Raw genomic sequence first — 72,089 nt, forward strand, 5'->3', positions numbered from 1 at the left:
CCTGTCAATTTCAATTCTCAATATCTCTCAAATTTTTCTCTCCTTTGATATTACTATCACCATTGTGTAGGTTAGACTGTAGTGATAATCTGCTAGTGGGTCTATTTTTCTCAAGTTTCTTCCTGTAGCCAATTAGCATTGATCCAGCTACCAAAGTACTTTTCTTAAAGTACATGTCTCCTTCCATTCACCTTCCCATTCAAGCAATTTCAGTGACTCTTTAATACTTACTGGAAAAAATACAAAACCCTCTGTCATTCAAAATATTTTAAAACCAGCTTTCCCACCCTTCAAACCAACCTTTCTAATTTTCTCACAGGTTAGACACCCCCACATACTTTTGACCCACTGGCATTGATCTCTTTGATGCTTCACAAACAAGCTATTCCATCTCTTGGCTCTGAGCATTTTCTTGGAGATACTTAGAACACTCTCTCTCTTCATCTCTGCCTACTGACTTCCCTGGCTTCCTCCAAGTATCAACTAAAATTTCATTTACAGGAAACTTTTTTTAATCCCTCTCAATTCCAGAGCCTTCCCTCTCATATTCATTTCCTATTTCTTCTGTACGTAGCTTGTTTTTACATATTTGTCTTCTTCTTTAGATTGTGAACCCTTGAGGACAAGAATTGTCTTTAACCTTCTTGTGTATCCTCCATGTTTAGCATAGTGCCTGGCATGGCAGAGGCACTTAATAAAGATTTATAAACTGACTCTCATCTCAAACTCAATATATCTAAAATAGAATTATTTTCCCACAAACCCACCCCTCTTCTCAATTTCCCTATTAGCCAAGATTCAGGGCCACAACCTGATATCATCCTTCATTCCTTTCACCACATATATCCTGTATTTGTCAAATCTTGTCATTCCTAGCTTCATTGAATCTCTCATATACATCCCCTCCCTTTCTACTCACACAGCCAACATCTTATTTCAGACTTATAGTATTATTTGCATAGACTAGAGCAATAACTAATCTCTTAATTAGGTTTCCTGCCTCATGACTGTCTGATCCATCCTCTCTTCACAAATGACAAAGTGATTTTCCAAAAACAAAGGTCTGACTATGTTATTCCACTATTCAATAAACTGCAATGGCTTTCCATTACCTCTAGCAGCTAACATAAACTCTCCTGTTGATATGTAAAGCTCTTCACCACCTGACCCCAATCTATCTTTACAACCGTGTTACACATTACTTTCCATACTACAGTCCAGCCAAACTGTTCTCCCTATTTTTCCTCATACATCTTAGTGCCTTTGTCCTCATTCTACATCCTTATTTTCTCATATTTCTCCCTAAGAATCCTTTGGTTCCTTTACAATTCAGTTCAGTTCATCCAAAACTTTCTATATGACATTGTTCCTGATTTCAAATAAAATAACTAGGGGTCAAATGGATGGAGAATTGGACATAGAGCAAGACCTAAGTTCAAATCCAGATTTAGACACTAGTGGTAAGACCATAAGTTTTCTCATCTATAAAATGAAGATAATAGTTTCTAATTCCTAAGTCTCAAGTATGTAAAGAGATATGATTAATATTTCCTGATTGACATCTAAGTCTTGCCCACTAACCATGGTTGCCCCTCAAGACTCTGTCATGACTCTTTCCCAGCCCATTTTGTTTTTCTTTTTCTAGCAGAATGGTACTTCTCTTATTTTATGCAACTGAGGACAGACCACAAGATGGTCAAAGAAAAGATGTTTTCAGTCAGCACAATACATTATTATTATCCTTACCTTTTTTCTACATCACAACGTTTTCATTCAGGGTTTTGGATGCCATTCCCTTGCTCTCTTGTGCAGAGCCCATCGATATCTCACTCTTTGCTCAGCCAAAGTGGTTGCAGTTGAATGATAAGGCATTTCATTTCTGTGGGAGTTGACAATCCCACTTGCACCACACACACAGTTGTTTCTATGAAAGGAAAATTGGAATTGAATAAACCCAGTGCTCCCGAATGGTGGCAAGGCCAAATCTCATTTACACACTCTGTCAACACAGTTTCTTTCCATTCTTGGGTGGATTTTTAGTTATTCATATGATAGGTTCATAGCCATCCATCTGCTCATACTCAAAATCTTTGCAGCTTAGTAAAACTTCCAAGTGTATTCCCTACGGAAGGATGAAAGCCCAGTAGAAACTCTGTGTCCCAATGAGACATAGACTGTTTTCATGAAAGTTGGTATTTCAATGAATATTTAAGAGAGGAGGTAGGATCAGTGTAGACAATTATTCCATTCCTTTAAAGTTATAAGAAGACACTAATTCCAGTTACCTTTGAATCAATCAGTTGAAAGTGTGATCTAAGTGTGAACAGGGTTTGTTAAGTCAATTTGAATTGGTTTATGGAATTGGCCACAAGCAACAAGTCCTTTCTAAAACAGCTAACCAGTTTTTGTTTTGAAGTTTGTTTTGTTCATGGTAAATTAAAGATTTTTTAGCTAAAGCCTTTGAAAAGGAATCATTGGAGTGGAGAGGTCTATGCCATAGGTCTCAGCTTCCTCTGCCCTTGTCTAGAAAAGAACTATGCACTTTAGAAGACCAAGGAATTACAATTTTTCCAAATTAGCATTGCATCAAAATTCCTGGAGGAATCACATTCTGTAAGGTCTGTATTGCAATCCTAAGATAAATTAGGAAAGGCAGGTTCAAGATTCCACAAAAATTCCAACCAAAAAACTGAATTCAGCATACCTAAGTAAAACATGTTGATAATTGAGCAAAAGGACTTCTCAGATTTGTGAGCCATATCTTTACCACATGTGTTCTAAGCTCAAGACCACTCTCCTTTTGACTTTATACATATTTTTGGAAAAGACTTTGGAATGGTTACTCATCTGCTATAATACCTTAGTAAGTGACCTTTACAAAAATCTAACTAATTAGCTGATATCCATATATCAATGATTTATGGGAGCCATTAGGAGCTCATGAACTAAAATAACATTAAAAATAGATATGCCAAATTTTTCAGGGCTATTCATAAAACTATGAGGGGATATTTGGCAATCTGATCTCTGGAAATAAGACCTGACAGTGTGGATGGAAATTTTTTTATTAAACCTTTTTAATTTTCAAAACATATATATGGATAATTTTTCAACATTAACCCTTGCAAAATCTTGTGTTCCAATTCCCCTCTCTTCCCCCTCCTCTCCCCTTATTTGAAAGTAATTCAATATATTTTACACATGGTAAAAATACATGTTAAATCCAATATATGCATACATATTTATATAATTATCTTGATATGTCATTGGATCTGACCTTGATCATCTCATAGTTGAAAAAAGCAACGTCCATCAGAATTGATCATTATATAATATTGTTCTGTTCATTTCACTTAGCATTAGTTCATGTAAATCCCTCCAGGCCTCTCTGAAATTATCCTGCTGATAGTTTCTTATATAACAATAATATTCCATAATATTCATATAGCATAATTTATTTATTCTCCAACTGATGGGTATCGATTCATTTTCCCATTTCTTGACACTACAAAAAAGGACTTCCACAAACATTTTTGCACATCTGGGTTCCTTGCCTTCCTTTAAGATATCTTTGGTATATAAGCCCAGTCAAAACACTGCTGGATCAGAGTATACACATTTTGATAGCCCTTAGGGGATGGTGTGAATGGAAATTTGAGGGAATAGCTTTGGAGCTTATATGTACAAAAAGCATATACTATTTTTACTGTAAAATAGAATGTATCTTCCTATGAAAATAAATTATAATCTAGATAAAAATGGAAATTTTATTTGTTGGCACTGAAGTTTTTAATTCTTTATATAATGTTATATTGCCTATAATATTGAGAGGGTTTAGGAAGTAGTCATTGGCAAATTAAAAAAAAATATGTCTCTACCCAATGAGTACCCAAGATGCATGGGTCTTCTTTAAGTTTTCTTGATATGAGAATGCCAGCGAAGCATGTGGTTTTTCCAGTCATCCTTTACTATTGCAATATGAGCAACTTTACTTATTTTTTCACTTACACATTTATTTGATAACATCATTCATACTACATCTTTTGTGTAAGTCCTGTCCTATAATGAATCATAGCCTGGTAACATCAAGGAGATCAAAATTGATGTTTGAGTGAATCTTATCTTTGTTGTTGCTGCTTGTACTGTTTTGAAGAGGACCATGGCATCAAGAAAATAATGCTATGACATACAAGTATATTAAATTAAAGTATGACAGGCTTATGCAAGGTCACCAGTCTCACTTTATCCAGAGCCAATATAGAACAGGATAACTACAGATGGCCCTGGATACAGTAAGAAACATGGTCTCTTTAAGATATTTCTCAGATCTCAGGGTATGACAAGGTAAAGGCCAATGATTGAGTAAGGATAAGTAAGAAATAAGGGAGAGAATGACCTCTTTTCCCTAGTCAGAAAAAAAAAAAAATCAAGGGAGGAGAAGACGCTTAGAATTCTGGCCAAAACAGAAGAAAATTCACTCTGAGCTAATCAAGGGTCAAACAATGACTAAGTGAGTTTTGGCCTGGGACCAATAGTTCTTCAATCAACAAGCACCAAAAATGATTTGGATTTAAGGCATGGTCCTAGCCTATAAACCTCCAAGCTATCTTGGAAGGCTTCAGCAATCAAGATTTATATTCCTTATATTTACAGCACCTAAAGATGAAGTTATAATAGTGAAAAGGGAAGGGAAAGAAGAAGAAAGAGAAGAGAGAAGAGTTGAAGAGAAGAGAAGAGGAAAAAAAATGAACTATGTTGCCCAACTGGCCAGTTTCAGTTGAGTCCCCAGTGGGGCGGCTCCTATTGCTTCTTTTTTTTTTTCTTGAAAAGGACAATGACTTCAAGGAGGGGATGCCATGGCATGCAAGTGAATTGGATTGAAGTGAGGGAGGCCTGTTTCACTTTCTCTTCTGGAGTCATTTGGGCTCAGTGGCAAGAGATAGATCAGGTGACTGGAAATTGCCCAGATCTATCACTTTATCTTTAACTCTTCAGGAATTGTAATGTTTCATAGTGCCACACATCATCAGAAAAATATTTGTATTCAAAAAATTTAAACTTAGATTGTTTATAATGGGGCCCTTGTATCCAACAATGAGTTGAATACATTTTGAGTCTGGACCCTCAGAAATTGCTTCTAAAGATCCCGCTTCAAGGCTGTTGTCATTAATAACTTCCATTGGTTTGTTAAATCTGAGTATTCAAACTTTGGTTTCCTAAATGAAAAGATAGGGTATCTGGTTTAATGTGTCCAAGCATTGGGCATTCCCCTCAATTAGAGAACTCATAGTTGGGGCATCTCCACTGGGAAAAGTCTTTTTTATATGAAGCCTTTTCTGATCTGTTCAACTACAGAAAAGGTTGTATTCCTTTAAAAGGGATGTGTGTGTGTGTGTGTGTGTGTGTGTGTGTGTGTGTGTGTGTGTGTGTGTGTGTATGAACTAGATCTGAGAGTTAGAATTGTTGGTAAAGAAACAAATAAAAAGTATGTTGTAAAATATGAAAAACTATTTCCTTCAGATTTTGAAAAATAAAAATATATTCATGCTGTTTTATACACACAGTAACATAGACAAATGAAGTTCTACCCCATACAAGGAAAGAGGAAAATCAAGATGGTGGAAAAGGAAATTAAAATTTCTCTCTGACAAGTAAATAGAAATTATTATTATCAGGAAAAGAAGGAAGGCCACTGGTGAATGGAGGAAATTAGCACAAGGTCTTTTGATGCTGAGATGGCCTGTAGTTTGGCTTTTGACTCTAAGAAAAGCAGGTTTGTTGAACAATAAAATCCTAGTCAAAGTCATTGAATAAGAATGCATTTTTAAATTGTTCATAGCTAAAGATTAATAAAAATCGTATGGAGTTGTACCTAGGTTTTATGATTTTAAAAGCATTCCACATGGATAAAGTGTTTTAAATGTTCTGTTAGTGATATTTAAACTTATTTATAACAAAGCATTCACCATTGTCACCTAGTGGTAGTGTATATTAATTACAGGTTCAGTTCTTTGGCATACAAATCATTTCAAAGTTTAGTTTCTAGACCTAAATTTCTCAGATATCATTAAAGCTTCTCAGAATCTGGGAATATCAAGAATGAAACAAAGTCAGAACTTAGAGCATAGTGCATTTTTTAATTAATAGTACTGTGACCAGGTAAATCAGTCTTATTGGATGAATCAGAAAGCATGTATGGGAAAAGATAAAGGGAAAATAGTAAAATCATTTTGGCTCTCAATTCAATTGATTTTTAGTACAGAAATATTGGAGATGATGGTCCAGAACATTTTGCATCTTTGATACCTGGAAACACCACAGTGGCTATTTCAATCTTTTCTCCTCCTCAAGTCCCAACTTTACCTGCTCCATTTTCACTTTGGGCCAGACTTGACTCTTAATTTACTTAGATGAAAATACTTTATATGAAATCCTTCAATTCTATTCTCCTAATTTTCTATTCCTATCTTTCTTCTCAGGTTTCTTCTCTGCTCATTCTCTCCAGTCTTTGACTAGGTGGCTTTCCTTTTTCTAATCTATGTCCTTGAACCCATCCCTTCCTGTTTCCTCCAAGACTTTGCTCTATTCATAATCTCCCCTTTTCTCTACATTATCAACCTTCTCCTCTCTACTGTGTCCTCCTTAATCAATCAGCAAGCATTTATTTAGAGCCCACTATATACCTGGTATTATGCCAAGCACTAAAATAATAAGAAAAAACTAAGACATCTTAATCTTTATCACAGTCTTTAGAAGAGAATGATACTAGGAGCTGAACAGATCAGAAAAAGCTTCCTTGAAAAAAGCTGGCACCTAAGTTTGTTTTTGTTTTTTATTTTGATGTTTTGTGTTTATTTGTTTGTTTGTTTTTAACTCAGATATCCCAACAGATAATAGTGAGGAGTGAGAACATTCTAGATGTGTTGATAGGCAGTTCAAAGTTACCAGGATTAGTAGTGATGTATGGTATGTGAGGAACATGCTCAGGTCACTCCTAATCTAAAAATAAATATCCAACAATACCTCTAATAGGTCTGTTTCCCAAAGACATCCCCCAAAAAGGGAAAAGGACTTGCATGTATAAAAATATTCATGTCAGCCCTTTTCATGGTGGCAAAAATATTGAAATTGAGGGGATGCCCATCTTTTGGGAAATGGCTGAACAAGCTACAGTATATGAATGTAATGGAATCCTATTGTGTAGTAAGAAATGATGAGGAGACAGATTTCAGCAAAACCTGGAAAGACTTGTATGAACTAATACAAAGTGAAGTGAACAGGACTAGGAAAATAGTGTACATAGTATCAACAACACTGTGTGTTCAACAATAAATAACTCAGCTCTTCTTAGAATCATAATCCAAGACAATTACAATAGCTTCACCATTCACATCCAGATAAAGAACTGATTGATTCTAAAAGTAGATTGAAGCTTACCTTTTTCCTTATTTTATTATTTCATTTTTTTTCCTTTTAATCTGTTTCTTCTTTCCCAATCACGATTTATTAGTAATATGTATAACCTACATCATATTGCCTAACATTTTCAGAAGAGGTGAAGGAAGAAGAAGGAGGGGAAAAAATTTGAAATTCAAATTCTTGCAAAAATAAATGGAAAATTTTTTTCTTTTGACATATTATTGGGAAAAAAATATTTAAAGAAAAAAAAAAGCTGAAGGTGATTAAACTCCCAAGATTACTTGTAGCTCTAAATCCATTGCATACTCCTAATTATAATTGAAGAAAAGCTAAGTGATTTAGTCAGTGGCATACAGCTAGTATTCTTTGAGGAAAGGATTCATACCAATGTATTTTCCAATCTGGATTCAGACCCAATTTCTCTCTTCCTCTCTCTCTCCCTCTCTTCTTCCCTCCCTCCGTCTGTCTGTCTGTCTGTCTCTCTGTCTCTCTCTTTCTCTCTCTCTCTCTCTCTCCCCTTCTCTCTCAATTTTAATTATGCATTTTATTTTAAAAATATGTACATGGATAATTTTTGACATTCACCCCTACAAAACCATGTATGCTAATTCTTTCCCTTTCTTCCTCTCCTCCCCCAGTTAGAAAATGATCCAATATATGATAAACATGTTCAATTTCTCTATATATATTTCTACAAATATCATGCTGCACAAAAAAATCAGATCCAAAAAGAGAGATAGAAAGAGAGAGAGAGAAAGAAAAAAATGCAAGCAAACAACAACAAAAAGCGTGAAAACACTATGTTGTGGTCCACATATTACTGACTCTGAAGCCAGTCATATCTACTTCACCACATTTCCTCTCATATTTTTCTTTGTTAAAAGAAAAGATGGAGGACATCATGGTAAATGAACTAAAAATAGCATAGTTATCAAGAGAAGTCTATTGCCAAAACGGAAAAAAAAAAGGATTTACCATTCCAAAAAACACAATTTTTTTATTTGAATTATCAACTATTTTAGACTATCTGTGTCACTAAGCCAATCTATTAGTGCATTTAATTAAAAATTGATCATATATTAATGTACTATGAACATATGCCTTTCTCAGTGTGATCACAATATTTACTGCTTTTCCCAACAGTACAGAGTCCAGAGTGGGAGAAAAAGTTCACAATTGTTATGCTTATGTGCTATAGGAAAGTCATAGTTCATATACTTTCTCCTCTTAAAGTTCAAAATTGTTCTGGGGAGATGCTAGGGCTATGTGTCTAGACTAGGAGGTCAGATTCAATCTCTAATAATACTGGAAAAAATTAACTGGACCAACAGTAAGAGGTAGAGAATTGGTCACAAGGGAAAAAATACAATCTTAGTAATTGATATTGGAAAAAAAAATCAGAGTAGAAGAGCAAAGCTGAATTCATATAAATTCACAGACCACCTGGCCAAGGTCCTTTTATATTCCCTACTGTTTGGACATTAGCCATCCTAAAGACTGATATGCAAAAAGTCAGGATTTAAGTAGCTCACAGCTGAAAGACTAAGGAACATTAAAGGAAAAAAAACGCAAAAAAAAAAAAAAAAACAATACAGCTCAGTCTGCTTATCATAACAAAAAGCTTATTTAAGCTACCAAATGATTAACTTGGGGCATATAAATAGATTAAAAATTTATTAATTTGTTCAATACTTTTTCCTGCTTTGAATATTAGTGATAGAACCCCATCATTAAGACATATTCAATAGTTTTCATTGTTTTTAGGGAATTTGTTAATTGATCTGAATGTAGTATAGTATAGTATATTGTAGAGGGCTAGAAATCTGAAAAGGTGTACTTGAATCAAGGACGGCACCTACTCAATATGAGATAATAGTTCTCCATATGGTGATATAATGGCTCTTCTAACATGCTCAATGTGCTGCAGTGATGTAATAATACTGAGATATTTAGGGGAGTCTCAGACACAGAAGACTCTCTCAGCCATAGACACAGAGAAGACTTCAGGCTCCAGACTAAAAATTCCAGACTCCATCTTTGACCAGCCATGTGGTAGCTCTCCTGCCTCCTTCACTTCTCCACCTAAATACCAAGGACTGTCCTAGGACCCTCCAGAAAACTAGCCCGGACATTACAGTGGATATATGTGCATGTATTTGTTCACTGGAATATTGTTGGATACAAAATTAGATGTGATGATAAAGAATTAAAAAGTGAACTTTGAAACTAACCACTATTTGCCAAGTTTTTCTCTGTATTTACTTTTTCCCTGGGTTCCAAGGGTTTCCCTGGATTGGTATCATCTTTCAAAATTGCCAGGGAAAATTTCTAGAACCAGAGATTAAATATTAATTGAAAGAACCCACTAATTGCCTCCTAGAAGAGATCCCAAAATGATAACTTCCATAAATATTATAGACAAATTCTAGAGCTCCCAGATTAAGGAGAAATGTGGCAAACAATCAGAAAAAAATTCAAATATAATGGAACCACAGTTAAAATAACACAAGACTTTTCATTAAAGAGTCAGAGGGCTTGCAAAGAATTACAACCAAGAATAACCTACCTAACAAAGCAATACAATACTTTAGTGGAAAACTGAATATTCCATGAAATAGAGAACTTTCAAGTACTCTGAGGGGAAAAAATAGATGATTTTGTTTTTAAGTACAATGGGAAATCATGAGGAATTCAATAAGGTTAAACTACTTATATTCCTACATGGAAAGATGATATTTGTAACTCATAAAAATTTTCTCCTTTTTAGGGGCAGGCAGAAACATATATAGAGGGCACAGATATTAGTTGAACAGGAAGGAATGATACCTAAAATAAAACATGCATCCATAGAAAGAGAACAGGAGGGGCATAATAGGATAAATTATCTCACATAAAAGAGGCAAGAGAAATCTTTTACTGTGGAGAGGAAGAGTGGGAAGGTAAGGAGTACTAAGTGAACTTTATTGCTCAATTGGCTCAACATAGGAATAACATGAACATTCAATTGAGTATGGAAATCTAACTTATTCTATAGGAAAATAGTAAGAGAAGGATAAGAGAAGGAGATATTGAGGGTATATTGGGAAAGGTGATATTCAAAAGAAAAATACTTTTGAGGGACAGGGGAAAGGAGAGAAAGAATAGAAACACAGAGGAAAATATGATGTAGGGAAATACAATTAGCAATAGTAAATATGAAAAAAATTGAAGCAAGTTTCTCCTATAAAGTCCTCATTTTTCAAACATATAGAGAACTGGGTCATATTTATAAAAATAAGAAAATTTCCCAATGTATAATGATAAAAGGATATAGTTTTCAGATGCAGTAATAAGAGTTTTCTATAGCCATATTAAAAAATAAAAAGCTCTGACGCACTATCAATTGCAGAATTGCAAATTAAAAGAATTCTGAAGTACTGACTCTTACTTATTAGATTGGTTAATGGGACAGCAAAGGAAAATGACAAGTGTGGGAGGGTGTAACGAGCTGTCGTCTCTCGAAGCTGCCGGATCACTCTCTGGGAAGAGATCTGCTGTGTCTTCTACTCAAATCTCTCCGACAGATTCTTCTTCCTGTAACGAACCGTTGTCTCCAGGCAGTTGCTGTTAACTCTTGTCCAGAGAAGTGACTTCCCTTCCTGCAGGGAGCCCCGTCAAGCCTGATGCAATGCAGAGTCTTCTTCTTGAATCTCCTCCAGCTCTTATCCTTCTCCAGGCCAATCTGCTCTCTGGGCCCAATGCTGTCTCTTTTATCCTCCCAGAGAATGGGCGTGGGATAATGCAAGGGCTTCTGGGAAGAACCAATTCAGCCAATGAGCTTGCTCCTTCTATCAAGTCATCCTGAGTTCTCACCTTGTAATTGTCCAGACAACCTGAATTCTCACCTTGTCACTGTCCAGACAACCTGAGTTCTCACCTAGTAATCTTAACATCTCCCCCTTTCTTTTGATTTAGAACATAGGACAGTCATGACCTTGAAACATAAATCCATCAATATGGGAAGTATTACAGATAATTACATAAATTACATAAGCACATAGTAACATAGTAACATAACACATGCTAGAAGTATATAACATAATCAAATAATCATAAATTGAAAATTTATAAATGTCCATAAGTCCATTGTCCATTAGTCTCATCTTGTGTGAGGAAGTCCAATGATTCCTGATGGTTTTAAAGTTCTTTAACAGTCTTTTTATTAGCCATGCTCTTTCAGTGTAAGATGTTTCTTATATCTTCTCCTTTATTTTGAGGTCTTTCTCTTTTTCTGTCTCTCTCTGATGGACAAGGCGAATACGACTCGTTGGCACCCATCTGATTCCTTCTCCTGCTGAAGAAATACAAGCAAACCCTCTCTCCCAGGCATTTAACCTATCTAATTACCTTCTATTTACCACTTTCTAAATCTCTTCTCATCATCTGGCAATTACATTGGAATTGTTTGCACTGGACACAGCCCTGTTGGTTTAAAAGGCCTGTATTCTCCCCAAGTGTAATCCATTTTTGCAATCTGATTGCCTTTTGGTTGACTGATTGGGTAATCCCTTTCTGCCATGTGATTGCTTTTCTTCTGGTTGATTAAATCAGAGTCCTGGCCTTGTAAAGGCTCTTTGGGTGTAACATCAGCTGCCATCATGCCCCAAGTCTTTTTTGCCTGGGGCCCTGGACCTGGGCCCCTCATCCCATTTCCCTGAATTATTCTACACTCTGATGCCCAATGGAGTCCTCTGTTGCATTTTGGACATGGGGTTTTAGGTCTTCTTTCATCCTGTCTTCTCACTGTATCTCCATACCTACACTGAGCTCTTAGATGTCCAATTTTTCCACATTGAAAACATCGCCGAGTTTCTCTAGAAGGCCCTTGCCAGGAGGGACCCTGTCTTTCCACATTCATCATTGTCCGGGTGTAAAAAGCATTTGTTCCCACTGTAGCACAGCGTCTTATGATCTCCTCTAAAGGAGCATCTTTGTCTAATCCCCATATAATTCTTTTGAAAATCTCATTGGCATTTTCCTTAGCCAGATGTCTGGTCATTATTTCTGTAGCTGAATTTTCTCCAATAGTTCTTTTGACAGCAGTTTGCAAACGTCCCACAAAATCTGCAAAAGGTTCATTGGGACCTTGCTGTATTTTAGTGAAAGCCTCTCCACGATCTTTCTGTCCAGGAAGGACATCCCAAGCTTTTATTGCAGCCTTAGCAATTTGTTCATATATTGTCATGGTATAATTAATCTGTTCCGAATTCTCTCCATACTGACCTTCACCAGCTAAGTGCTCAAAAGTGAATTGTGTGTTAACTCCTATTTCCAAATTGCATCTGACTTGAATTTTACATAATTCATGAAATTCTGCAAGCCATAATAAATTTTCTCCAGGTTCCAGACATGTCCTTGCTATGGATTTCCAATCATTCGGGGTTAGGACTTCATAAGACAAACCATCTAGTAACATTTTGACATAAGCTGATGTAGCCCCATAAAGGGTACAACCTTTTTTCAAATCCTTAATTTTATTCAAATCTAAAGGTGCATATCTTCTCCTTTTTTTACCTACAGAGTCAGTATTTTCAATCACAGGATATGCATGTATAAAATCACTTATATCCTGTCCTTCTCTCTTAGCTTTAACCAATGCTTTTTCTAATCTTGTCATAGGCTTAGGCTGCTTCACAGACAATTCTGTTTGTGTTTTTGCCTCTTCCCCTCTTTCTTCCTCCATCTCTGAAGGTGGGATTGATGTGGGCCTGTCAATAGTCTGTTCTCTAGGCAGGGTTGAAGCTTCTTCAAGAGAATCATACCATAATTCCTCATTTAAATCCTCTTGCTCTAGGGAAAGATCTTGATCTTTCCTTTTTTCCTCACACTTCCTCCTCTGTTCATTTTTAGAACTTTTCCTTCTCCTACAACTTGCTTGATAGTTTAAGGCTAATTGAACTATGTTGTAGATATAAAATACTTCTGCAGAAATTGAACGAGGCCCATTTTTTGCTTGAAATTCTTTCATTTCATATCCCACTAGCTTCCATTTATCTACATCTATCTTTTCTTCCTCTAAGAACCAAGGGGATGTGCATCTTAATGCAGCCAAGAGTTTAGCAATCTGTACCCAGGTTACAAGTAAACTCTGCTCCTCAATTATCTTGATTATACTCTCTATAGTACCACTCCTGAATGGGTGTGGAGCTGAGGTTGCTTCTGGGGCTGGGGTTGAGTCGGCTGAGGTCCAGGGATTGAATATAGCTAACATCTGCCCCATTTCAGCTATAAGAAATTCCTGGTTTAGCCCTTAACAAGTTAAGTTCCTTATTTATCTATTAGCACGCTCACTTAATCTTTAACAAAGTTTCCTCGTTACTCACGGTTCTGGGTCAGAGAGACTGAGATCTAGATCGGAAGCTTTTCCACTGGAATCAGGACCATGTCTGTCCCTGTTCGGGCGCCAAATTGCGAAGGTCTGGTCTAGCTCCTCTTGTCAGGATAAGCAAAAGTCCTTGCCCCACATGTGGACGCCAATTGTAACGAGCTGTCGTCTCTAGAAGCTGCCGGATCACTCTCTGGGAAGAGATCTGCTGTGTCTTCTACTCAAATCTCTCCGACAGATTCTTCTTCCTGTAACGAACCGTTGTCTCCAGGCAGTTGCTGTTAACTCTTGTCCAGAGAAGTGACTTCCCTTCCTGCAGGGAGCCCCGTCAAGCCTGATGCAATGCAGAGTCTTTCTTTTATCTCTGGGAGTCCTCTCTTTTATTCTCCCAGAGAATGGGCGTGGGATAATGCAAGGGCTTCTGGGAAGAACCACCTCAGCCAATGAGCCTGCTCCTTCCATCAAGTCAACCTGAGTTCTCACCTTGTAATTGTCCAACCTGAATTCTCACCTTGTCACTATCCAGACAACCCGAGTTGTCACCTAGTAATCCCAACAGGAGGGGATGTGGAACAAATTAGGCATTAATGCTCTTGGTGGAGCTGTGAACTGATTCAACCACATTATATGGCATTTTTGAACTATACACAAAGAACTATAAAATCATGCACTTTGACCTAGAAAAACTACTATTAGGTCTATATTCCCAAAAAAGACAACAAAAAGGATCTATATGTACAAAAATCTTTAGAGCAGCTTTTTTCTGGTGGCAAAGGATTGGAAATTGAGGAGATAATCAGCAACTGGGACATAGTTGAATAAATTGTGGCATGTGAATATTATTACTATTATATTACCATTGTGCTATAAGAAATGATCAGTAGGATCCTTTTAGAAAACCCCAGAAAAACTTCCATGAGCTGATGCAAAGTGAAATTTACTGTGTACAAAGAAACAGCAATACTGTAAAATGATCAGCTGTGAATGACCGCCATTCTCAGCAATATAATGATCTAAGACAACTCTGAAGGACTTGTGTTGAAAACTGGTATCATTTCCAGAGAAAGAACTGATGGTTTCTGAATACAGATTGAAGCATTTTTTTATTATTTTGAGTTTTTTTCCTGTTTTCTTTCACAACATGAGTATTATGAAAATGTTTTACATGATTATATATTAAAATATTTTATTAATTGCCTTCAAGAAAGGAGTATGGGGGAAAGAACTAAGAATCTGTAAAATGAATGTTAGATAATGTTTTGACATGTGAATTGGGAAAATAAAATTGTAAATGTAAAACAAAATTTTTAAAAAATTATAAAAGGCATTGAGAGGTTTCATAACAATCAGCAAATCAGAAGTGACACTTTAACTGAGGTCTTCCTCAGCGTAAGGCCAGCTCTCTATCACTCCAAATTGTTTTTCCAGAAAAAAAAAAGACAATTTTATATGAAAAATCTGAAATCTCACTCCAACTTTTAGTTTCCATCTACTTTTTCATAATTCTGATGAGTACTTCTCACTGCTAACTGAAGAAAATTGACTTAATTTTTGTCTTTTTTTTTTTTAACTTTCTTTCCTCTTTGAAGAGATGCTTATATGTGTGAATTGTCTTTACTGCAGGGAAAAGGAAAAGAAACAAGATAATCAATATAAACTTGTCATTTGCCAACTTTCCAGTTGTGAAAACAGCTCCTTCTCTCCTTTTACTACCTTTTCATTAGAGAAAACAGCTCCTTCTCTCCTTTTGCTGCCTTTTCATTAAATAATTTTGGTTCATTAGGAGACTTCCTAGATCATTGCTTTTTTTTTCTTCTTCAGATGTACCCTTGATGATTATATTTAGATAGGAAAAACTATTTTGGCCACAGAAATCATAAGCCATCAATATTATGAACAGCTCTTATTTCAGAAAAAGAATAAAATCCACTGTTATAACTTTTTTTTTAATCTAACATGGACTGAATTCATCACTTGTATCTATTCAAATTAAACAGAATCTTCTGTATGCAGCCTTTTTTACTTGTAAAAACTTTTCTCAGGACATTTCTAATAGCAACCAATTACTTATCTTGGGAAACTGGCTCATTCTTTTAGTTTGCCAATCTGACAGGTGCTTAGGGGAACAGACTAATAATTATTTCAGGCAATTGGACACTGACAATCCCATTCCAATCTCTCTCTACCATTCCTGTAGAAACACTTTTTTATTTATTGACTGCTAAATGAACTTTATTACTAATTCATTCTATAGACTGAATTTGGTGTCTTGAAATGTGACTTAATCAGCAAGGATTTTTATGCAACATATTGTTCTATATGTTAGGAATATAATAGAAGTAAGATAAACTAGCCTCAAGCGTCTTGCAATCTTTTGAGATGAAAGGCCATATTCATATGAATATGGTTAATGCCCAGAAAAGCCAGAGCATCATTTGGGGAGTTGGAATGTGTGGGAGTGTTTTACCACATTTCTCAGATTCATTAGTTTCAGTCCTTTGACCTTGAAGGCATGTCTACCCATAACTAGAATATAAGAAGAAGGATCAGCCACTCTGTAATACTATTCTTTTCTTATATTGCAGGAAGCAAGATAAGATATACATTGTCATAGAGAGAACAAGCAGAATAAAATGGATACAAAATTACTAAGGATGAATATGAGGTTGTGAGTGAACTGGAAGTGAGCTTGGAGAAACTGGAAGAAGCAGAAGTTGACTGACTCTAAGAATATAGGCGAGAATATGTGGCAAAACTGGCTGCTGTGGTTGGTGAGAGCAACTGAAATCAAATCTAGCATGAATCTTCTTTCACTCCTCATTTATCCAGGGCACTACACTGGATAAATTCTTATCAGGGTTTAAATTTTATTTCTTTTCCCTTGTTTTCTGCTCAGACTAACTAGGAAATAACTTACAGGTAAGAGAAAAAAAAAACAACCCTAGCTATGATATTATTGTAGCCTAAAGCATTTTTAAAAATATGTCTATATTTTTTGTGCCACCTGATTATTTTAACAAGTCACATAGCTTTTAACAAAGAGTTTTTGAAGCCTCTGAGTTTGAGGAAATCAAGATAAAGGAGTCAAGGAAAATAAACATATAAGATAGTGTGTGTGTGTGTGTGTGTGTGTGTGTGTGTGTGTGTGTGTGTGTGTGTGTAAGACAGAGAGAGAGAGATGGAGGAAAGGAATGAGGGAGAGGGAGAGAGAGAGAGAGGGAGGGAGAGAGGGAGAGGGAGAGGGAGAGGGAGAGAGAGAGAGAGAGAGAGAGAGAGAGAGAGAGAGAGAGAGAGAGAGAGAGAGAGAGAGAGAGAGAGAGAAAGTGAGTGAGAGAGAGAGATGAAGAGAGGGAGGGAAGAAGGGATGGAGGGAGGAAGGGACAGAGGGACAGAGGGAGAATGTACTACTTTTGAACTGGTTACTAATTTCTCACAATTTCCTGAACATATTTATTAGACTTATACTGAATCCCAGAGAGGAGTTTTGTGATTATCCTGGAATATATCTTTTAGTAAAGAATTGACAAATGATTAATCACCTTCTCACACACAAAATGATGGAAGTGGGGCACTAACATGAGGGTTCAACAGAAAAGGAATTTCAAAGGAAGGGACACTTGTTCTGAGCCTTGAAGGGAGTTAGATTTTCCTAGAGGCAGAGGGGAAAATACCCAAATTTAAAGGGCATTTTGTACAAAGGGAAATAGAATGGCAGCCCACTGATGTGAACACAGAGGTCAGTTTAGCTATTGGCTGGAGGGTAGAGTAAAGAAAAGAATGTAAATTCAGTTTGGGAATATAGGCTGGCAGCAGATTGCAAAGAAATTTGTAAACCAAATATGGGAGTTTATATTTCATTTTTAAGTTAATGGAAGGCTACAGATGCCTCTTGAACAGAAGAGAGAAGTAGTTGATCTATACTTTAGCAAGATCAATTTGGCAGGTTTAGGATGATGGATCAGGGAAGAGAAAGAATAGATACAGAAGAAAAGTAGGAACCTTTTGAAACAAGTAAGAGATTGTGAGAGCCAAGTTTATAAAGATTATAGAATTGATGAATGGCAGGATGAATAGATAGATATATGCAAAGAGATGTTGAGGTAAAATAACAGATAAGAACTAGCAAATAACTAGATTCAGAGGGTTCTGTAAAGAGTCAAGGATGATGTGTAATTGCAAACTCAAGTGCTGGAAATGCCTTTCATAGAAATAGGAAATTAGAAGGATTTTTTCTGGAAGCATTGAGAAGTTGAGACACTTACCAAGATTACACAATTAATATGGGTCAGATTTAGAACTTGAACTTTAAGGTGCTTCTGATTTTAAGGATAGTATCCACTAAGCAAATCTGCCTCTCATCATAATAACTTACAAGTGGATAAAATATCCAAAAATTGTAACAAGATTAAAAGGTTCACAAACATAGATGGAGACAAATGCATAATCACATTTCTATAAAAAGTTAACGTTTGCTTCCAATTGATTAATGATGGACAGAATCAGCTACATCCAGAAAAGGAACAATGGGAAATGAGTGTAAACTGTTATTTTTACCTTCTGAATCCAATTCTTCCTGTGCAACAAGACATTCGGTTCTACACACATATATTGTATATAGAATATACTATAATATATTTAACATGTATAAGACTGCCTGCCATCTGGGGGAGGGGGTTGGGGGAGGAAGGGAAAAAATCTGAATATAAGTAAGTGCAAGGGATAATGTTGTAAAAAATTACCCATGCATATGTACTGTCAAAAAAAAAGTTATAATTATAAAATTAAATAAAAATTAAATTTAAAAAAATAAAAAAAGAATATCCTCAAAATTTAACGTTTGCAAAGCACTTTACACATTTTATCTAATTTGATCCTGACAATAACCCCATGAAGAAGGTGTTATCCTTAGACTGATTTTATATAGGAGAAACTGAAGCTGGGTCATATAGTTAGTCTAAGATAGGATTTGAACTCAAGTTTTCCAGAATCCCAGTCCAGTGTTTGATTCAATAAGCCACCAACAACATAGATCATCTTGATTGCAATAAAGTAAAAATATTCTGAAAGATTAAAATTAGTATAATTAGAAGTATATATATATATATATATGTGTGTGTGTGTGTGTGTGTGTATGTGTGTGTGCGTGTGTGTGCATATATATGTGTGTGTATATATATATATGAATATATGTTTGGAAAAGATCTGCATTTACATTCTCTATTAAAAGTATAATATTTAGGGGCAGCTAGGTGGTGTAGTGGATTGAGCACCAGCCCTGAAATAGGTGGACCTGAGTTTAAATCTGGCCTCAGACACTTAATATTTCCTAGCAGTGTGACCCTGGACAAGTCACTTAACCCCAATTGCCTCAGCAAAAAAAAAAGAAGTATAACATTTTAAATTTCTGAGTATTTTTAAAATAAATATTTAGGATGAAAATAGCTCCAAGTAAATGAGAAATATTTTATTGCAACCAACTACAAAACTTCTCCAAATCACTGATAATGATATGTATGTGTGTGTGTATAAATTAAAAATCTGAGGCATAATATATTATATAGATGAAAGAATTGTAAATTTAGATTGGAACTGTGGGAACATTCTAACTGTTCTATCCTATCTGTGTAACCTGAAACGTGTCACTTAAGCTTTCTGGTCCTCAGATTCTTTACCTATAAAATAAATGGATTATACTATATGACCTCTCATATCCACTCCAACTCAAAGTTAATAAACCTATAAACCTGGGGCCTCACACCCATCAAATCAACAAATATGGTTAAGAATGGAGACATTCAATGCATATTTATGCTTTAACTGATGGGAAAGCATTAGTCCAATTCATTCTAAAAAACAATATGGAATTTTACAAGATACAGTTTTAAAATCATAAAATAATATTAATGATAATTATTCCTTTGATTAAGAGATATCAAAACTGAGCTTTTAATTTAAGATTAATGACAGAAAGAAAACATGCATCTGTGAAACTGTTAATTATAGCAAAAGCTTAGATATATATGCCCTACAATTGGGGAATAACTACACAACTTGTGTATAGATGTAATTTAATATTCACTATACTTCAATTAAGGACAAATTGAAGAATTAAGAGAAACATGAAAAGTCTTTTCTGAAATAATACAAAAGGGAAAAATAAAATTCAAAAGAACAATATACCGAATTATTAAAGGACAGCAAATTAAGATTACATCATCCTGTTATGACTTCTTATCCACATATAGTTGTGAACAAATAGTTGTAAAAACTACTGTTATTTTTTATAGTATGACATTTATTATTTGGATTATTTATCAAGTTATAACTTATTAAAAGGTGAAAAGCAGATTACTATAATAAGAATTAGGGAGACCTGAATTTGGGTACCAAAGAAATTCCCCTTTACCTCTATCCATAATCCTCCTTACATGAATGCAACAGAATATTATTTGTAAGAAAGTATGAATGTGGAAAGTAAAAAAAAAAAAAAAAGCATAAAAATACATGAAATAAGTTGAACCAAGAAAACAAAATACAAAATGACTGGAAAATGTAAATGGAAAGAAAAGTCATCAAAAAATACAAAATTATTATTGAAAAAATAATAAAGAACAAATATGCTCCTAAAGAAGAGTTATTAGAAACCACATCTTTTCAGAGTTGGATAGTATATAGGTATGAATACTGTCTATATAGTTTCATGATCTTCTTTTAATGTATTGCTGTATTTGATGTATTTTTTTAAAATTATATATATAGAATGATTTATTTTTTCTGGAATGAGAGAAGAGAAGGGATAGAGGAAGAAATTTATATAATGCAGAGCAAAAGATAACAAAATGTATTTTAAAAGCAAAAAACCCTATAATTTCCTACAGTCCATGTCCATTCAATTTTCTTAAAATTTATACACACACACACACACACACACATATATGTTGTATAACATGTAAGTATTCACATATACAGAAAATGTGTTACTGGCACAGAAAGTAATCACATACCCTCTTATCCTCTACAGCAGACATCCTTAAACATCAGCATTCTCAAATCTTTAACCTCTCCTTATCTAACCATTTCAAGTATTCCAATTTCTCTAATTTTCAAAAGTATGAACTTTCCTAGACTCTGTCATCTTCTAAAAATCTTGTTCTATATTCCTTCACCTATTCTCAGCCAAACTTTTTGAAAAAATTGTCTATTCTTGCTCCTTCTTCTTTCTTAGTAGTTCTTCAACAGTATGATTTGGCTTTGGACCTTATCATTCAACTGAAACTATTCTTTCCTTAGTTATCAATCTCTTAAGTCTTAATTTGTCTTGATATGTTTGCTACATATATACGGTTTACCATTTTCTCCTTAATATTTTCCCTTCTCTGAGTTTTCATGACATTATTCTTTCCTCTATGACTTCTTACCTACCTGATTTCATCTTCTCTATATTTTTGCTAGCTCATCATCCATATCATATTCTCTTTCTGAATGGATTTTAGTTTTACTTAAGATTCTGTTTTGGGTCATCTTCTCTTCATCCTTTATACTCTCTTTACTAGGGAACTTCATCAGATCCCATAAGTTTAATTATTGTTTCTAGGTAGAAGATTTTCAGAATTATAATCCAGTTCTTTACCCTGACCTATATTCTCTCACTACCAATTGTTTATTGAATATTATAAAGACTTTATAGATATAACTTAAACTCAATATGTCCAATACTAAACATATCATCTTTCCTTCTATATCCTCCCTTTCAAGCTTCCCTGTCAAAGATATTAATAGCCTTCCTGTATTTCTGGTTTATCATCTTGTCTTTATTCTCACTCTACTTGACTCCACATATCCAGTCAGTTGCCAGTTATTGCTGTCTCTGCCTTCACATTCTTGTATCTAACCCCTTCTTTGAACTCATAGTAACTAACTTAGTTTAAACTCAGAACAGCTCTGGTGTAGATTATTACAATAGGCATATTTGGTCACCCCAACTTAATTCTCTCACCACTGAAGTCCATCCTATGCATTCAACAAAGTGAATTTTCTTTAGTGAAAATGTGATCACATGCCTCTCCTACTCAATGACCTCTTAGTTAAAATATAATCTTCTATCGTAGCTTTTAAATCCATATTCAATTTGACTGCAACCTATCTTTCTATCCTTATTAAAGATTATTTCCCAAGTGTTGGTCTTTTCAATTCAGCCAAACTAGAATTCATGTCACTTCTAGTTCCCATCTGTCTCCCTTGACATTTTATTGACTAGCTATCATGACTGGAGTGCAATCTCTACTCTTTGCCTCCTAGAGTTACTCTCTTCCTTTAAGATTTAGCTTAGACATCATTTTCTTTATGAAACTTTCTTTGATTCCCCCAAAACGTCTGTGCCCTTATATTTTACATTTTCCAACTATAAACACGTGTGAAATATATATTTACCTTATAGTTATGCTAGATGAATCAACTTTAAATTTATTCTGTATATACTTTTCTATTAATGTATCAGTCTTTTTGATTAGAAAATTTGCTCTTTTCCTCTGAAGACTATTTCACTCTTTGTATCTGTACTGCTCACATCCAGTGTATTAGATGAGAGGATCATAAAAAATGCTTAATAAGTATTTGATAGCTAATTGTTTTTTTTTCATTCAGTAGTCATTTACATCAGCAAAATCACAGACAAACCTGTGTTTTTCCAGTGTAAAGAATTCTGTGCTTATAGTACAAATGTGTCAGTATGACTTATGTGGTTAATTGCTAATACATACATTAAAATTCCTTGAGTTTCTGCTATGACAGCTTTTTTATTTTTTTACTGAGGCAATTGGGGTTAAGTGACTTTCCCAGGGAAATGTTAAGTGTCTGAGAGCAGATTTGAACTCACATCCTCCTGACTTCATGGCTGGCATCTGACAGCTATTTTTAAGAGTCCTAGCATTTGTGGAAAGACTCTAAATTTTTCTGGAATTATAAATTGGTATTTTTCTTCATTGTCTTTAGAGTCTCCATCTACTAATTCACTCTACATAACACTGCCAGATAATTCTCTGGAAACTCTATGGCCAAGATTTCATTCTAACATTTGGTTACCACAATTGTATCCTATTGGAATCAATTCCTTATCTAAAGTACCAATCTAGAGGTCTGTTGCTAACAAAAGAAACAAAATTTTTTACCAAAGATTTTTAAAAATTGATGTATGTAAAATTTTCAGATAAAATTTCATTAGCTTCCAATGGCTTTCTCTCACTCTGAATTGATTATTGCATAACTATTCAGATATTATTTCATGATTTACCCCCCAAACTATGGACATATGAATGTTTCTTCCCACTTATTTATATTTCTATGAATCCATACTTTAGATATTTTTTAAATTTTATTTTTATTATAGGTTTTTATATGTAAAACATATACATGGGTAATTTTTCAACATTGACCCTTGAAAAAACTTCTCTTTCAACTTTTTTTCCTCATTTCCTCCACTCCCCCTCCCCTATATGGCAGGTAGTCCCATACATATCAAATGTGTTAAAGTATATGTTAAATGCAATATATGTATACATATTTATACAATTATCTTGTTGCACAAGAAAGATTAGATTTAGAAAGAAGATAAAAATAAGCTGAGAAGAAAAAAATGCAACCAAACAATAACAGAAAGAATAGAAATATTGTGTTGTGGTCCATACTCATTTCCCAGTGTTCTTTCTCTGAGTGTAGGTGGTTCTGTTCATTACAGATCAATTTGAATTGGTTTGGATCCTCTCATTGTTGAAGAGAGCCGTATGTGTCAGAACTCATCATCAAGTAGTATTGTTGTTGAAGTGTATAATCTCCTGATTCTGCTCATTTCACTTAGCATCAGTTCATGTATGTCTCTCTAAGCCTCTCTGTATTCATGCTTCTGATCATCTTATAGAACAATAATATTCCATAACATTCATATGCCACAGTTTATTCAAGCCATTCTCCAATTGGTGGGCATCTCTTCAATTTCCAGTTTCTACCCACTATGAAAAGGGCTGCCATAAACATTTTTGCACATACGGGTCCCTTTTCCTTCTTTAATATCTCTTTGGGATATAAGTAAGCCTAGTAGTAACACTAGTGGATCAAAAGGTGTGCACAGCTTGATAACTTTTTGAGTATAGTTCCAAATTGCTCTTTAGAACGATTGGATCCATTCACAACTCTACCAACAATGCATCTGTGAACTGTTGTCCCACATCCCCTCCAACATTCATCATTATCTTTTCCTGCCAATCTTAGCCAATCTGGCAGATATGTATCTCAGAGATACATATCTCAGATATGTATGGCAGAGTGGTATCTCAGAGCTGCCCTAATTTGCATTTCCCTGATCAGCAAGGATTGGAACACCTTTTCATATAACTAGAAATAGTTTCAATTTCATCATCTGAAAACAGTCTGTTCATATCCTTTGATCGTTTATCAATTGGAGGATGGCTTGATTTCTTATAAATTAGAGTCAATTTTCTACATATTTTGTAGATGTGAGGCCTTTATCAAAACCCTTAGCTGCAAAAATGTTTTCCCTTCTAATCATGTCCACATTAGTTTTATTTGTACAAAAGCTTTTTATCCTAATATAATCAAAATCTTCTATTTTGTAATTAATAATGACCTCTAGTTCTTCTTTGGTCACAAATTCCTTCCTTCTCCAAGGTCTGAGAGGTAAATGAACCTATGTTCTTCTAATTTATTTATAATCTCATTCTTTTATGCCTAGATCATGAACCCATTTTGATCTTATCTTGGTGTATGGTGTATGGGTCAATGTCTAGTTTCTGCCATACTAATTTCCAATTTTCCAGCAGTTTTTGTCAAATAATGAATTATTATCCCCAAAGCTGGGGTCTTTGGGTTTGTCAAACACTAGATTACTATAGTTATTGACTATTTTGTCCTGAGAACCTAACCTATTCACTGATCCACCAGTCTATTTCTTAGCTAATACCAAATGGTTTTGGTGACCACTGCTTTATAATATAGTTTCAGATCAGGTACAGCTAGGCTATCTTCATTTGATTTTTTTTTTCATTACTTCCCTTGAAACTCTTGACCTTTTGTTCTTCCAGATGAATTTTGTTATTTTTCTAGGTCATTAAGATAATGTTTGGGGAGTCTGATTGGAATAGTACTAAGTGAATAGACTAGTTTGGGTAGTATTGTCATTATTGTATCCGCTCAACCTATCTAGGAGCACTTAATATTTTTACAATTGTTTACATCTGACTTTATTTGTGCAAAAAGTGTTTTGTAGTGTTTTGTAGTGTTTTGATCATATAGTACCTGACTTTCCCTTGGCAGATAAATTCCCAAATATTTTATAGTATCGACAGTTATTTTACTTTTATTTTTTATTATAGCTTTATATTTACAAGATATATGCATGGGTAATTTTTCAGCATTGACAATTGCAAAATCAGTTGTTCCAACTTTTCCCCTCATTCTCCCTACCCCTTTCCCCAGATGGCAGGTTGACCAATACAAGTTAAATATATTAAAGCATAAGTTAAATACAATATACGTATACATCGACAGTTATTTTAAATGGAATTTCTCTTTGTATCTCTTGCTGTTGGATTTTGTTAACGATGTATAAAAATGCTGATGATTTATGTGGACTTATTTTGTATCCTACAACTTTGCTAAAGTTGTGGATTATTTCTAATAGCTTTTTAGTAGAATCGTTGAGGTTCTCTAAGTATACCATCATATCATCTGCAAAGAGTGATAATTTGATTTCCTCATTACCTACTCTAATTCCTTTACTTTATTTTTATCTCTTATGGCTAAAGTTTTGCATTTTTAATGCAATACTGAATAGTAATGGTGATAGTGGGCAACCTTGTTTCACTCCTGATTTTACTGGGAATAGTTCTAGTTTATCACCATTACATATGATGCTTACTGATGATCTTAAATAGATGCTATTGGCTATTTTAAGGAAAAGTCCATTTATTCACATACTCTCTAGTGTTTTTAATAGGAATGAGTGTTGGATTTTATCAAAAGATTGTTCTGCATCTATTGAAATGATCACATGGCTTTTGCTAATTTGGTTACTGTGATATAGTCAATTATGCTAGTAGTTTTCCTAATATTGAACCAGCCCTGCATTCCTGATATAAATCCTACTTGGTCCTGGTGTGTTAGCCTGGAGATGATTTTCTGTAATCTTTTTGCTAATCTTTTATTTAAGATTTTTGCATTGATGTTCATTAGGTGATGTTCATTAGGGAGATTGGTTTACAATTTTCTTTCGCTGCTTTTATCCTACCTGGTTTAGGTATCAGTACCATGTCTGTATCATAAAAGGAATTTGGTAGGACTCCTTCATTCCCTATTTTTTCAAATAGTTTATATAGCATTGGAGTTAATTGTTTTTTAAATGTTAGGTAGAATTCCCATGTAAATCCATCTGGTCCTGTGGATTTTTTTTTTTTTTTGGGGGGGGGAGTTGATTAATAGCTTGTTCTATTTCTTTTTCTAAAGTGGGATTATTTAACCAATTTACTTCTTCCTCTGTTAATGTAGCAACCTATATTTTTGAAGGTATTCATCTATTTCATTTAAGTTATCAAATTTATTGGCATAAAGTTGGGCAAAGTAACTCCTAATTATTGCTCTAATTTCCTCTTTCTTAGCGGAAATTTTTATCTTTTCATTCATAAGAATAACAATTTGATTTTTCTCTTTCCTTTTTCTAATCAAATTTACTAAGGGTTTATCTATTTAGTTAGTTTTTTTCATAAAAGCAACTCTTAGTTTTATTTATTAATAGTTTTTTTTTACGTTCAATTTTATTGATCTCTCCTTTTATTTTTAGAATTTCAAATTAATATTTGCTCTTTTTCTAGCTTTTTTAGTTGTAAATCTAATTCATTGAATTAGAGAGAATTAGAATTTCTCTTTCTCTATTTTATACAAATACATCTCTAGAGAAATAAAATTTCCCTTTATTACCACCTTGGCTTCATCCCACACATATTGGTATGATGTCTCATTATAGTCATTCTCTTGGGTGAAATTATTAATTGAGCTTATTTAGTTTCCAATTGTTTTTTGGCCTATTTCCCCATAGCTTTTTACTGAATATAATTTTTATTGCATCGTGACCTGAGAAAGACGCATTTACTATTTCTGCCTTTCTGTATTTGAACTGGAGGTCTTTATGTCCTAATATATGGTCAACTTTTGTATAGGTTCCATAAACTACCAAGAAGAAAGTGTACTCCTTTCTGTCTCCATTCAGTTTTCTCCAAATATCTATCATACCTAACTTTTCTAGTGTTCTATTTACCTTTTTAACATCTTTCTTATTTATTTTGTGGTTTGATTTATCTAGTGCTAAGAGTGCAAGGTTGAGATCTCCAACTATTGTAGTTTTGCTGTCTATTTCTTCTTGCAGCTCTTTTAACTTCTCCTGTAGGAATTTAGATGCTACACCACTTGGTGCATATATGTTAATATTGATATTGCTTCATTAGCTATGCTTCCCTTTAGCAAGATATAGTGTCCTTCCTTATCTCTTTTAATTAGATCAATTTTTGATTTTGCTTGATCTGAGATTAGGATTAGTACCCCTCTTTTTCTTGGCTTCACCTGAAGCATAATAGATTCTGCCCCAGTCTTTTATCTTCATTCTGTATATATCACCCCGCTTCAAGTGTGTTTCCTGTAAACAACATATTGTAGGATTCTGGCTTTTAATCCAGTCTGCTATTTGCCTACGTTTTATGCGGGGAGTTTACCCCATTCACATTTATGGTTAAAACTACTAAGTCTATATTTCCTGTCATCTTATTATCCCCAGATTATTCTTTTCTCTTTTCTTTCCCCCTTACCCCCTCTCCTTAGTATTAGACTTATGAGCACCATTTGCCTCACACAGATTTCCCTCTTTAGAATCCCTCCATCCCCCTTGAAGTCCATTCCCTTTTCTTAAACCTTTTCCTTACTATTTCTGTATTCTCTTCTATTTACCTTCACCTTTTCCTTTTTGCTTTTCCCCTCCCACTTTTCCATGAGGTGGGAGAAGTTTCTATGTAAACCAATATGTCTAATATTTTCTCTTTGAACCAAATCTGATGAGAATAAGATTCACACTGTGTTCATCCCCTTTCCTTGATTCCCTCGGATATAATAGGTTTCCTTTGCCTCTTCATGAGATGTAGTTTCCTTCTTTTTACATCCATTTCCCCCTTTTTCTGGTATAATTTCCTTTCCCCCTCTAGTTCTTTTTTTATATTATAACAATAAAACCAAATGATACATGTACTCTCTATGTATACCCATAACAGAAATACAATTCTCAAGAGTTCTTTTTACCTTTTTAAGCTTCTTTTGAGTCCTATATATTTTTTTTCTTTAGGTCTGGTTTTTTCATCAGAAATAAATGGAATTCACCTATTTCACTGAATATCCATCTTATTCCTTGGAAGAAAATTCTCATTTTGGCTGAGTAACTTATTCTTGGCTGCATACAAAGTTCTTTTGACTTTCAGAATATCAGATTCTAGGCCCTTCAATCCTTTAATGTGGATGCTGCTAGATCTTGAGTAGTCCTTATTGTGGCTCCTCAGTATTTGAATTGTTTTTTTTTCTGGCTGCTTGTAGTATTTTCTCCTTGGTCTGATGGTTCTGAAATTTAACTATGCTATTTCTTGGAGTTTTGATTTTGGGATTTCTTTCCACAGGTGATCAGTGAATTATTTCAATGTCTCTTTTGCCTTCTGTTTCTATAACATCTGGGCAGTTCTCTTTGGTGATTTCCTGAAAAATATTGTCAAGGCTCTTTTTTTAATCATGATTTTTCAGGGAGTCTAATAATCCTTAGATTATTTCTCCTAGATCTATATTCCAGGTCTGTTGTTTTTCCAAGTAGGTACTTAACATTTTTTTCTTTTTTTCTGGTTTTGCTTGACTTAGTGTCTCAAGTCATTCATTTCCATTTGTTCAAGTCTGATTTTTAATGAATTATTTTCTTCATTTGCTTTTTTAAATTTCTTTTTGTATCTGTCCATTTGAGTTTTAAAATGATCAGTGGAACAGATTAGATACAAAGGACAAAAAAGGGTACATATATAGCAACCTAATCTTTGACAAACCCAAAGATTCCAACATTAGGGATAAAAATTCATTATTCGGAAAAAACTCTTGGGAAAACTGGAAATTAGTATGGCAGAAATTAGATATGGATCCACACTTAACACCATATACCAAGATAAGATCAAAATGGGTCCATGATTTAGGCATAAAGAGGGAGATAATAAATAGATTAGAGGAACAGAGGATAGTCTACCTCTCAGACTTGTGGAGGAGGAAGGAATTTATGACCAGAGGAGAACTAGAGATCATTATTGATCACAAAATAGAAGATTTTGATTACATCAAACTAAAAAGTTTCTGTACAAATAATACTAATGCAAACAAGATTAGAAGGGAAGTAACAAATTGGGAAAGTATTTTTAAAAACAAAGGTTCTGACAAAGGTCTCATTTCCAAAATATATAGAGAACTGACCCTAATTTATAAGAAACCGAACCATTCTCCAATTGATAAATGGTCAAAGGATATGAACAGACAATTCTCAGAGGAAGAAATTGAAACTATATCCACTCACATGAAAGAGTGTTCCAAATCACTATTGATCAGAGAAATGCAAATTAAGACAACTCTGAGATACCACTACACACCTGTCAGATTGGCTAAGATGACAGGAACAAATAATGATGAATGTTGGAGGGGATGTGGGGAAACTGGGACACTAATACATTGCTGGTGGAGTTGCAAAAGAATCCAGCCATTCTGGAGAGCAATCTGGAATTATGCCCAAAAAGTTATCCAACTGTACATACCCTTTGACCCAGCAGCGCTACTACTAGGCTTATATCCCAAAGAAATACTAAAGAGCGGAAAGAGACATATATGTGCCAAAATGTTTGTGGCAGCTCTTTTTGTAGTAGCTAGAAACTGGAAGATGAATGGATGTCCATCAGTTGGAGAATGGTTGGGTAAATTATGGTATATGAAGGTTATGGAATATTATATTGCTCTGTAAGAAATGACCAGCAGGAGGAATACAGAGAGGCCTGGAGAGACTTAAATCAACTGATGCTGAGTGAAATGAGCAGAACCAGAAGATCACTGTACACTTCAACAACAATACTGTATGAGGATGTATTCTGATGGAAGTGGAAATCTTCAACATAAAGAAAAACCAACTCACTTCCAGTTGATCAATGAGGGACAGAGGTAGCTACACCCAGAGAAGAAACACTGGGAAGTGAATGTAAATTGTTAGCACTAATATCTATCTGCCCAGGTTGCATGTACCTTCGGAATCTAATGTTTATTGTGCAACAAGAAAATGATATTCACACACATGTATTGTATCTAGACTATATTGTAACACATGTAAAATGTATGGGATTGCCTGTCATCGGGGGGAGGGAATAGAGGGAGGTGGGGATAATTTGGAAAAATGAATACAAGGGATAATATTACAAAAATATATATATAATAAAAAATTATTAAGTAAAAAAATTATACAAACATAAAAAAAATTTAAAAAATGAGTTGTTTTATTTTATGGAATTTTTTTTTCCATTTTGCCAATTTTTTTTTTAAGAATTATTGTTTTTTTCAATTCACAAATTCTGTTTTTCAGGGAATTGATTTCTTTATCCACTCTATCTTTTAATGACTTGTTCTGACCCTCTTGCAAAACTTTCCTTTCCTTTCCCCATTTTTTATCTAGCTCTCTTTTAAGATCCTTTTTAATTTCTTCTATGAGAGCCTTGTATGATGGGGACCAGATCATATCCACCTTTGGATCTAGAGACAAACTGTTTTTAGTCTCCTCAGGGAGTCTGCTCTCTTTCTGTACTGGGGAAAAAAAAAGCCTTATGACCTGCTTACGGGAGCAGTGAAGTATTTCCAAGCTTCCTCTACAGACAGCAGGAAGTGGCAGTGAAGGGACAGTCGGACAGCCACTGGCTGTGCTGGAATTAGCAGTTACGCTGAAATAAGCAGCAATAGAAAGGCAGCTACTAGGACTTTGCTGGAGCCAACTACTGCAGCTGTGCTTGGGATCATACTGAGTCACTCTAGGTGTTGGGTAGGTGTGGCCAGGTCCAGAGAGACCCTAGTGTTTTGGGATTATAGTCTTTACTTCCTATTTTTATAGCTTTTATGCTGATCTACTGGCTTGCTGCTAGGGCAAAGAAGGTCCACTGTGGAAAATTCTGCCCTGCAGATTTTCAGCTGAGACCACACCCCATCCCTCCTTGTGGTCTGTTTCCTATGCTCTCACTGCCAACTTGCCTGAAGGCTGCACCTGACGTAGCCTTGTTCTGTTTGCACCAGCAAGCAAAAACAGACCTTTTCTGAAAAATTTTGAGAATATCTTCTGTTGGTAATGTATTTACTCCCAATATTCATGAATTCTGACAGTCAAGCATTAATTACAAGGCTGAATATTGTTAAAATAGATTGAGGGCAAAGGAGAGTTTAGGAAGATGTCTATGTCCTCTCTGCCATCTTGTCTCTGCCATTGGCTCCTCCCTGTTTCAGATACTTCTTTCTCAAATTATGTTCCTCACTTCAATCATCATCATCATCATCTAATCATTATACAAGTTTAGGAACTGGCTCTGTGGTTTCATTGGTAAAGGAACTTCCAAGTGAGAAACTGCTATTTACTAATGCAGCTCAACACTTGCTCTGAAATATATAGTTTTAAAAGAGATGCTGGGGGCAGTAGGATATTAAGACTTTCCTGGTGTCACTTGGCAAATAAATATCAGAAGTGGCCGTTGAATCTGACTCTCCCTCTTTCCTGCCAGCTAATTGGCACAATGAATAGAGTGCCAGGCCTGAAGTCATGAAGACTTATATATCCCCCCAAATTCAAATCTGACTTCAGATATTTATTAGTTGTAAACTCCCTCAATCATGTTTTCTCCTCTGTAAAATAAATGGAAGAGAAAATGGCAAACCATCCTAATATCTTCTCCCTTCTCTCTGGTATCTCTAGTATCTAGTATTTTCTAAGGCCCACTGTCTCTTTATTAGACCAATCCTGTTTGTATCAACATCATAATCTTAATAATAATATATAATTCTGGAGAGCAATTTGGAACTATGCTCAAAAAGTTATCAAACTGTGTATATCCTTTGATCTAGCAGTGTTTCTACTGGGCTTATAACCCAGAGATATTAAAGAAGGGAAAGGGACCTGTATGTGCAAAAATGTTTGTGGCAACCCTTTTCATAGTGGGTAGAAACTGGAAATTGAAGTGATGCCCATGAATTGGAGAATGGCTGAATAAATTGTGGTATATGAATATTATGGAATATTATTGTTCTGTAAGAAATGACCAGCAGCATGATTTCAGAAAGGCCTGGAGAGACTTATATGAACTGATGCTGAGTGAAATGAGCAGAAGTAAGAGATCATTATGTACTTCAACAACAATACTATATGATGGTCAATTCTGATGGACATGGCCATCTTCAACAATGAGATGAACCAAATCAGTTCCAGTTGTTCAGTAATGAAAAGAACCCAGGGAAGAACTGTGGGAAATGAGTGTGATCCACCACATAGCATTTCTACTCCTTCTCTTATTGTCCACTTGCATGTGAATGCTCACAAGGCATTCACTACTTTTGTGAATACCCTTGTTAATGCCCACTCTGCATTCACTACTACCAATCTCTCCTAATTCCCAGGCCCTCAGAGAAACTAGAGTCTTTTGCAGTGCTTGCAAGAATTTTACCAAGCTTACCTCTGTCTGAGGTCTTCAGAGATCTCTGGTCATCATTTCATAGGAAAGATGGTTTAAATACACGACAGAGTGCTTGAGAACAGCTATGTGCAAGCTCAAGATCTTTTATTCACGTGTTCACATCCTGTTTCTAGCTAACCTCTTGCTGACTTTCAGTGAACTCCTGATGAACTCAAGGTCAAAGAGGATCTGCTTCCTTGTCCCCACAGCTTTAATTGGGTCTATGAAGTCAAACACACAGCCAATTAGAGAAGGAGACACTTCTCATTGATGATGCAATCTCAATTCGACCAGAGTTCCTGCCCATAAGGTGGTCTCTGTTTACTCACAGCAAATCACATCCGGGGCTCTCAGGCTTTCTTTGACCGTTTACTACCTGACTATAGAGTGCCTGATTCCTCTGACCCTTGCAATTTCCTTTTCTTGTAAAGTGGGGGGACCACTCATCACATCAAGCTGACTTTAGCATCAACAATAGCTTGACTAATCAATGAGATTACAGAATGTATATAACAGAACAAAGGCAAACAAAAGTAAAACAATAACAACTAAGCCAAACAGTGGCCAAAACCAAGCATGCAGCATGGTGTTCAATCCATTCCATAAAGTCATGCTCAAGAAGGTGGGACGTCACTGAAGTGGGATGTCAAAGTCTGTAGTTTCAATTGTATACATCTTTTAGTAAAAGAAAGGCACAGAGGAAAGTGTATACAAGAAAAATCATGTCCTGTAGCACTGCCTCACTAACTTTGGCAGGTGGATGTGTTGGTTTTTCACCCACTAACTTAGAGGCATTGTCTATAAGTGGAAAACAGGGTGAAGTCTCTCCCCAGGCCACCATATGAACAGTGAGTAGCCATGGGAGAAACACACAAGCTCATTGTCCAATTAGATCAGTCTGTAGGTATTACACATCACCCAAGACAGTCCAATTGAGCTTCTACACTAGTGCTGTATCTGCTGTCTCTGGTGCATGGTCAGGAGGGACATGGCTGCCATCAGTGTCTGGAAGGCTGCTAACCTCTGGCCGATCCCTCTGGGCTGTCGTCCAATCCTTTTCTTCTTGTTTCCCCAAGTCACTGATGTGTCTGGTTGGGATTCATTTCTCTGCTGTTGGGTCTGCACCTGGAATAACAAGAACATATCCGGACTCCAAACCTTGACCCAACCCAGCCCTTTCAGATACCATCTAAGCCCTTCTACATCACTGTAGAGAAAGGGTTCTTGTCCTTGTCAGCCAGTCTGTTGTTTAGCCACACATTCTGCATGTGTCAGAAGCACATTGCTAGGGTAAAATCCAAAGAATTTAAAAATTGCAGGCAATTACATGTAGGTATTGCTACATCTCATACAAATCCCAAAATTCCCTTCTCCGGCATGGACAGGAATATCTTGGGGGTTTAAATAGTCTGTCCAATGATGATATGGGATGCCAGTGAATGTGCAATGCCAGATTCAATGCAAAAGGACCTACAGGCAGAAGATGTATAAGCTGGCACATTACCTATCTAAAGTGCATGTGAGATTCCTACAAGGGAAAGATGGCTGACTGTTTCTCCTGATTGGAATGAAGCCATAAGGAACTGAGAATGTATATCCATGGTTTTAGATCCATGGTTACATAGATGCTCTGCCTCTTAACTCTCTTAACATGAGTGATGTCCATTTGCCATAGAGCAGCATAGGAATGTGAAAAGGCAAGCTATACATCCTTTTGCTGTGCTGCTAGCTTCCTCTTTAGTTATCACAATTTGCAAATGTAAAGCTCTACCAGCCTGATGATAAAAGATAGGATTTGAAAGTCCACTATGAAAATGGACATGCAGGATATAATACTTACCTTAGTGCCTTCTCACTTGCTCTTGAACTTCTTTAAAGAGCTTGTGATATATTTTAAAAACTACAAATTTTACTTAGGCTGTGGCAATTCTTTGTACTACATCTACTGAATAAGCCATATTAAAAATTATATTTACATACCCATGTGCAAGGCTTGGAGCTGTGGACAATAAATTTTTCCACTCTGGGAACACACATCAATGTTCCACAACACACATCAATGTTGCACTGGCATGAGAGGTATATATTTTGCCAGGTCTTGTACCAGAAAATTGTAGTACTCTCTTAATGGCTTTTATTGAAATTCTATCCACAAACACTGGGTAAGAAATAAAAGAAATAAAATTTTGTTCTGATTGTGCTGGGAGGTTCATATTTTCATCTCTTTTAGAGTCTCTTGAGATTTTTTTACAAGCTGGCATGGCGAGTCTAAAGCACTGTCTTCTCTTAATGGTGGTTACAATATAACTTTTGGAGATGCTATTCTTACAGGAGTAAGGTTAAGCAGTCACATTCACATTGACACATACTAGGGCTATTCTTCATACCCTATGGCAAAACTGTCCATTCAAATTCTTTATAAGGCTGAGCTAGATTAATGCTGGGCACTGAAAAGACAAATCTCTTCATATTCTCCTTATCTAGAGGGATAGAATAGAAATAATCTTTAATCCAAAGAGACTATTTGGGGCAGTTGAGGACATGGAAGCCCAAATTGAAGAGCTTCCATTGTCTCCATCTGTCCATTTACTTATCTTGAATCCATAACAAATTTAGGGGAATTCCAAGGACTTAGAGAAGCTTGTTAATGTACTTGGTTAAGTTGCTCCTGTCCTATATAAAATGAGGTCTGAATTTTTTTCACTTTGTAAGATGTCTCCCACCGATCTTTCAACTATAAAATAAATAAAAATTTCTGTCTTAATCCAACCATTCTGGAGAGCAATCTGGAATTATGCCCAAAAAGCTATCAAAATGTGCATACCCTTTGACTCAGCAGTGCTACTACTGGGCTTATATCCCAAGGAGATACTAAAGAAGGGAAAGGGACCTGTATGTGCCAAAATGTTTGTGGCAGCCCTTTTTGTAGTGGCTAGAAACTGGAAAATGAATGGATGTCCATCAATGGGAGAACGGTTGGATAAATTATGATATATGAATGTTATGGAATATTATTGTTGTGTAAGAAATGACCAAAAGGAGGAATACAGAGAGGCTTGGAGAGATGCGGAGTGAAACAAGCAGAACTAGGAGATCATTATACACTTCAACAATGATATTGTATGAGAATGTATTCTGATGGAAGTGGATATCTTCAACATAGGGAAGAGCTAATCCAATTCCAATTGATCAATGATGGACAGAATCAGCTACATCCAGAAAAGGAACACTGGGAAATGAGTGTGAACTGTGAGCATTATTTTTTTTTTCTTCCCAGATTATTTTTACCTTCCCAATACAATTTTTCCTTTGCAACAATAACAACAAAATTCGGTTCTGACCATATATATTGTACCTAGGATATACTATAAGATATTTAATATGTATGGGAATGCCTGCCATCTAGGGGAGGGGGTAGAGGGAAGGAGGGGAAAAATTCGGAACAGAAGGGAGTACAAGGGATAATGTTGTAAAAAAAAAAAAATTACTTATGCATATGTACTGTCAAAAAAAGTGTTATCATTATAAAAATTAATTAATTAAAAAAAAAAAAAAAGAACTGAACGATTAAAAACTTGTTTTACCTTACCCCACATGGAAGAAAAAAAAAAAGGAATCCTGAGTAGGTATTTCAGAGACAGAGATTTCACTTCCTGCAATAAATTTGAACTAACTATCGTGGAAGAGGCTCCTTTGGAGCTTCACTTTAATGTTTCACACAATGATAGAAACTTACTTGTTGAGAATGTGGTAGAGGAAATGCCTACTGCCTTTGAACTCATTGATGGCAAGGACGGGCTTTTACCTATTTGTATTTCCATCACTTTGCACTATTTCTGCTATACAGTAAGCACTTAATATATGCATGTTATCTTGACAAGACTTATAATTTTGACTAGACAACCTTTAGGGACATTCCAAAACTGAACTTCTGACAGCCTGTAATGAGAGAACTTTACTAATAATATTTGCCTTTACTTTTCCTAGACCCTATGCAGACTACTTACTTATGTCATTAAAAAAAAGTACCTTATACACATTATAATTAATTAAATCATATCTTATTTTAATTATTAAAAAAAAATAAACTTCTGTCTTATCTTTAAATTCCCATCTCAAAGAGGTAGCACTAATTTTAGCTACTATAGAGCCTTTTATGGCAGACATATAGGTGTTTACTGTAATCTTTAGCCAATTACTAGACCAGCTGGCATTTCTAATAGCTGTACGATCTACATCTGTGTCTAACAATCTTTTCAATGGTATGTCATTCATACAGATAATGAACAAAGGACATTCAACTCTGTGCAAAAGCGAAAGAAAGATCTATAAGATGAACAAAGGCAAGTTTCAGCTCCCCAGATAATATCTTTGTAGTCTTGTAGGCATAAAACTCTACTTTCTCTAACTGCAATCTCTTATCCTCACAGGCTTGCTTAGAGACTAACTGATCAGGTTGGAGTGCTGCATTTTCAAAAACTCTCTGAGCATAATAACAACTGGTACACTTAAAACACAAGTCTCCTTTGCCTCTGGCCATGAAGCCTCATGGGGGTTGGAATTGGTTAGTGAGCAGTGCTGATAATATCATCACCCCTCCCATTCTTCCTCCTCCTCCCACCCATGAAGGTGAAGTTGAGGGAAGAAGATCAAGAAATGGGAAATTCCCCAAAGGTGCATGCTTGGTGGTAGGCAGAATTAAAGCCAAAACCAAGTTTTGTGTATGAATAGATCCAAACCCCTTCCCATTAGCAGGATATTTAATTCTTTTCTCTGTAGATCCCCTAAAGCAATAGCAGATGAGATAAATTAACAAAATACTAAAGAATATTTTTCTGGTTAACTTCCACATGGTATGTTCACCAACTTTCTGTTGTTTTTTTCCTTCTCAGTTTCAGCTAGTAGGCTGAACTTTCAGTTCTTTTTCTCTAACTCAACCAGTAACTCAGCCTGTAATTCTTTTATCTCTCTTTGTTATTGTCTGTAATGTAATTTTTCATTTTACCTCTAACTCAACCTTTAATGCTTATATTTTTTGATCTATACTCTCAACCATCTCTATTAGCTTTAGATTTTTTCCTTGCTGAGCTATATTTAATAGGCGTGGGAGCAAATACCTCCCAGCTTGAAAGCAAGCTCCTTGCTATTCTTCAGAGATGATCCATCTGGCTCTTTCACCTATTTACTTGAGCTGCATGCACAGCTGTCTCCTTTTATGAGAGGGAAACCAGACAGCCCTGTAAAGTTATATAAAATCACCAACAAAACATTATACAAACTTAAATGGCCCCACATCCTCTGAATAGAGGATACAAACTTAAGTAGTCTTGCTTATTCTGTTCTATTATTCTGTTTCTGTATAAATTAGGCCTTCAAATTATGTTTCTTTGCAAAATCACTTCTCTCTTGAGTGATTTGCCTGCCAAGACATCTTGGTGCCTTTCTTACCAATAAAAGCTTTTCTTATCACAGCTTTGATTACATGAAATTCTTTTGCTACAGACCCACCCAAAAGCTTTGGAGACAAGGACAGCAGATCCATCCCTGCCCCAAATCACACCCTCATCATCCTTGAGCTTGATCTTAGGTAGACTTATGCCTAGATCCATAATGCTTCCCTCCCAGATGGAGTACTGTCTTCCTGATAAATGGGAGCTCTGGCAATCTACAATGCATTCATTCTGGCACCACTTGTAAATGCCCACAAAGCATTCACTACTTTTGTGAATACCCTTGTTAATGCCCACTCTGCATTCACGATTGCCAGTCTCTCCTAATTCCCAGGGCCTCAGAGAAATCTCTGGTTACTGTCTTTTGTAGTGTTTGAACCAATTTTACCAAGCTCTGTCTGAAGTCTTCAGAGATCTCTGGCCATCATTTCATAGGAAAGATGAATTAAATACGTGATAGAGTACTTGAGAACAGCCTTTAGAACAGCTCAAGATCTTTTATTCACATGTTCACATCCTGTTCCTAGCTAACTTTTGCTGACTCCCAGTGAACTCCTGATGAGCTCTAGGTCAAAGAGGACCTGCTTCCTCTTCCCCACAGCTTAAGGTCATACACATAATCAGAGAAGGAGATGATGCAATCTCAATGTAATCAGAGCTGCTGCTCATGAGGTGGTCTCTGTTTACTCATAGTAAATCACCTCTGAGGGTCTCAGGCTTTATTTGCCTGTTTACTTCATGACTGTGGAGTGCCTGATTCCTCCTCTGACCTTTACACTTGCATTTTTATTTTCCTTCTAAGGTTATTTTTACCTTCTTTCTAAATCTGATTTTTCTTGTGCAGCAAGATAACTGTATAAATATGTATACATATAATGCATTTAACATATACTTTAACATATTTAACATGTATTTGTCTACCTTTCATCTAAGGGAGGGGGTGGGGGGAAGGAGGGGAAAAGTTGGAACAGAAGGGTTTACAAGGGTCAATGTTGAAAAATTACCCATGCATATGTCTTGTTGAATAAGAAATTAAAATTTCATATTAGAATTGTAAGCTCACTCAAATCTAACAGGCCTGAGCTTCTAAATTATGGGAATTTGACCATTCCATGAACTCTATATGTCCTTGACAATAGATACCAGGAACTAGCCAATTCTAGAAATGTTTCTGCTTACAGCGGGTGGCTCCGTCCTTGAGCATATACTATTGCTAAGGAAATACGTCAAGGTATAGACAATATGGAATGAGTCAAAATACTAGATATTTGATACATACATATGTCAAAATGACAGATAAAGTGAGATACTTGATACATAACATATGGAATGAGTTAAAACACTAAATGGTCACACATGTCAGACTTCTTGGCTGAAAGCCCTCTTTGTTTAAGATAAGTATATAAGATTGAGAATCTTACATCTCCACTGAGTCTCACCCGTGGGGAGGACGCTTCGCCCGGAAAAATCTTTACACAATTCAAGTTGATTGAGGCTGAAACGGGACTCCCAGCCATTTGAGTTTTTGAGGTTCCCTTGAATTGGTGATGTATTCTCTTCCTCTATCTGCTATAATTGTCATGTTGTTAATTGTTCGTATTTCTATTTGTTTTGTTGTGTAAATCTAAATTGTCTGTACCTTGTCTTGTTTGATTAAAACTTTTTATTTTCATTTTTTAATTGAGCTTGAGAGCGTCATTTATAGGAGCGAATCCAAACTTTTCTTTAAAATCATAATACATAAATAAATAAAAAGCTATAATAAAAAAGTTGAACTTAAAAAAATTAAATTAAATAATAATATATAATAAGGCATGATTTGGCAACTAGACTAATATATGAGAATCTCACCATATTTCAAATATAGACACACAAAAGCTCATAATGCAAATAAAAGACTTCAAAATATTCTTGGGAATTCAGCCAATAAAATATCCCATTATCATAGACTAAACGATTGTACATATTCATCAGTACTTAACATTGTCCCATAAAATCTTGAAAAACAGTTATTGAATTGATGTTGTTATGCCAAATACTCATAATTTCTAAGTTAAAAGGAACTAAACGTTTCTAGAACATAGAAACAGAAAAGATTAAAATCGTTTGGGAATAAGAAGAGGCATTTAGCATCCCTCTTCAGTTATGCCAAGCATATTTATAGTGAATATACAATGAACTCAAATTCTAAGATTTGTATTTTTTTCAATTAACATCTCCATGAAGATAATTTTCAAATATACTTAATTCATTTCATACCTTTTTTTTGGCCTCCAGTCTCATATCTACAACTGCCTATCAGACATCTTGAGCTAAATTTCCTATAGATATCTTAAACTCAATATCTTTCTCCCAAAATTGTCCCCTCTCCCTAACTTCCTGATTACTGTCAAGGACACCAACATTCTTAATCATTCAAGCCTAAAATTTATGTAGTCATCTTTGTCTCCTCACTATCATTTTCTTTTTTTTTTTCCTTTTTTGCTGAGGCAATTGGGGTTAAATGACTTGGCCAAGGTCATACAGACAAGAAAAGTTAAATGTCTAACGGCAGATTTGACTCAGGTCTTCCTGACTTCAAGGCTGGTTGTTCTGCTCCAACTTTCATCTTTCTTATCCACTCTATTGCCAAGTCCTAATGATTGCACTTTAGTAACAGCTCTCATCTATACTCTTTATCCTCTTGGACATTATATCACAATACTGATGCAGTGCAGGTCCTCACCATCTCATGCTTAGACTATTGCAATAGCCTCTTGGTTGATCTCTATGTCCAAAGTCTCTTCCTACTCCTGTCCATCTTTCACTTATCTGTCAAACTGATCTTCCTCAAACGTAATTCTGATCATGTCACCCTTGTATTTATTGAATTTCAGTGTCTCCAGTGCCAGGCACTATATTAAGTTAACCATATTTAAGACAAAAATAAAACAAAGTGTTCCAGGTATATGGCAGACACTGAATAAACACTTGTTGACTGGATTTTGACTATTAAAAAGCAGGCATTTTTATTTGATCAATACAATTCAAGTAACAATAAATATTAGACAATAATACTAAGATCTGTCTGAATCCCATTGATAATGAAAAAAATAACATTGCTATTATTAAGCTATAAAAGCTATTTTCCATTTCATATCTGCTAACAACATAATAATATTAAGATATTTTTAATTGTGTATTTCAGGAATATAGCCTAAGAATCTTATTGTTCTGCCTATTCAATAAGATCTGCTTGGATATAAAACTAGATACGACTTCCAAATTTAAAAGACACTCAAATCAAACAGACCACTAAGTATTCGATGTATATGGATGACATCTATCTGTATGGATCCACTAAAAATAAATAATATATTAAATATCTTTATCTTATGGAATCTTTCTCCAGTTGTTTTGATAAATGTAAAGCATTAAATGTGTCTACCAGGGAAATAAAGACTGAGGTACTGAGCTTGAAGCTAAAGGTCAAATTGGAATGGCCAAGAATGCTGAGAAATATCTTGGTTTCTTTCAGACAAGGAGAAACTGAAGGTAAATTTGTTGAGACTTTTGGCATCCAGAAATAAAAAGTAAATGATAATAATGCATTTAAAGCAAGTAAAAACTATATAATTCCTGTTTTAATGTACACATTGGGAACTGCAAAATATACCTTAGCAAACTTGAAAAGTAGAGTACAAGAATCCATAGAATTTTGACAAAACACAAGGCAAATCCTCACTCTCCAAAAAAGAGGAAAAGCCTTGATAAACATTCTCAGAATGTATGATAAACTAATCAAAAATCTATAAAAATACTTTTTGAATAGCTGTACATTATTTCAATAATCAATAGTAAATGTTAATAAAAAGTACACACCAGGTACTTATCAAAATTAGTTTATATCCAGATAGAGCTTATAAAATAGCTAAGATGCAAATCTAAGAATCAGAGATATTCATATGAAGATATTCATATGAACTCAGACAATGATATGTTCACTGCCTAACATATGCCTAAATCATGTGAATTTTTTTTTTTGTAAAAAAAAGAGTAATTTATCATAACAAATCAGGATTAGGTTATTACTATCTAGATGGAAGAAAATGGTAGAAACTGTATCATATCATTTGAAGCTATACAAATCTAATACCTAGCAAATATCTAGCAGATTATGGCCAAGTGGAGAGAAATGTTTATCAGATGTAATCAGTATATCATGAAATAATGAATAACAGATTCCATGATACAAATATAGACCTGAAAATATTCTTGAGAATTCAATCAATAAACTGTATTGTAACTAGAGCATTATCATAGATTCCACATTATTTACTTACATTTATCCCCCTTGATCCATAAAAACGGAGAAATATTTTGAACAGAATTTTAATAGAAAATGCTCATAATCTTCAAAATATGTGGAACAAAAATCAAATGTGGAGGCCTAGAAAAAAAAGAAATCTAAATCATATGTTAATGATTTATCCCTTGTTTACTTATGTTTCACTTTTCTGGATTTCCTTTGGAATTTTCCTGGCAAAGATATTGGATTGATTTACTATTTCCTTCTCCAGCTCATTTTACAGATGAGGAAACTGAGGCTAACAGGGATAAATGACTTGAGCTGGATCACATAGCTAGTAAGTATCTGAAGCCAGATTTGAACTCATAAATAAGATGAATCTTTCTTACTCCACATCTGACATTCTATCCACTGAGCTTTCTAGCTAGTAATAATTCAAGGTACATATTATTCTTAATATGCTATTTTTTCTTTCAGCAAGTGTACAGAAAATGCATTTACCTTCCAGTATATTCATTCAATTATTAAAAGCAAATATTTTATCAACCTGGGTAATACTCCATAGAATATTAAATAGTAAAATAATAGTAAAATAGAACTTGTTCTAGGAACATTTTAATCTGAACTACACTGAATAAGATGAGAAAAAAGTTTGCCCTGGTGCAGAGACTAACTGACCTAAATTGGACAGGCAGAAAAAGGGATTACCCATTTGTGCTTGGGATGTTCACTTACTCTCTTTGCATAGAGCAGGAAGTATGTAGCTGTACCAAGCGTTTGCATCATAAATTCAGCTTGCCCCAACTACAAACAGGAAGAATTTATAACATGACAGAAAACAGGAGAGGAGATGGAAAGAGTGACAAAAAGGGAGTTGATACCCCAAGTAAGAAAAGATATAGAGTACTTAGCTTCCCTGGTTGAATTCAACAAGTTGTCAAATACTTTTTAGACGATCCTTTCTTCTCCACTCCCTCAGGGGCACAAGAAGCTTCTACTCTCCCTCCGGCTCTCAGCAGAACGCTTGCACTCCAGAACCTCCTCCTTATCAGAAACAGGATCGGGGTCCCAAGATATAGGACTCCCCTCTCCACGGGAGTCGAGTTCTGAAATGCCCAATCCCCACTTCTTAGTCCTTCTCATACACGAAGTGGGCTGCCTTTCTCCTCAACCCAATCTCTCCAGCCTCCCTCTGAGGCTGGCCAATCTCAAGGCCTTTGCCCTCCTCGGGCTAAAGCTGTAAATTCCCCTTCTCCTCCATGGGAGCCTGATCCTGCTACAGCTGTGGATCAGGAGCCTCCTTCCAATCTCTTCCCCTTGAGGGAAATTGCCAACCTTCAGGGAGGAATACTCAGAGTACAAGTGCCCTTTTCCATGTCAGATCTCTCCCAAATCCAGGAAAAATTGGGCAGATACTCTGAGGATCTTACTAAATATATTGAGGGATTAAAAGCCATCACCGTCCAATATGATCTTTCCTGGGGAGATATTAATATAATCTCCTCTTCTTGTACCATAGAGGAGAAAAGGCGAATCTAGGATTTAGCCCAGAAATTCGGGGACGAGATACTGTACGAGGATGTATGCTGATGGCAGTGGATATCTTCAACATAGAGAAGAGCTAATCCAATTCCAATTGATTAATGATGGACAGAATCAGCTACATCCAGAAAAGGAACACTGGGAAATGAGTGTAAACAGTTATTTTTACCTTCTGAATCCAATTCTTCCTGTGCAACAAAAAATTCGGTTCTACACACATATATTGTATCTAGAATATACTATAATATATTTAACATATATAAAACTGCCTGCCATCTGGGGGAGGGGGTTGGGGGAGGAAGGGAAAAAATCTGAATAGAAGTAAGTGCAAGGGATAATGTAAAAAAATTACCCATGCATATGTACTGTCAAAAAAAAAAGTTATAATTATAAAATAAAATAAATTTTTTTTTAAAAAATGAAGGACAAACAATAAAAAAAAAAAAAAAAGAAAAAAGAAAAAAAAGAAATTTGGGGACGATATGGCTTCCTCCTCCCCTGCTAGGTACCAGGCAGGGGCTGTTGCTGTACCTCTATCAGACCCCTCATGGAACTATCAGGAGGGAAGCAGGGATAGAGAGAGGAGAGACCACCTACTAAGCTGCCTCATTGAGGGCATGAGGAAAGGAATCAAAAAGCAAGTCAATTATGACAAGCTCAGGGAGATCACTTCAAACAGCTGAGGAAAATCCCGCCCTCTTCCAAAGTTGATTGGAAGAGGCCCTGAGAAAATACACTAATCTGGACCCCACTTCTCAGGAGGGTGCCACAGTTCTTAGCATGCATTTTATTAACCAGTCTGCCCCAGATATCAGAAGGAAGCTACAAAAATTGGCCCTAGGGCCTCAAACCCCCATGACTCAATTATTAGAAGTTGCTTTTGGGATGTTTAATAATAGAGACCAAGCAGCAGCAATGGAAAAGGATTGCAGGGCCAGAGCCAGAAATAAAGAACAGGCTCAGCTTTTAGTGGCCGCCATTTCTAGAGATCAGACCCGTTTGTGCTTTAGATGCAAGAGACAGGGTCACTGGGAGAGAACATGCCCCCAGAAAAAGCCTCCAGGTCCTTGTCCTAAATGCCACAAGGAAGGACACTAGAAAAGGGACTGCCCAGAAAGGGGTAGAGCCATTGCCTCAAACCTCACCCTCCAGTCCTTTCAGGACTTGGAATGACAGGGCCCGGGGTTTGGCGAGGCCCCCCCCTTTCTCTATCAGCGCAGCTGAAGCCAGGGTGACTCTAGACGTGGCAGGTAAGCACATTAATTTTCTATTTGATACTGGGGCCTCTTTTTCAGTTCTGTTATCCCATTCTGGTCCAACGCGCCCCTCCCCCGGTAAAGTAATAGGGATTGAAGGGAACCTCCAGAGGTGCTTTGAAACTTTTCCTTTACCTTGTAGATAGGGAGATTTGCTGTTTCCACACTCCTTTTTAATTATTCCTTCCTGTCCCACTTCTCTATTGGGCCAGGATTTAATGGAAAAGCTGGGAACCCAATTCTCTCTGCTCAAATCTCCAAGTGATATATTTGTGCTCCTTCTGAGACCTTCCCATGTTCCTTATGAAATCTGGGAGGACATAGACTCTTCCGTCTGGGATCAGGGCATTCCCAGGAGGGCAACTCGTGTTACACCAGCCCTCATTAAGCTACAGGATTCTACTGTGTTCCCACATAGACGGCAGTATCTAATTAAGCAGGAAGACAGGATTGGGTTACAACCTTTGATTGAGAAGTTTCTTAAGTTTAAACTTCTGGTCCACTGCCAATCCTTCCTATCCTTCCTGTTAAGAAAGGAACGGGGATTATCGTATGGTACATGATTTAAGGGCAATTAATGAAGCAGTTATCCCAATCCATCCCATAGTACCTAATCCCTACACTATATTTACACAAATTCCAGGAAATACTAAATGGTTCACCACCCTGGACTTAAAAGATGCTTTCTTTTGTATCCCTCTGCAGGAGGTCTGCCAATTTCTCTTTGCCTTTGAATGGGCAAAGCCAGGTGGACTTCCTGGTCAATTAAACTGGGCAATTTACCAGACAGTCCACATCTATTCAGGCAAGCCTTAGCTAAAGATTTGAGAGATCTTGAGCTGCCCGGCAGCAGCCTTATTCAAGATGTGGATGATATCTTGCTCTGTAGCCCTACTAGGGAGGAGTCTCTGGCAGCGACTGTAAAGACCTTGAATTTCTTAGCTTTAAGAGGTTACAGGGTCTCTCTATCTAAAGCGCACATTGCCTGCCAATCTGTCAAATATTTGGGTCACAATCTCACGCCCACCTCTCACTCTCTAACTGAGGAGAGGAAGCAGGCTATTCTAAGTATCCCCCCTCCTGTTTCTAAGAAACAGCTGAGAATCTTCTTAGCTATGGCAGGCTTCTGTAGAATCTGGATTCCAAACTTTGGGATTATTGCTAAACCCCTCTATGATTCTATTCAAGGTCCCGATAATCTCCCTCTCGAATGGGGACCTGAGTAGGCCAATGCTTTTAAAACCTTGAAGGCTAAGTTAAGCTCTGTCCCTGCTCTTGCCCTGCCTGATTTACAGAAACCTTTCACTCTGTATGTAGATGAAAGGCTGGGCAGGCTTTGGGAGTCCTTACTCAATCTCTGGGACCAGATCCCAGGCCAGTGGCCTATTTTTCAAAGAAGCTGGACTCAGTTTCTCTAGGATGCCCTTCCTGCCTTAGAGCAGTAGCTTCGACCACCCTCTTAATAAAGGAAGCCTCTAAAGTGACCTTGGGGTCGCCATTAGAGGTTTTAACCCCCCACAGGGTCCAAAGCATTCTAGAATCCAAAGGCCATCAGTGGCTCTCAAGTGAGAGACTTACTAAATACCAGGCTCTCCTGCTAGATACCCCTGACCTGACTCTTTGAATTTGCCACACCCTAAATCCTGCCACCCTCCTCCCTGACATCTCTCAATCTGGAGAGATTGTCCATAATTTCAAGGAAATTATAGATTCTGTATACTCTAGCAGAGCTGACTTGAAGGAAATTCCTCTTGATAACCCAGAGGAGGAATATTTCACAGATGGGTCTAATTTCCTCAAGGATGGGGAGAGAAAGGCGGGTTATGCAGTGGTATCTCTTTATAACACCCTGGAAGCTAAGCCATTGCCTACTGGTACCTCGGCACAGAAATCCGAACTTATAGCATTAACCAGGGCTTTAGAACTGGGGAAGGGGATGAGAGTCAATATTTACACTGATTCCAAATATGTTTTTCATGTTTTGCATGCTCATGGAGCTATTTGGAAAGAAAGGGGCTTGTTAACAGCAAGGAATTCTCCCATTAAACACTCGGGAGAAATTCTATGTCTATTACAAGCTGTCCATGAACCCAAGGAGGTCTCTGCTATATTTTGCAGAGGGCACCACAAGGGAGAGTGACTTCAGGCTAAGGGAAATAGGCTGGCAGATGCAGCTGCTAAAACAGCTGCCCTTACGCCCCTATTGACACCTTTAATTCCCCAGCTAACTGAGTCTTTTACTCCTTCCTATAGCACACAGGAGAAAGCTCTCACAGAACAAAGGGGATACACATTTTCTCCCTCAGACCATGTTGTTAATTGTTCTTATTTCTATTTGTTTTTTGTGTAAATCTAAATTGTTTGTACCTTGTCTTATTTGATTAAAACTTTTTACTTTTATTTTTTAACTGAGCTTGAGAGCGTCATTTATAGGAGCGAATCCAAACTTTTCTTTAAAATCATAATACATGTAGTCGGCAGGATTTGCTGCATAAATGCCTCTCTTTAAGAAAAATAGATCTCTGTGTCTGTCTGTGTATGTTTGTCTGCTTTGAATTTTTTGTTCTGTGTTAAAAGTTAGCAAGCTCATATGATAAGAATTCAGCCTCTGTGTTACAGGCTTAGAAAACTATCAGGCTGAATTGTGGAAACTGGAATTCATTCAGAATAGTAATTCTTTCAGAGTGGTTCAAAAATGTATTGGTCTTAAAAATTATTTGTGATTTTAAACTTTTTAACCTGTTGTACCAATTTGTAAGTAAAACAAAAGAAAAAAACTTGACTATTTTAAACTGGTAGGGAAGTTTTCTCTGAAAAGCAGATTTTCAAAGTCTGCTAAAGAGGAGTAAAGGCAATACAATCTTACCTGCTTAATACCACCTGGGAAGCTTCTTACTAGTGGCCTTGAAGCACTCAGGCAGAAGAAAGAGAAAAAAAAAAAAAAAAAAAAAAAAAAAGAAAAACTATTTGGTTTGCTTCTGAAATATTGGGTAATTTTTTATCATTATGGGTTATGAATCTTGAAGTTTAAAGTTTAAAAAAAAGGTGATTAAAGAAAAGGGACAAGGGAGATTGATTTACAAAAGCAATTAATAGTTTAAATGAAATCAGAAGAGTTATTGGTTTGGAAGTGTTAGGTTTAAGTAAGTAAGCATTGGGAGGAGAGAGACAGAGAGATGGGACAGGAGAATGAAGGTGATTTAAGAAGGATTGATTAGTGAGAGCAAATAATTTCAAGAAGAAATCAGTGGGGAAAAGAAGGAACTGGTTGGAAAGGGGAGTCACGGAGAGATGACTCTAAGACAGGATGTGTTTTTTGCAGGGGGAGAGCAGCAGTAGGAAGCTGCAGCTGTTTTTGGTTGAAGAAAGCAAACTGATAAAGGGTCAAGCTGCTCTTACAAGATGTTAATTGAGTGAACATTTGTTTCTAAAATACATAATGGTTTTTGTGTTTAAAGAATATGATCAGAAATGTGATATATAGTCTGAAAGGGCTATTTATTTTTTTTTAAATGTTTAATTGATGTTTTTAAGAACTTTTCAGATTCTTTTATGTGAAAATAGAAGTTTTAATTAATTGTATTGATGCCAATTATTTGAAGGGACTCCAAGTATAATAGTTTTTGCCTTTGTCCTTTTGAAGATGTTTTTGTTATGGCAATATGTAGTTTGGGATTTTTCTGTGTATTGGGTATTTTAAAAGCAAAATAATTGGTACAATGTTGAACTTATGAAACATCTACTTGGGTATACAAGAATTGTGTGAACATTCTGGGATAAATTTCTTATTGTTAAAAGTCTTACAAAATGTAGATGATCTTTTTGTGACAGGAAGAAAAAGAGTGACCTTGTCCAGGTCACTATCAGTTTGTTAAATTATTTAGGAGCACAGGGACTGAGAATTTCTTAAGACAAATTGCAATTTGTAAAAGGTGAGGAAAATATTTAGGCCATTTTATAAGCTTAGGGAAAAAGAAACTAGATTCTGTATAGGTGGAGGGGATTCTTCAAATTACTAAGTCTAGAACGAAAAAGAGTCTCCAGAGATCTCTAGGATTGGTGGGGTATTGTAGAACCTGGATTGGTGAATATGTATTATTAACTAAGCATTTATTAACTCATTTGTTGGAAGGGAAGCCTGATATAGTTCAATAGGATTCAAAAGGGGAACAAAGTTTTGAAATGTCAGCCCCTGTTTTATTTTTGCCATCTTTGGAAAAGGCTTTTCTTTTATATGTAAATACAATAAACAATGTGGCTTTAGGAGTATTATCACAATTAAGGGGAGGCCAGCCACAGCACTTTTGGTAGTAGAAAAGTCAGAAATTAACCTTTGGGGGTAGTTTAATAGTGTGTCCTGCACCAGGTTCAATCAATTCTGAATCAAAGGGGTCAGGAGGTGGCTAACTGATTCAAGGATTTTAAAATATGAACTAATATTATTGGAAAGAGATGATTTGGCACTCTCACCAGACCATAACTTTAATCCAGCCATGTTCTTATCTGCTTCCCCTGGGGAACATGTGTCCCTTGAACATGATTGTCCAAATGTGATTGATTACCAAACTAAGATTAGGGAAGATTTGTAGGAGGTCCCTTTGTTGAAAGGCACTGAATAGTTCATAGATGGTTCCTCACAAATAGTTAATGGGAAAAGGAAAAATGGTTATGCTATTGTTAATGGGGAAGATTTGACTCTGGTTCAAGCTGGATTCTTGCCAAAAGAGTGGTCAACTCAAAATTTGTGAATTATATGCAGTAAATCAAGCCCTAAAATTGCTTGAAGGACTGATTCAAAATATGCTTGGGGAATTGTTCATATATTTGGGGAAGAAAGGGGAATGATAAACAGTAAAGGAAAGGGATTGGCACACAGGGCATTGGTCTCTGAAATTTTGACTAATCTTATGTTACCTAAGAACGTTGCAATGATTCATGTGCGGGAGCACCAAAGAGGAAATTCACTTGAGATAAGGAGAAACTGCTTTGCAGATGAGGAGTCAAAGCGGCCTGGAGAAGAGGAATCTGTAAGTACGGAGGAGATGATGGTGTTAATTTTGGCATTTCTGCCTCCAGTGCCTCCACTTTCCCTTACCCCAGAAGAGAAGTAGGAAATCTAAAGCCTTGGCGCTCAGGAGGATAAAGAGGTCACTGGCTCCTCCCTAATGGCAGAGAGGTACTGACCGTAGCAGGTATGAGACATGTACCCCAACATTTACATCAGGGCAGTCATTAGGATGTCTGAGACCTGTGTGATGTGGTGCTGACTAGGTTTGTGGCCCTGGCAGGCAACTGGTCAGTGGGTGTCCTATTTGTCAGAGGATGAATAGGGCGGCCCAATGATAAGTCTAAAGGGAAGAAGGCCCCTGGTATCAGGCCTTTCCAAAGCATACAGGTGGACTTTACCAAGCTGCTGTCAGTGGGGCATCTCAAATACTTGTTGGTCGTAGTGGACCATCTGACCTTATGGGTGGAGGCCATTCCCCTTGCCTGGGCAACAGCCACAGTAATTGTAAAAGTACTTCTTGAGCAAATCATTCCAGGGTATGGGATGGTGGAGCAGGCAGATTTAGGCCAAGGCACCTGTTTCACAGCTAAGATCTTCCAATCTGTGGCCCAAGCTCTAGAAATATGATAGGACTTACACACCCCATAGCATCCTCCCTCATCAGGTAAAGTGGAAAGGATGGATAAGGAAATTAAACAGCAACTGACTGAATTGGCATAGAGACACAATTGCCCTGGACCAAGTGCCTTCCCCTTGCCTTATTAAGAATTAAAACAAAATCCCTGAAGAGATGTGGAATTGTCACCTTATGAATTATTGTATGGTCACCCTTATCCAAAAGGGATTCAAAATTCTTCCTTCTATCCAATATTTGAAACCAAGGATTTGTTTTTAAGAAAATATGTTATATCTTTACTGTAACATCTGAAAACTTTACAACTAAACAGGCTTATTGCTCAGACTCCTCCCTTAGGATTTCAACAGTGCATGAGTTCTAGCTTGGAGATGGGGTCCTGGTTCGGATATGGAAGGAGGACAAGCTGACCCTGAGCTGGAAAGGACTGACCCAGATCCAGATACAGCAGTGCTGCACAGGAAAGAGGGTGGGCTCAGCATACCAGAATTAAAGGACTGGTGGACTCCGAGGGTATGGACTTCCCAACTGAATGCAGAGAACAAGCTGAGACAAACATTGAAAAGCAACTGATGAACTGTGCATGTAAAATCTTGATAGCGGTATTGAAGCCTCACTATTCGATAAAATATCTACTACTGACACCTCCCCCTCCTACAAAACATCCTCCATCAATCATAAGAGTTCCTAAAAACTTGTACCAATAATGTAACTTTTCCTCCTCTGATGAATTGTGTTAGAAAGAAAAAGAACCTGGTATGATACCCTATTTGGTGGTGCTGGAACTGGTTTGGGTATAGTTAATTCTATAGATCTTGAGGCCTTGGCCAACAGACTGTGCAGTGCTGGGCAAGATGTTTCTCAAGCTTTGACTGTAAATGCTCCATGGTTGCTCATGACGATCCTACCCCACCAAAATACTTTAAAATATCAAGGCCAATTTCTACAGATTTTTAATGAGAGTATTATTACTAGTTTGGGTTTTACTGGAAATATTAGTAAATTACTTAATTGGCCCAAATGCTCTTTACAAAATATGTATACCTTGATACAAAAAGAAAATGCTCAGAGATTGTTGCAATGTGGGATCATATGTTTAATTTACCAGAAGCATGGAAAAAACAATGACCTGAAAATACTATGTGTACTTCTCTTTGGTGTACTGGAACTATTGTGTATTATCAAATTAAGATATGGGCTGTTATGTGTCACTTTCATGTGTTACCTTTTGTCTTACCTAATTACTTTGCTTTACCTCATGTATATGGAAACTACATAGATTTGAATAATGTAACCCACACTTTGTCTGTACTGCAACTGATAGGGGGATTGTTTGTGGGATGATGATTCGGCAGATGGAACCCTCCCTTCTATCACATTCATCCAATTTGTGTGATTTAACATTGTATCCTGTGAATAACTTCTCCATGATATATGAGGTATCTTCGCAACATATATGTATAGCTTCTAATAACCTGGGTACCCAAGCTTCTTCCTTTACCCCATGTCTCCCTGTCACTACAACCTCTTATCGATATCCTGAACAAGTCTTTAGTTATGAAGAAACTGTTAGTCTAATTAGCGCGTGTTAAATGAACATCGAATACAGACTCATATAGCTGCAGGACAACTTATCGAGGCCTCTCATTTAGTGACATCAGATACTAATCATCATTGGTATGGCTTCTTACTTAGATCAGGTAGCGCTACCATTTATTTTAATAGTTTAGCCATAACCATATTATTTTTATTGTTCTTTTTGTAATACTGTATGTGTAATTGTTATATGTATTGGAAGATGAAAACAATTTATTCTAATTTTACCCTATTAGCTCAGTCCTCTTATTATTTTCGTGATCTTAAGGCCAAATGAAAAAGAAATTAAGATTTCATATTAGAATTGTAAGCTCACTCAAATCTAACAGGCCTAAGCTTCTAAATTATGGGAATTTGACCGTTCCATGAACTCTATATGTCCTTGACAATAGGTACCAGGAACTAGCCATCCCTGGGAATGTCTATGCTTAGGGCTGGGTGGCTTCCTCCCCGAGCATATACAATTGATAAGGAAACACGTCAAGGTATAGACAATATGGAATGAGTCAACATACCAGATTGTCACGTACTCTGCACATGTATACGTGCCAAACTTCTTGAATAAGGGTCTTCTTTGTCTAAAAAAACATATAAAAGGCTAGTGTTCTATATCAGCCGTCAAGCTTCAGCCACGAGGAGGACACTTCGCCTGGACAAATCTTTACACAATTCAAGTTGATTGAAGTTGAAACGGGGCTCCCAGCCATTTGAATTTTTGAGGTTTCCTTGAATTGGTGATGTATTCTCTTCCTCTATCTGCTATAATTGTCATGTTGTTAATTGTTCTTATTTCTATTTGTTGTTTTTTTTTTTTTTTTGTGTAAATCTAAATTGTCTGTACCTTGTCTTATTTGATTAAAACTTTTTACTTTTATTTTTTAACTGAGCTTGAGAGCATCATTTATAGGAGCGAATCCGAACTTTTCTTTAAAATCTTTGTTCCAGAGGCAAATCAGTAGAAACTGATTTCTGCTCTGCATCAGGTTACTCATCTGGGGAGGAGTGCCCTCCAATCCTTGGTTGAAACTCGTTTTCACTGGCCATAAACTGGGGGAAACAATCAGGCAAGTCTGCCAGGCCTGTCCAATTTGTGCCCAAATGAATCCTGAGGGGAGCTGTTAAAGCTCCCACCTCTCCTGAAGCCAATTCAGAGGAAAGGCATTTACCCTGGCGAGGACTGGCAACTAGATTTCACGCATATGCCCCCTGTAGAGGTTTCAGGTTGCTTCTAGTGTTCGTGGACACATTTACTAACTGGGTAGAAGCATTTCCTTGCAGGACTGAGAAAGCCCACGAGGTATCCAAATTTTGCCTGTTAAACGAAATTATACCTCGCTTTAGTTTACCTGCCTTGTTACAGAGCAATAATGGGTCTGCCTTTATTTCCCAGGTGACCCAAATTGTAGCAAAAGCTCTTAAAATTACTTACTGTCTCCACACGTCATGGAGACCCCAAGCCTCAGGGAAGGTGGAGAAAATGAATCATACCCCTTAAGTGAGTCCTCTCTAAATTATGTCTTGAGACTCGAGAAGATTGGATTAAAAATCTCCCAATCTGGCTTCTTAAAATCAGAATTGCTCCCAGGGAAGCTATTAATAATATTAATAAATATTATTTGAGCTCTTCTATGGACAGCCTTTTCTAACAACTAATTATCTTGTTGACCCCAAATAGCATCTGGTCACTCGATTTGCTTCAAGACTGAGTGCAATCCAGAAGGCCCTTTCTGAATATGCAATCAAGCATCTCCCTAAACCCACAGATGCTCCTGCTCAGGTTAACTCCCCTGTAAATCCTGGGGATATGGTATATTAAAGAGCTGGAAACCCCAGGGGTCTGACCCCCTAGGCATGAAGTGGAAAGGGCCATACAAGGTCATCTTAACTGCTCCAAATGCAGTTAAACTGTAAGGGTCCCCCAGCTGGACTCATATTTCTAGGATTAAAAATGTTGCTTCTGTTTCAGATAATCCAGTTTATTCCTGTGAGCCCATAGAGGACCTGAAGTTACTCTTTTGCAAGACGCCTGGGAAAGACTCTGGAGAAAGAAGCCTCTCATGCTAATCTTTCTTTCTCCTTATGAGGACTCTACTCTTGATATTTTCTCTCTAGCTTTCTTGGTCCTACTCTGTGGGTCCTGGGAAATTGGGTCACAACTTCCTAGTCAGACTTGGGAACTCTGCGGGGAATGGGGGTGTCCAGGACTGCTGGGTGTGCTATCACCACCCCCAGGGTGGGTCACAGATGCGGCCTAATGCATTCTTTGCAAAGGCTCCATTCCCATGGGCCACCAGCTCCTCAGTAGATGCCACCCCCTTTGTACTAGCCAACCCCCAGGGAAACTACTCTGACCCAACTGTTCCCTGCTTTCTGGCTGGGAAGGATCTCATATCTACCCATCACCACACCACAGTGGTGTCACTGTGGCGCCTAATGGCCATATTCAAATCCCTGATGTGGGAATATTGACCTCTACCACCAACACTGTGGGTGCCAGCGAGTGTGACTCGTTTCAAAACTGCCGAAATTTCACCTTGGCAACTTGCACGAGCTGCATAGGTGGGACACAAGCCAAGTGCAGTTATGATTACGCACCCCCCAAGAAGGTAATTGTAGGGAACCCATTTAGGGATTATCCTGCCAAGCTCACCCACAGAGTTATATAGCACCTTCCTTGAAACTTCTCCATAACCTCCTCAGGACTAACATTCCAATCAATAGGTTGTTATGCGATTATAATCATCCGTGGGGACAAGCAACCAGGACACTGCTACAAAATAAAACTTCGGGGACCATCTGTGCGCCAAGGAGGTATACATTCCTCTGTAAAGTAAGTCTTCCAATCCACCTTAATGTTTCTGAGGGTCCTGTTAGAAAAAACACCTCTGACTGGAACCCTCCCCCACCTGTGATTTTGTCCACTTGCTGCCTTACACCCTTTAAACACCATGGGTCCTGCACCCTGGGTTACCTAAGCACCCCTTTCACGGTATATAATGCCAGCACCTCCGATCCCACCCCTTCAAATAGACCAAGGAGAGGGCTTTGGGAAAATGTTCTATGGTACTTACGGAAAGGCACTTCAATGCTAGTGCCCTTCAAAGGGTACTTAGAACATGAAAATGTTCTTTCCAACCTAACGGCCCCTATTAACCAGCTGGCAAATGAGACTGCACATTCTCTCCAGGAGATTCAAGAATCTCTGGACTCCCTTGCCAACATGGTTTTGGATAATTGTCTGGCCTTAGATTATCTCCTAGCTTCTAGTGGCGGAATTTGTACCCTGGTCAATACTTCTTGCTGTATGTATATTAATTATTCCAGGGAAATTGAACTTAGCACTGAAAGAATTTTAGAAAAAGCTGGCTGGATGAAGGACCCTCAAGAGAAAATCCTTACTCCTCCCGACTCTTCCTCTGGGTGGGGCTCCTGAATATGGTCTCTCTTAACCCCCATCCTAAATCCACTTTTAATAATTGTCTTATTACTCATATTTGGTCCTTGTATTTTCAGACTACTGGTGGGAGTCGTTTCTTCTAGGCTTCGAGCTTCAAACTTTCAGCTGCTTCTACAGCCTGCAGACTCTGGGACCCCTCTAGACTCAGCTGCTGTCATCTTCAGATCCTGTGTTTCCCTTCCTGACATGGACCCCCCAAATGAACTAGGGACAGCTCTACGACCCTTGCCAGCTTGAAGAAGCTATAGAAGATGAGACCTTTGTCTCTTTTCCCCAAAAGCATTTGGAGGGACTTGTCTCAGGGGGGAATCTGACGAGGGAAACTGAGGTCAGAGACCCTAAAAAGTTAACCTAGAAGCCAATCCCACCTCTGTTAAGTACCACTAATTAACCTTTCAATAGAGTTCAGCTGACACTAACCACATTTTCTATAGAGCTGAACTAAAGCTAAGTACTCCTATTTAACTTTCAATAGAACTGAATTAATGTTAAGTACCACCACTTAAGCTTTCTATAATTTGAACTATCACTAATCAAACTTTCTATAACTTTACTGAAGCCTATTCAAAGCCAAAACCACTCTATTGTCTCAAAAGCCCTCAAGACCTAACTCTGATCATATAACTAAGTACTCTTGACTGTACCAGGGTGGGCAGAATAGACAGAACTCTCTAATCCCATCTGGGACTTCCGGTCCACCTGAGATCTCTCCGTGATTTAAAACAAACTTTTTACTTTTAATTGAGTAAATTCTTTTACTTCACCCTCTCCTGTTCTCACATACCATAAAGCCTGGAAATCCCCCAACAGTTTGCTGTTTCCTATTCCAGTTCATTCTACAGATGAGAAAACTGAGGCAAACAGATTTAAATGATTTACCCAGGGTCACAAAGATAGTAAGTGTCTGAGGCTAGATTCAAATTTATGAAGATGAGTCTTCCTGACCTTAGTCACAACACTCTTATCTACTATAACACCAAGCTGCCTATATAATGATTTATCCCTTTTTTTAAACAGCCATGCCTATGATTAAAGAGGATATACAATAAGATTGCTCAGTAATTCATTTGTCTCACTGATTCCTTTGTGCCCTTTTCAAGTGCCTACTTCTAAACAAAACAAGAGATCCAAAATGTAAGGAGAAAATCAGTGTTTCTTGTGTGGGTTTTTTTCAAGTTGCTTAAGACCTTTCTGAAATTTTCTGGGTTTGCATGGAATTTTTTTCAATTATATTTTGTTATTTGGGGTATATAATTATTTTTTTTAATTTCATTCTGCTGGGAATCCTCTTTTGAATTAAGTTTTTGTGTTTCATAACACTTAAATCTTTACTAATGATCTAACTTTATAGGACACTAATTATGGACAATTCAGGTTTAATCAAGCAGATAGCTAGTAGACTAAATACCCATAAATGTCAAATACTGATAAATGTCATCAGCTCAGGTTAAGTAAATGTACTTATAGCTGGCCAAGGCTCAAGTAAATATGGGCCTGCACTTATTATACAGGTCATAGGAGAAACACAGAAATAATGAAAATAAAATGCAAAAAGAATTCACATATTCTTGTAAGTTCTTCACCTTATCTCACTCTATTCCTCACAATTTGACTTCCTGAAACTTAGGCCTTGGGTCTCATATTTTCTACCCTACAGCCTTTTGAGTATAGAGATCACATGACATCCTGAAATGTAGAGCTAGGCACCTGTTGTGCCCTACGGTCCTCTGAGAACCAAGTCATGTCCTGACACCTGGACCCCATGTCCTAACACCTCCAAGAAGCCTTCCCCTGGACACTTAAATGTTTACTAATGATCTAACTTTATAGGACACTAATTATAGGACAATTATGTATAATTGTCTAAATTTTCATAATTTTGCTGCACATTGAAATTGTGCTCTGATCTTGGACTAATTCTTCAGTTTAATTGTTGTAGTCTTTATTATTGATGTTTGTTATAGTTTTATTTAAACGAAATGAACAGTATGGATATTAAAACTTAACCTCACATGATAGTCCTGACTAACAGCATTGAAGACAAAGTAATAGAGGAGAACTTAAGTGGGGTATAGATGACATGGGGAGATGTTTATTGCATGTTATAGGGGAGGCAGTGGCCTATAAATTATTTAAATTAACAATATCCTTAAAGATATAATAGGAAGTTTACATGGGCAACTAGTTAGTAAATCCATCACTGATGAGAAACAGATAAGGATGAGGTGGGACTTTTTTTTCAAATAGAATAATGTAATAAAATTATAATGCAATGCATTGTGAAGAGGGGAGAAATAACAACTGGAAGTAGAGAGGAACGTGGATGCAATGGTTTAATTTTGGCAATCAGTTCTTTGGGGAGAAGAATTGCTGAAGTCAATTTATGAGGAGCTATTCAATTCCTAAAAGTAGGATATGTTAAAGAAATAACAGTGGTAGGTGAACAATATGAAGAAAGAGAGGGGCCAACTTCAATTTGGTGTATTGTCTGAAAGTAAACAGTAATGAGTTCATAGTATAGAAATGTTTGGAATGTATCAAGTGTTCAAAGAGGACCAGAACCTCTGGGATTAGGGTTTAATGAGCCCTTTTCAGGATTGCTTATCCTTCTTTGGTATTCACCTTTCACCCAACTCTCATTAATGGCTCCAATATACATTGCTCAAGGGCCACACCTTAGTAAAACCATCTTAGTAGATGGCCTAATTCAGCTTGAGGACAACTGAGAAGCCTCAAACCTGTCAGCAAATTAGGGGAATGTCTACCCCATGTATGTGAAAAATTCTCCTGGTAGAATGATCAGATGAGATTCATTTGTTCCAACAATCATGAAGGCAGTTGAAGCAGGTGCTGTGCAGCACCTCAAGCTTGGTGAGAGACTGAATAAGTCAAGGTCATCTATTGTATCCCAGGCTTTTGCCAGTCATCTTAACTTTTCTCTTGACCCTAACTGACTCTGAAAAAGAGATTAAGCTTGATGCCTTTGTGCATCTCTATGTAACTTAAATCCAATTCATACATCACCCCATGATGTCATCAGTCTTTTTCAAAAATGAAGGATAAACAGCATTGTAATTGGAACAGGATTGGAATGCTTGTAAAAGTGGGACATCTGATAGACCCATCAGCCTGGAGTCAGGAAGATGGGAGTCCAAATCCAGTTTCAGATGCTAGTTGTCTGTCCTTGAAAAAGTCATCTTATCTCCATCTTGTTTAGGTTCTTCAGTGTAAAATGGGGATCACAATAGCACCTACCTTGCAGAGATATTATGAGGATCAAATGATGCCTAGCACAATGCCTAGCATACAATAAGTACTTAATAAGTGTTTATTCTATTCTTTTTCTCCTTCTTGCAAAGACTAGAGAAGCAATTTGGTACTGCAGAGATTTGGTTCACCATACATTATATATAAATATATATATATATATATATATATATATATAAATATATATATATATATATCCATCTGAGTTTGTGCTATGAATGAAGAGAAAGTCGTCTAAGGAGTGACATTAACAATATTTGGTTGTCCCAATTACAGAGATATTGAACTGAGAGGAAATAAACAGATCCTATTATAAAGTATCTGATTGAACTTTATAAGGTGAAACAATAGATTGGATATAATAGCTGCTAAAATGATATATTCAGCTAAGTAATATCGACTTTTCAGAAGGAAAACATAGCAAAACATTATCTAAACATCTCATGCAAATTGTCTTGAAATCAAGATAAGAAATCATCCCTGATCATCAGAATCCCAGGAATAAGAACTCATGGAAATTCTCATGAGAAATGGAATCATTGGAAAGACTGTTCTTCAAAGGTAGAGAATGTTTCATTATTGTCTTAGTATTGCTAGAATCCAGACCAATGCCTGCCACATAGTAGTAAATGCTTCTTAATTTATTTAATTAATCCTAATTAATTAAATTTTACTTTTATTTATATATTATTTATTTATTATTTTATTAATTTATCAATCAGCTCTTTATTATAGCTGATATAAAAATACAAACTGCAAAACAGAATCAAAGAAATAAAGAGTTAACTTCTAACTACAGCTGTGGTCTTTGACAATTGTGTCTGTTGGATGTGCTGAAGAAGTGAATATTTTCTTAGTTTGGAAGCTCTTCTTTCCTTACTCTTGGGAATATTACTGATATCAGTAATAGAGACTGTCACAACCCATGAAAATCCTTAGCCTTACTTTAGTACCACTTTCATGATATCAATTTATTGAATCTTTTGCTCAAGATATAGTGAGGATATGAAATGTTTGGGGCTGGGCCTAATTCAGATCTTTTAACTGGAAATTTATACCCAATGTTAAAATTAAATGAGAATTTAGTAGATCATTCTGGGCATCTGATGGCACAAGGGATAAAGTACTGGGCATGGAGTCAGGAGCCCCCATCTTAATAAGTTCAAATGCAGACATTTACTGACTGTATGATCTGAGGCAAGTGGCTTTATCCTGTTTGTCTCACTTTTTCATCTGTAAAATGAACTAGAAAAGGAAATGACAGTCTCCTTCAGATCTTTGTCAAAATAAAAAAAGTGGGGTCACAAAGAGTTAGACATGACTGAAAAATGACTGAACAGAAGTAAATCAGAGGGGACTTAGCCATAACAGGGGAAAAATATTCAATAAGATTGGCATTTGAGGGCACCTCTGTTTTACTGAGCTGCATGGATCGCCCCCTATCTCAAATTGCCAACAGTAGTCTTTTAATCAAGTATCAGAGTGTTCTTGGAGTTTCATATGGCTATTTTGTACTCAGTGAGCAGAAAATCTATTACAGTAATTACTGCATATAGAACAGTGATCATATTCATGGCCTAGGGCATAATTTTCCTCAGCAAGATCCTAGTCACCATAACAACTATGTATTAATCTCAAAAGTTAAAACTCTCTGGCTCTACTCTTCTCTCAGAAGCCTATGAATATCAGAAACTTTCACCATGCCTAGTTTGAAAGGAAGATAAGATTCTTGCAAAGTAGCATATGAACATAATGTAAGTTGGAAAATGATGACAGAGAGAGAAAAAGAGAGAAGGAAAAAAATGGGAAGAACTTTCCCTCCTCTAAGTAACTATTGCTTTGTGTAGATTATGCCAGTGCCATTTCTTGTATATAAAAGAAGTACCAAAAGGTACCAAGCCAATTCTGTCAGTCTCTTATAGAAGTGGGAGTAGAAAGCTTTTATCTTCCCATTCCTGAGAGGTTATCTGCATTCTTACAGTTGTTGAGTCTCTAACATATTTTTGGTCTTCTAGCTTTCAGTATCATACTGAGATGCCAGCTTAGAAAATTATTTGGAGAGAAAAGTAGACACTTTATGTATACCAACTTTTTATTAGACCAGTTTATGAATGAAAACACCTGTGTATCTTTCCTGTGTGTTGTAAATATAAGATAGAAAATATATTCCTTCCCTGGCTTCCTAGGAGCTCGTAAACTTTTTTTTTGATAGTCAAGTATTATTTATTTATAAAATAATATTTTATTTTCCCCAATACATTTTTTAATTTTATTTTTATTTTTATTAATTTTATAATTATATATATTTTTGACAATACATATGCATGGGTATTTTTTTTTTTACATTATCCCTTGTATTCAGTTTTCCAAATTTTCCCCTCTCTCCCTCTACTCCCTCCCCTATATGACAGGCAATCCCATACATATTTAATGTGTTACACTATAACCTAGATACAATATATGGATGTAAAACCAAATTTCTTGTTGCACGGTAAGAATTGGATTCCAAAGATATCTTCAAAGTAACCTGTGTTGAAAGACAATAGTGCAAACAGTTTACATTCAAATCCCAGTGTTGCTTTTCTGGGTGTAGCTGTTTCTGTCCATCATTGATCTAATGGAAGTGAATTAGATCTTCTTTATGTTGAAGATATCCACTTCAATCAGAATATATCTTCATAAAGTATCGTTGTTGAAGTGTATAGTGGTCTCCTGGTTCTGCTCATTTCACTCAGCATCAATTCATGTAAGTCTCTCCAAGCCACTCTGTATTCATCCTGCTGGTCATTTCTTCCAGATCAATAATATTCCATAACATTCATATACCATAATTTACCCAACCATTCTCCAATTGATGGGCATCCATTCATTTTCCAGTTTCTAGCCACTACGAAAAGAGCTGCCACAAACATTTTGGCACAAACAGGTCCCTTTCCCCTCTTTAGTGTTTCTTTGGGATATAAGCCCAGTAGTAGCACTGCTGGATCAAAGGGTATGCACATTTTGATAAGTTTTTGGGCATAATTCCAGATTGCTCTCCAGAATGGTTGGATTCTTTTACAACTCCACCAACAATGCATCAGTGTCCCAGTTTTCCCACATCCCCTCCAATATTCATCATTGTTTGTTCCTGTAATCTTAGCCAATCTGCCAGGTGTGTAGTGGTAGCTGAGAGTTGCCTTAATTTGCATTTCTGTGATCAGTAGTGATTTGGAACACTCTTGCATATGAGTGGAAATAGTTTCAATTTCATCATCTGAAAATTGTCTGTTCATATCCTTTGACCATTTATCAATTGGAGAATGGCTTGATTTCTTATAAATTAGAGTCAGTTCTCTATATATTTTGGAAATGAGACCTTTATCAGAACTTTTAACTGTAAAAGTATTTTCCCAATTTGTTACTTCCCTTCTAATCTTGTTTGCATTAGTTTTGTTTTTATAAAAGCTTTTTAATTTGATGTAATCAAAATCCTCTATTTTGAGATCATCTCTAGTTGTCCTTTGGTCATAAATTCCTTCCTCCTCCTCAAGTCTGAGAGGTAAACTATCCTATGTTCCTCTAATCTATTTATGATCTCATTCTTTATGCCTAAATCATGGACCCATCTTGATCTTATCTTGGTATATGGTGTTAAGTGTGGGTCCATATATAATTTCTGCCATACTAATTTCCAGTTTTCCCAACAATTTTTTTCAAATAATGAATTCTTATCCCAAAAGTTGGTATCTTTGGGTTTGTCAAACCCTAGGTTGCTATAGTTGTACACTATTTTGTCCTGTGAACCTAACTTGTTCCACTGATCAACTATTCTATTTCTTAGCCAATACCAAATGGTTTTGGTGACTGCTGCTATATAATATAGCTTTAGATCAGGTACACTTAGACCACCTTCATCTGATTTTTTTTTCATTAATTCCCTTGAAATTCTCGACCATTTGTTCTTCCATAAGAATTTTGTTATTTTTTCTAGGTCATTAAAATAGTTTCTTGGGAGTCTGATTGCTATAGCACTAAATAGATAGAATAGTTTAGTGAGTATTGTCATCTTTATTATATTCGCTCGGCCTATCCAAGAGCACTTAATGTCTTTCCAATTATTTAAATCTGACTTTATTTTTGTAACAAATGTTTTGTAGTTTTACTCATATAATTCCTGACTTTTCTTTGGTAGATGGATTCCCAAAATTTTATGCTATCGACCATTATTTTGAATGGAATTTCTCTTTGTATCTCTTGCTGTTGCATTTTGTTGTGATGTATAAAAATGCTGAGCATTTATGTGGATTTATTTTGTATCCAGCAACTTTGCTAAAGTTGTGAATTATTTCTAATAACTTTTTATTAGAATGTCTGGAGTTCTCTAAATATACCATCATATCATCTGCAAAGAGTGATAGTTTGTTTTCCTCATTACATACTTTTATTCCTTTAATCTCTTTCTCAACTCATTGCCGAGGCTAGCATTTCTAATACAATATTGAATAATAATGGTGAAAGTGGGCAACCTTGTTTCACTCCTGTTCTTACTGTCAGTGGTCCCAGTTTATCCCCATTACATATGATGCTTACTGACGGTTTTAAATATATGCTCCTGACTATTTTAAGGAATAGTCCATTTATTCCTATACTCTCAAGTGTTTTTAGTAGGAATGGATGTTGTGTTTTATCAAATGCCTTTTATGCATCTATTGAGATATCATATGGTTTTTGTTAATTTGATTATTAATATAGTCAATTATACTGATAGTTTTCCTAATAATAAACCAGCCCTGCATTCCTGGAATAAATCCTACTTGATCACAGTGTATTATCCTGGGGATGATTTTCTGAAGTCTTTTTGCTAATATCTTATTTAAGATTTTAGCATCAATATTCATTAATGAAATTGGTCTATAATTTTCTTTCTCAGTTTTCGATCGACCTGGTTTAGGTATCAGTACCATGTCGATGTCATAAAAGGAATTTGGTAGCACTCCTTCATTCCCGATGTTTTCAAATACTTTATATAACATTAGGGCTAATTGTTCTTAAAATGTTTGGTAGAATTCACATGTAAATCCATCTGGAGCTGAGAATTGTTTCTTAGGGAGTTGATTAATAGCTTGTTCTATTTCTTTTTCTGAAATGGGACTATTTAAGCAATTTACTTCCTCCTCTGTTAATCTGGGAAGCCTATAGTTTTGGAGATAGTCATCCATTTCACTTAGATTATCAAATTTATTGGCATAGAGCTGGGCAAAGTAACTCCTTATTATTGCTCTAATTTCCTCTTTATTTGGTGGAAAGTTCCCCCTTTTCATTTTTTACACTAAAAATTTGATTTTCCTCTTTCCTTTTTCTGATCAGATTTACCAAAGTTTTATCTATTTTATTGTTTTTTTTTCATAAAACCAACTCTTAGTTTTATTTACTAATTCAATAGCTTTTTTTTTACTTTCAGTATTATTAATTTCTCCTCTTAATTATAAGAGTTTCAAGTTTAGTATTTGGTTGGGGGTTTTAATTTGGTCTTTTTCTAGTTTTTTAAGTTGTAAGCCCAATTCATTGATCTTCTCTTTCTCTATTTTATTCAAGTAAGCCTATAAAGATATAAAAAATTTCCCCTTATTATTGCTTTAGCTGAATACCACAAATTTTGGTATGATATCTCATCGTTGTCATTATCTTGGGTGAAATTATTAATTGTTTCTATAATTTGCTGTTTCACCGAATAATTCTTTAAGATGACATTATATAGTTTCCAATTATATTTTGGTCTATTTACCCCTAACTTCTTGTTGAATGTACTTTTTATTGCATCATGATCTGAGAAGAAAGCATTTACTATTTCTGCCTTCCTGCATTTAATTTTGAGATCTTTATGTCCCAATATATGGTCAATTTTTGTATAGGTTCCATGAACTGCAGAGAAGAAAGTGTACTCTTTTCTATCACCATTCAATTTTCTCCAAAGATCTATCATACCTAATTTTTCTAATGTTATATTTACCTCCTTAATTCCTTTCTTATTTGTTTTGTGGTTTATTTTGTCTAGTTCTGAGAGTGCAAGATTAAGATCTCCCATTATTATAGTTTTAGTGTCTATTTCTTCTTGCAACACTAGACTCAAAAGAATGGGAGATAGAGAGGAAGCAGTATCCAAAGGAATGGATTTTTCCAAAGGAAATAACTGGAACTATAGCCTGCCTATTCACCCATTCAACTGTATAGAATTCCTAATAAGAATCCTTTGATCAGCTTTAGATATACAGAAGATAATGCATCTTGTACAGTAAGATCAGTTGAAGCAAATAGGAGAGTATTAACATCAAGTATAAAGTTCCCAATTGAATAGGAAACATCAGGAACACTAGACTCAATAGAATGGGAAAGAGAGAGGAACAAGTATCCAAAGGAATGGATTTTCCCAAAGGAAATAACTGGAACTATTGCCTGCACATTGACTCATTCCACTGTATAGAATTCATGTTAAGAATCCTTGGATCAGCTTTAGATATAAAGAAGATGATGGATTCTGCCCAAAATGTCCCATTGAAGCAAATAAGAGAGAATTAACATAAACTATAAAGTTTCAAACTGAAAAGAAAACATCAGGAACACTAGACTCAATTTAATGGGAGATAGAGAGGAACAAGTATCCAAAGGAATGGATTTTCCCAAAGGAAATAACTGGAACTATTGCCTGCACATGCACTCATTCCACTGTATAGCATTCCTGTTAAGAATCCTTTGATCAACTTTGGATATAAAGAAGATGATGGATTCTGCCCAAAAAGTTGCATTGAAGAAAATAGGAGAGAATTAACATCAACTATAAAGTTCCCAATTGAATAGGAAACATCAGGAACACTAGACTCAATAGAATGGGAAAGAGAGAGGAACAAGTATCCAAAGGAATGGATTTTCCCAAAGGAAATAACTGGAACTATTGCCTGCACATGCACTCATTCCACTGTATAGCATTCCTGTTAAGAATCCTTTGATCAACTTTGGATATAAAGAAGATGATGGATTCTGCCCAAAAAGTTGCATTGAAGAAAATAGGAGAGAATTAACATCAACTATAAAGTTCCCAATTGAAAAGGAAACATCAGGAACACTAGACTCAATAGAATGGGAGATAGAGAGGAACAAGTATCCAAAGGAATGGATTTTCCCAAAGGAAATAACTGGAAATATTGCCTTTATACTCTCATTCCACTGTACAGAATTCATGATAAGAATCCTTGGATCAGCTTTAGATATAAAGAAGATGATGGATTCTGCCCAAAATGTTCCATTGAAGCAAATAAGAGAGAATTAACATCAACCATACAGATTCCAACTGAAAAGGAAACATCAGGAACAGTAGACTCAATAGAATCGGATATAGAGAGGAACAAGTATCCAAAGGAATGGATTTTTCCAAAGGAAATAACTGGAACTGTTGCTTGCACATTCACACATTCCACTATATAGGATTCCTGTTAAGAATCCTTTGATCAGCTTTAGATATACAGGAGAGGATGGATTTTGCCCAAAATGTTCCATTGAAGCAAATAGGAGAGAATTATCATCAACTATAATGTTCCTCAATGCAAAGGAAACAAAGGGAAAACTAGACTCAATAGAATGGGAAATAGAGAGGAACAAGTATCCAAAGGAACAGATTTTCCCAAAGGATATAACTGGAAATATTGCCTGCACATTCAATCATTACACTGTATAGGATTCCAGTTAAGAATCGTTTGATCAGCTTTAAATATAAAGAAGATGATGGATTTTGCCCAAAATGTTCCATTGAAGCAAATAGGAGAGAATTATCATCAACAATAATGTTCCTCAATGCAAAGGAAACAAAGGGAAAACTAGACTCAATAGAATGGGAAATAGAGAGGAACAAGTATCCAAAGGAATGAATTTTCCCAAAGGAAATAACTGGAACTATTGCCTGCACATTCACTCATTCCACTGTATAGGATTCCTGTTAATAATCCTTTGATCATCTTTAGATATAGAGAAGAGGATGGATTTTGCCCAAAATGTTCCATTGAAGCAAATAGGAGAGAATTATCATCAACTATAATGTTCCTAAATGCAAAGGAGCCAAAGGGAAAACTAGACTCATTTTAATGGGAAATAGAAAGGAACAAGTATCCAAAGGAATGGATTTTCTCAAAGGAAATAACGGGAATTATTGCCTGCACATTCACTCATTCCACTGTATAGCATTCCAGTTAAGAATCCTTTGATCAGCTTTAGATATTAAGAAGATGATGGATTTTGCCCAAAAAGTTCCATTGAAGCAAATAGGAGAGAATTAACATAAACTTTAAAATTCCCAATTGAAAAGGAATGATCAGGTACACTAGACTCAATAGAATGGGCGATAGAGAGGAACAAGTATCCAAAGGAATGGATTTTCCCAAAGGAAATAACTGGAAATATTGCCTTTATACTCTCATTCCACTGTACAGAATTCATGATAAGAATCCTTGGATCAGCTTTAGATATAAAGAAGATGATGGATTCTGCCCAAAATGTTCCATTGAAGCAAATAAGAGAGAATTAACATCAACCATACAGATTCCAACTGAAAAGGAAACATCAGGAACAGTAGACTCAATAGAATCGGATATAGAGAGGAACAAGTATCCAAAGGAATGGATTTTTCCAAAGGAAATAACTGGAACTGTTGCTTGCACATTCACTCATTCCACTATATAGGATTCCTGTTAAGAATCCTTTGATCAGCTTTAGATATACAGAAGAGGATGGATTTTGCCCAAAATGTTCCATTGAAGCAAATAGGAGAGAATTATCATCAACTATAATGTTCCTCAATGCAAAGGAAACAAAGGGAAAACTAGACTCAATAGAATGGGAAATAGAGAGGAACAAGTATCCAAAGGAACGGATTTTCCCAAAGGATATAACTGGAAATATTGCCTGAACATTCAATCATTCCACTGTATAGGATTCCTGTTAAGAATCGTTTGATCATCTTTAGATATAAAGAAGAGGATGGATTTTGCCCAAAATGTTCCATTGAGCAAATAGGAGAGAATTATCATCAACTATAATGTTCCTAAATGCAAAGGAGCCAAAGGGAAAACTAGACTCATTTTAATGGGAAATAGAGAGGAACAAGTATCCAAAGGAATGGATTTTCTCAAAGGAAATAACGGGAATTATTGCCTGCACATTCACTCATTCCACTGTATAGCATTCCTGTTAAGATTCCTTTGATCAGCTTTAGAAATTAAGAAGATGATGGATTTTGACCAAAAAGTTCCATTGAAGCAAATAGGAGAGAATTAACATCAACTTTAAAATTCCCAATTGAAAAGGAATGATCAGGAACACTAGACTCAATAGCATGGGAGATAGAGAGGAACAAGTATCCAAAGGAATGGATTTTCCCAAAGGAAATAACTGGAAATATTGCCTTTATACTCTCATTGCACTGTATAGAATTCATGTTAAGAATCCTTGGATCAGCTTTAGATATAAAGAAGATGATGGATTCTGCCCAAAATGTTCCATTGAAGTAAATAAGAGAGAATTGACATCAACCATAAAGTTTCCAACTGAAAAGGAAACATCAGGAACAGTAGACTCAATAGAATCGGATATAGAGAGGAACAAGAATCCAGAGGAATGGATTTTTCCAAAGGAAATAACTGGAACTGTTGCTTGCACATTCCCTCATTCCACTATATATGATTCCTGTTAAGAATCCTTTGATCAGCTTTAGATATACAGAAGAGGATGGATTTTGCCCAAAATGTTCCATTGAAGCAAATAGGAGAGAATTATCATCAACTATAATGTTCCTCAATGAAAAGGAAACAAAGGGAAAACTAGACTCAATAGAATGGGAAATAGAGAGGAACAAGTATCCAAAGGAACGGATTTTTCCAAAGGAAATAACTGGAAATATTGCCTGCATATTCAATCATTCCACTGTATAGGATTCCAGTTAAGAATCGTTTGATCAGCTTTAAATATAAAGAAGATGATGGATTTTGCCCAAAATGTTCCATTGAAGCAAATAGGAGAGAATTATCATCAACTATAATGTTCCTCAATGCAAAGGAAACAATGGGAAAACTAGACTCAATAGAATGGGAAATAGAGAGGAACAAGTATCCAAAGGAACGGATTTTCCCAAAGGATATAACTGGAAATATTGCCTGCACATTCAATCATTCCACTGTATAGGATTCCTGTTAAGAATCATTTGATCAGCTTTATATATAAAGAAGATGATGGATTTCGACAAAAAGTTCCATTGAAGCAAATAGGAGAGAAATAACTTCAACTAAAAAATTCCTAATTGAAAAGGAAACATCAGGAACACTAGACTCAATTTAATGGGAAATAGAGAGGAACAAGTATCCAAAGGAATGGATTTTCCCAAAGGAAATAACTGGAATTATTGACTGCACATTCACTCATTCCACTGTATAGCATTCCTGTTAAGAATCCTTTGATCAGCTTTAGATATAAAGAAGATGATGGATTCTGCCCAAAAAGTTCCATTGAAGAAAATAGGAGACAATTAACATCAACTACAAAGTTCCCAATTGAAAAGGAAACATCAGGAACACTAGACTCAATAGAATGGGAAAGAGAGAGGAACAAGTATCCAAGGGAATGGATTTTCCGAAAGGAAATAACTGGAACTATTGCCTGCACATTCACTCATTCCACTATATAGGATTCCTGTTAAGAATTCTTTGATCATCTTTAGATATACAGAAGAGGATGGATTTTGCCCAAAATGTTCCATTGAAGCAAATAGGAGAGAATTATCATCAACTATAATGTTCCTCAATGCAAAGGAAACAAAGGGAAAACTAGACTCAATAGAATGGGAAATAGAGAGGAACAAATATCCAAAGGAATGAATTTTCCCAAAGGAAATAACTGGAACTATTGCCTGCACATTCACTCATTCCACTGTATAGGATTCCTGTTAATAATCCTTTGATCATCTTTAGATATAGAGAAGAGGATGGATTTTGCCCAAAATGTTCCATTAAAGCAAATAGGAGAGAATTATCATCAACTATAATGTTCCTAAATGCAAAGGAGCCAAAGGGAAAACTAGACTCATTTTAATGGGAAATAGAGAGGAACAAGTATATAAAGGAATGGATTTTCTCAAAGGAAATAACGGGAATTATTGCCTGCACATTCACTCATTCCACTGTATAGCATTCCAGTTAAGAATCCTTTGATCAGCTTTAGATATTAAGAAGATGATGGATTTTGCCCAAAAAGTTACATTGAAGCAAATAGGAGAGAATTAACATCAACTTTAAAATTCCCAATTGAAAAGGAATGATCAGGTATACTAGACTCAATAGAATGGGAGATAGAGAGGAACAAGTATCCAAAGGAATGGATTTTCCCAAAGGAAATAACTGGAAATATTGCCTTTATACTCTCATTCCACTGTACAGAATTCATGATAAGAATCCTTGGATCAGCTTTAGATATAAAGAAGATGATGGATTCTGCCCAAAATGTTCCATTGAAGCAAATAAGAGAGAATTAACATCAACCATAAAGTTTCCAACTGAAAAGGAAACATCAGGAACAGTAGACTCAATAGAATCAGATATAGAGAGGAACAAGTATCCAAAGGAATGGATTTTTTCAAAGGAAATAACTGGAACTGTTGCTTGCACATTCACTCATTCCACTATATAGGATTCCTGTTAAGAATCCTTTGATCAGCTTTATATATAAAGAAGATGATGGATTTCGACAAAAAGTTCCATTGAAGCAAATAGGAGAGAAATAACTTCAACTAAAAAATTCCTAATTGAAAAGGAAACATCAGGAACACTAGACTCAATTTAATGGGAAATAGAGAGGAACAAGAATACAAAGGAATGGATTTTCCCAAAGGAAATAACGGGAATTATTGACTGCACATTCACTCATTCCACTGTATAGCATTCCTGTTATGAATCCTTTGATCAGCTTTAGATATAAAGAAGATGATGGATTCTGCCCAAAAAGTTCCATTGAAGAAAATAGGAGACAATTAACATCAACTACAAAGTTCCCAATTGAAAAGGAAACATCAGGAAAACTAGACTCAATAGAATGGGAAAGAGAGAGGAACAAGTATCCAAGGGAATGGATTTTCCGAAAGGAAATAACTGGAACTGTTGGTGCACATTCACTCATTCCACTGTATAGGATTCCAGTTAAGAATCCTTTGATCATCTTTAGATATAAAGAAGAGGATGGATTTTGCCCAAAATGTTCCATTGAAGCAAATAGGAGAGAATTATCATCAACTATAATGTTCCTAAATGCAAAGGAGCCAAAGGGAAAACTAGACTCATTTTAATGGGAAATAGAGAGGAACAAGTATCCAAAGGAATGGATTTTCTCAAAGGAAATAACAGGAATTATTGCCTGCACATTCACTCATTCCACTGTATAGCATTCCAGTTAAGAATCCTTTGATCAGCTTTAGATATTAAGAAGATGATGGATTTTGCCCAAAAAGTTCCATTGAAGCAAATAGGAGAGAATTAACATCAACTTTAAATTTCCCAATTGAAAAGGAATGATCAGGTACAATAGACTCAATAGAATGGGTGATAGAGAGGAACAAGTATCCAAAGGAATGGATTTTCCCAAAGGAAATAACTGGAAATATTGCCTTTATACTCTCATTGCACTGTATAGAATTCATGTTAAGAATCCTTGGATCAGCTTTAGATATAAAGAAGATGATGGATTCTGCCCAAAATGTTCCATTGAAGCAAATAAGAGAGAATTAACATCAACCATAAAGTTTCCAACTGAAAAGGAAACATCAGGAACAGTAGACTCAATAGAATCGGATATAGAGAGGAACAAGAATCCAAAGGAATGGATTTTTCCAAAGGAAATAACTGGAACTGTTGCTTGCACATTCACTCATTCCACTATATATGATTGCTGTTAAGAATCCTTTGATCAGCTTTAGATATACAGAAGAGG

At 36.1% G+C, this 72,089-nt stretch overlaps 1 long non-coding RNA gene across 1 annotated transcript; it reads right to left on the minus strand.

Moving 5' to 3' along the window:
* Window positions 1-1,686: 1,686 nt before the first annotated feature.
* On the minus strand, window positions 1,687-33,751 carry LOC141542924 (uncharacterized). The gene is made up of 3 exons (XR_012482274.1): window positions 33,617-33,751; window positions 32,596-32,816; window positions 1,687-1,924 (listed from the first exon to the last, which is right to left on the minus strand). It is a non-coding gene; the product is annotated as an uncharacterized LOC141542924 (long non-coding RNA).
* Between the last annotated feature and the right edge of the window lie 38,338 nt (window positions 33,752-72,089).

This window comes from Sminthopsis crassicaudata, chromosome 5, assembly GCF_048593235.1.
Source record: "Sminthopsis crassicaudata isolate SCR6 chromosome 5, ASM4859323v1, whole genome shotgun sequence".
NCBI lineage: Eukaryota > Metazoa > Chordata > Mammalia > Dasyuromorphia > Dasyuridae > Sminthopsis > Sminthopsis crassicaudata.